The sequence below is a fragment of the Pleurodeles waltl genome, chromosome 1_2, assembly GCF_031143425.1.
Source record: "Pleurodeles waltl isolate 20211129_DDA chromosome 1_2, aPleWal1.hap1.20221129, whole genome shotgun sequence".
In the NCBI taxonomy this organism is placed as follows: Eukaryota; Metazoa; Chordata; class Amphibia; order Caudata; family Salamandridae; genus Pleurodeles; species Pleurodeles waltl.
In genome coordinates this window covers 226591210-226663298 of record NC_090437.1, presented here as the reverse complement: position 1 = coordinate 226663298, position 72089 = coordinate 226591210, and positions in this window count along the sequence as shown.

Below are 72089 nucleotides of genomic sequence, written 5' to 3'. Positions count from 1 at the left end.
GACCAGTGGTTGGAGGGTGAGGGGAGTACCACGGGGGAGGTGACTACCACTGAAGGTAGTGACTCCGACACCTCCCCCAATGGCAGCTCCCTGTTGGTGGCGGACCCGACTGGGCCCACCCATTCTTTGCCATCTTCTGCCACCCCCATACCATCAACGCCCTCCCAGTAGTTCTGCACCGAGTAGCCCGTGCCCACTCACCCAGGAGGGTGGGCGTATCCTTCGCCCAAGGCACCTCTTTTCCTGCTCCATTCAGCCCTGCTGTCCTCACTGAGGAGGCTATTGACCTCCTGAGAACCATCTCTGTAGGGCAGACAACCATCGAGAAGGCCATCCAGGGGCATTCATGGTGCCATGTCTGGCCTACAGAGATCTTTTCAGGCTCTGGTCCCCTCTTTGATGGCAGCCAGTGTCCCTGGTCTTTCTGTCTCCCCTCCCACCACCTCTACCCCTTCCAGCACCCCACTCCCTTCACCCATCCCAAGCACACACACAGCCAGCCATGCACCCAAATCAACACACATGAAGCACACAGAGAAACACAAGCACCACAGTCCCACCACATGCAGGTCCTCACCCAAAATACCAAAGCAGACACACCAACATCCACCTCCCCCACTGTGTCCACCCGCTCTTATTCCAAAACACGCAAACGCATACTAGACAAGCACCTGCATCCATGTCCAGCACACCTACACCACGTACCACCACTCCCAAACCTTTCTCCAAAACCCCTCCTACTGCATCTAGAAAGCTTTTCATCTCCTGTGTTGACCTATTTGAACCCACTGGCCCACTTTGTCTTATCCCTAAATGTTCCCTTGGCCTTACCAAGTATACTCCTTCCTCTTCAAATTCCTTCCAGTCCACCCTTCCCATTCCTGTGCCCCTTCCCCAGGGAGGAAGAAACCCCTGTGTTGATCCTGGTCCCTCTGCATCCCCCGGTCCAAGCCTACTCCTACTCCTTCCAAGGGCAAGCCCAAACCTTCTTCACCTCCAGAACCTACGACCAAGACCCCCAGTTCCAAACCTGAGTCCCCACCCAAACCCCCCACTTCTCCTGATCCCTGAGGTGCCTGGCTACCCCACTGATGCCCCTTTCTCAGTGGAAGATTTTTCCATCGTAGGAGTCAAGTGTGGCCTATATTTGCCCTTCCGGGACTTGAATTTGGACTGGCCTATGGCCTTATTTGGACAGATATTTTTGTTTCTATACAATACATTTTAGTGCTCAACAGACCTGTTGGTGCAATATTGTCCCTTAATGCAGCGTTTCACTGCGGGAGAATGGTGTACACTGGTGTGTGCACTGGTTCTGATAAATGTTTGCATGTGTCTGGTAAGTACATTTTAGTAGGTTGTGTATGGCTTTGGGCGGTGGGATGGGGTGGGAGTGCATTGCGGTGTGGGTGAGGTGGGTCGGTGTGCAATTGTGCAGCTTCCTCCCTTGTCTGCTAGGCTGCAGTACTTACCGTCGTCGTCTTCATCGCCAGTCACGGTCCTGGAGAAATATGGCAAGGAGAAGCACTGGCATTATTTCCAACTCTCGCTCCAGGTCGGCATCGGCGTGTTCTGTGTGCCTACTGTGAATGTTTCCGTTTATAGGGGTCGTTTCCGCCGGGCTTTGCATGGTGGTAGTTATCATCCCGGAACTGATGGCGGTGTGGTGGTTCATAATGAGGTGGCCGTGTAGGGCCTTTCCGCCAGCATGAAGATGGCCTCTGCCGTCGTCGGTGGCGGTCCCAAAATGGCAGTGATTGGATAGGCGGCTGGCTGTTTCTCATGTGCTTCATTATGTGACGGTCTGGACCGCCACCCAGCCTGTTGGCGGTATTTACCGTGACCACCGGCAGTGCGGTCTGTACCGCCAGGTTCAAAATGACCACCATAGTGTTTGAAATTGTAGCTTTATTTGGAGAATATTTGTAATCACAATTATATCCTCTGTCACTATTGGCCTTCTTGCTGAAACACTAAGGGGCATATTTATACTCTCTTTGCGCCGAATGTGCGTCAAAAGTTTTGACGCACAATCGGCGCAAACACTGCCCCATATTTATACTTTGACGTCCGACCCCGCGGGCGTCAAAGTTCCACCATGTGCGTCATTTTTTAGAAGGGGGAACCAGCCTTGCGTTAATTATATGCAAGGTAGGCGTTCCCTTCCAAAAAATGACTTTAAGGCCTGATGGGCGCCGTTTTTTAACGCCTGGGTCAGGGCAGGCGTTAAGGGACCTGTGGGCTCAGAAGGAGCCCAGAGGTGCCCTCCCATGCCCCCAGGGACACCCCCTGCCACCCTTGCCCACCCCAGGAGGACACCCAAGGATGGAGGGACCCATCCCAGGGAAGTTAAGGTAAGTTCAGGTAAGTATTTTTTTCGTATTTTTTTTGTGGCATAGGGGGGCCTGATTTGTGCCCCCCTACATGCCACTATGCCCAATGACCATGCCCAGGGGACATAAGTCCCCTGGGCATGGCCATTGGGCATGGGGGCATGACTCCTGTCTTTGCTAAGACAGGAGTAATTTCAATGGGGGTTGGGCGTAAAAAAAAATTGCGCAAATCGGGTTGAGGCCAAAATTTTGCCTCAGACCTGACTTGCCCCATTTTTTGACGCCCAAGCTCCATTTTCCCCTATGCCGGCGCTGCCTGGTGTGAGTCATTTTTTTTGACGCACACCAGTCAGCTGCGCCAGCTAACGTCATTCAATAAATAAGGCGCCCGCATGGCGCTTTGGAATAACGTTGGCCGGCGTTAACATTTTTGCCGCACAACTGCGTTGGCGCAGTTGTGCGTCAAAAAGTATAAATATGGGCCTAAATATCAAAGCACTGCTCTGAGGATTTTTACCATTCCATTGGTGAAAATTAGTTCTCCTAATTTCTCTTCCCCTGACTCATTACTCTTCTCCTCTTTATATGTGTTCACTTCTCTAGGTAGAAAGTTACCTGCTGAGTAATATAACAGTGCAGGTTACAGGAAAGGGACAAGCACATGAAGAGAATATTATAGCGAGAGATGTCAAGTAGAGAGATAAGATGGGAGAAATAGGGATGATCTACTCAGACAAGTGAGGTAGTGGGAGAAGTAAAGTAAATGGAAAAGGTTGAGGTAGCCAGAAGGAAAGAAAACGAGGGTTGGCTGGAGGAAGATGTAGGTAGTGAAAGAGTGGTAGAGAAATAAGTAAGGTTTTATAGTACAGTGGAGTAGACATAGGGCCATATTCACAAGCCCCTTGCGCCCTTTAGTGCCGCTGCAGCATAATTTATTTTTATGCCATGGTGGTGCTAAACAGGCCCTCATCCTGTGCCATATTTACAGATTGCAGCACTTTGTAAACTCTTGCGCCACTTTATACCTTAAGCCAGGTATAATGTATACAAGGGGGTGGGTCGTTCCCCAACAGGGAGGCCTAAAAAAATGGGCCAGTGAAATTTACAAGATTTCACTGCGCCACTCTAGCATAATTTTTTAACGCCTGCCTCGGGAGAGAGAAATATGATAAAAAGGTAAGAGAGAGTAATGCGAGAGACAAAGGCATCTGAGAGGTAGGGTAGTAGAGATATGGAGAGAGGTGAGTTAAAGACAGGGCCACGTAAATTATACTGCAGAGGAGGACCACATTATGCATCAGGGATGACTCAGTTATGCAGCAAGAAAAGACAAATTATGAGGAGTAATATAGTACACGTTTGGCAGCATTACTTCGCTATTTTGACATTTTTACACATTAACACTGTATTGGTAAAGGCTTCACTTCATTAGTGTCAGTTTAATGTCTAAATGTAGCCATCGTAATGGAGAAGTGATCTGCCACTACATAGCAAAGGACCTTCTACTGCACGCCACCATGTGTGCCACCTTTTCTAACCTTTGATCCGTGTGCACTAGAAACACATTTTTTGTGAAAAGCTGCAAATTATTCAGATGATGGTGGATTAACTGCAGCAAATTGATAATTATGTAGAGCTGTTGTGGCTGAAGAATTGCATAGTTCCAGTGGCCATGAGTAAAGATGGAGATGAGGTTCTGTGAAAAGTGAAATAGATGGTTGAGAGATACCAGAAGGACTGATGGATAAAGAGCAAGATGGTCCAGAGACAGGCATGAGGTAGAGAGAGGTGAGGTGCAGAGAAGGGATCAAAGGTGACGGATATAGATGAAGACAGAGAGTGATATAGAGAGGAAGGAGAGAGAGGTAGTGAAAGATTAAGTCAAGTGAGGTATGTTGGGTATATTGAGAGACTGAGAGAAAGGTCAGGTACACAAAGGTGAGGTAGAGAGAGATCCTAAAGGATGTAAGAAATTAGAGAAGCAGAGCTAGAGAGTGGTTAAGAGGTGAGGTAATGTAGAGGTGAGATAAAGTATGGAGAGAAGTGACATAGAAAATTTATTTTTCGGTTTAATTGCCAACCTTTTTTGGAAAGTTTTGTGAAGATTTGTCAAAGGTATTAGCAAAACAAAAAATCAGTTTCCTATGGTAACTAGGTCATGACTATAGTTAAAGATCAACATATATATTTCCTGAAATAATCAATGGTTATAATGATGTTATAGTTGGATGAAATGTGTCAGTTAAAACATACAGGGGCCCTAGCACAAGTGGAGCATCACTTTTTATGATGCTCCAGAGATGCTATGCCCTGCGTTGTATTTACAATTGTTGTTAAGCCACTTTTTGTGATTTAATGCCACCTTGTAAATATGACCCCTTCACACGCAGCCCTTTGCGTGGAAGGGGCATGCAATGGGTGTTGCTTTGGCTGTGCCACATCAACCTTAGTGGTTGTTTATGTGCAGGAAGGGGCACCTTCCCGCACATAAACAATCACACCCTCAACACAGACATCTGTGCACAATGGTGCAAGGATGCCTATGTTGGCTGCTAAATTTAGCGCCAGCGCAGGGTACAACAGAGCGTTGCACCATACTCATTTAAATACAGAGGCCCATATTTATACTTTTTGACGCAAAACTGCGCCAACGCAGTTTTGCGTAAAATTTTTTAGCTATTCTGAAGCGCCATGCGGGCGCCGTATTTATTGAATGACGTTAGCCGGCGTTAGCCGCCGGCGCTGTCTGGTGTGCGTTAAAAAAAAACACGTACACCAGGCAGCGCCGGCGTAGGGGGAAAATGGCGTATGGGCGTCCACAAATGGTGCAAGTCAGGCTGAGGCAAAAAAATCGCCTCAACCCGATTTGCGCCATTTTTTTTTCACTCCCAACCCCCATTGAAATGACTCCTGTCTTAACAAAGACAGGAGTCATGCCCCCTTGCCCAATGGCCATGCCCAGGGGACTTCTGTCCCCTGGGCATGGTCATTGGGCATAGTGGCATGTAGGGGGGCACAAATCAGGCCCCCCTATGCCGCAAAAAATAAAAAAAAATACTTACCTGAACTTACCTTAATGTCCCTGGGGTGGGTCCCTTCATCCTTGGGTGTCCTCCTGGGGTGGGCAAGGTTGGCAGGGGGTGTCCCTGGGGGCATGGGGGGCACCTCTGGGCTCATTCTGAGCCCACAGGTCCCTTAACGCCTGCCCTGACCCAGGCGTTAAAATCCGGCGCTAAAGTGGGATTTTTAGACCCGCCCACTCCCGGGCGTGATTTTTGCCCGGGAGTATAAATCCCATGCACATGCCTCGGAGTCGATTTTTTAGACGGGAACGCCTACCTTGCATATCATTAACGCAAGGAAGGTGTTCACGCCAAAAAATTACGCTAACTCCATGAACTTTGGCGCTAGACGCGTCTAACGCCAAAGTATAAATATGGAGTTAGTTTTGCATCGAATTTGCGTCGAAAAAAACGACGCAAATTCGGCGCAAACGGAGTATAAATATGCCCCAGAGCATCCCTGTATTGTGAAAATGATGGAGCGTTTCCAATTTTGGTGCTGTGTCGCGCTATGTCATTTTCCCATAAATATGGGCCACAGTTTTATACTAAAAAAACACTGAAATTCACCAGTTACAGTTATCTGAAGTAACTATAACTCTTGCCCTAAAGTAATGGTAACTTGCGCGGGCCATGCACTGTGTTGTATTCAATCATGTCATTGTAGCTGTTGTAGTGATGTTATCAGTGATGCCATAGAAAATGTCATGAGGGATATAATAAGTGAGATAATTAGCAGTGCATGGAGAGGATGCAAATTATAGTTCTGCATACTCTTCAAACTTTGCATATGTGCTACATTGTACAGCAAATAGAGAAGGAAAAGCATTAACACATAAGGCCTCGTTTACGAGGTTTTGGCACAGGGCGGCACAAGAAGGATTCTTGCTGCACTTCCCAGTGTCAAAAGAAAAGGGCAGGAATGCTCAGTATCTAGGAGATATGATGCATTCCTGTTCTTTTCCCCCTCCTCTGGCACACAATGGGCTGCCATTCGCCATCGCAGGCACCCTTGCACGATGAAGTAAGGGTGCCTGCGTTGCAAAATGCAGCACACATAGAAAAAGGAAAAGCAAGGAGCAAAGGTATTTCTCCCCGTTGTGCCTCCTTTACACCTCCTGTGGGGAGGCATAGGCTTTTGACACTTTCCCAGGTTCATGAACTCTGGTAACCCCGGGAATATGTCAAATGCCATGGGTGTGACATAGGAACAATCAAGTGTAACAATCGACAAAATAGGTGATCATAGTGCAGACTATACAGTTCTCCATGGTGATTATGTCTACAAAGAACATAGATAAAAAACACTCTATAATTCCCAATGGTTTTATGCACTGATTGATAAAATTCATAACAGGGTTTGCATATGTCAGTGTGGAATCCCTTGAAGTTAAGTTACACGTAACAACCAAGAGGGAGGGTTCATTGACATTTCAACCCCGTGTGACTGTTAGGGTCTCTTCAGGATGTAGTTGTCTGACCACCAGGTGTACACATAAGAAAAACAGAAATAAAAGCAACATTTCTAATCTTGTGCTTTTACAGACTTTAAACTTCCATTAAGAAATACATTAGTAAATCACCACCTCATAAGCAGTTCTTTTTTCTAACAGGAAAACCTACCAGGTATTCAACATTTGTATAATAAAAAGCAATGAAAATCATCATCCGAGTTTGCCAGGATTCAGTACCATATATACCTTGGTGACTTATAAAAACAAGAAAAAACTGTGCACCAACAGTGTGCATACAAGATGACTCAATCAGAAAGTGTGAGACAGTCAGACCTCGAGTTATGAAGGCGCAGTGTGTCACAACAATACACAGTGAAAATACTCCTCTTACATGCGAAGTGTTAAAAATGCTGTTGTTCATATAATTGGTGAGAGGTTCAACACAACACACTATTCACTCGTACGCTAGTTAAACAGGAGCACAACAGCTGTGTGCCTACTGAACGATTCATGCTTAGTATAAGAAACTAGGCCAGATGTATTAAGATATTTTGCATTCGCATACGGTGTGAATCGCAAGATTTCACAGTTGTGTAGCCATTTTAGTGACAGTTTTATACATGTTATTTTAGCAAACTGGGCCTGCCGTTGTGCACTTTAACCTAGATATATTTTATTCAGCTTCATTATATTATTTTACCATTAGCCACATTTGCAGTCTTGTTTTATTTTCTCTATCAAGCTGTCTTCACCTAGGTCAGCACTGCGTTCTAAAACAAGACATTTCTTTCACTCTGTGCTTTTCTCAAGGCTGCAGTAAGATAGGTTGCCGGAAAAAGTGGTACGCTTTGTCTCCAATTTTCGCAGAAACATACATACTCTTACGTGGGCATGCTTTCTTGGAACATCAGATGTTTTATTATAAAAACACTACTTTGACCCATGTACGTTAGAGGGAGATTCCAGCCAGATGACTATGACTGAGTGCTGATTCCTGATCGCTTTGCTACAGCTGCTGATATGGACTACAGGCCTCTTGCTCAGGTATGAGGGATGATGTCTTCCAAGGGTGAACCTCAAAGGCAGAATTAGAGCTTAACATGCTGTGCTCTAACATAGCTTAGTTAGGAACTATCCCTACAAACCTTAGTGACAGTATGGTAGCGTTATTCTTGTGTTTTACTCTCCTTGTCACAATTTTATTATTATTTTGCTTCATCATCCTAGTTATTGCAATGCATGCTTTATTATCTAAGATGCGGTTAATTCAATAAAACCTTATTGAACTTTACTTTGCCTCTGATTGTCCTTATATATGTGAGACTAATGTACCTGAGAGAAACTGATGAGATCTGAGTAACAAAGATTTACCTGAGGAGTCATGTATGTCATGCGCCCGGTTGCCCCAATCATCCTTGCTCCTGGGTGGAGATGAGGCACTGCTAGTTAGCTGGAACAAACCCGGATTAGGCCGACAGGTGTCACATCGTGCAGGATCAGACTCAGTCCCCCGCAGTACAGGTGATTCTGCCACCTGAATCCAGTAATCTTGTTAGGATAATGAGAACCTACGCGACACCACCATTTGCAAATGCAATATCACCTTTCACAACGATGAAAGGCATTGCAGTGCAATTTTAGGGAATCACAATTTTTAGCGATTCTCTAAAATTGCAACTCTGAATAGGGAATTCCCTTTCGCGATTTCCCATGCACATGTATCATGCTTTTCCTAATTGCAAACTGGCCATTTAGGAAATGCAATTACCAACAAGTCCAATTTGGTGGTAACTATGTGCAATTTTAAAAATGCTTTTTTAAAAGTGCCATGTAGCGCGCACATGCCCCTAGGGCATATGTGCGCTTTACATGTGCACAATTTTTATGGAGGGGTGCATCAAAGGGGGCCTTAGGCCCCCAGCACCGTGGGATTTGCAGTATGCTATTTGCGAAATCCTAAAAGGAATTTGCAAATTAGGAAACGCAAAACCATTCGAACCTATGGGCCTTCAGGCCAATAGGGATGAATGGAGTCCCATTCCCTAATAGCGATTCCCTAACTGAGATTGCAAATTTTAAGAAATTGCTATTTTCTTTCATACCATTTTGCTTTCCCAAAATAGCAATTTCTTAAAATTTGCTATTTAGGAAATGCAAATCCGTACTTTGATACATCTGGCCCTGAGAGAGTTGATAAGACGTTGTGGCATCATGTTCTAATAGAGTGAAAATCATCCTCTTTCTGAAACTATTGTTTGGTAGAGATGGTGTCATTGCCTACCACCATCTGCTTTGAGCGAGGCCAATTATACTCCACCAGTGTGGAACACACACAACCATGTTAGAAAAGTGCTGATAAAACACCATACATATCTCAGACAAATATTTCAGTGTTGGGGCATATTCCTTAAGAACCAACACCAATCCTCTTTATGCCAAATGTAGTGAAGTTGGTCCCATACAGATTGAACCGGTACCAATAGCAAGGCAAAATTGCCCACATTGTAATTTAAATTTATTTTAGGATAAATAAGACTGTATTAGAGTAGCCCATTCAAATGGGCCCGAGATAAACATCTCTTACAACCCACACCCTTTTCTTCAACAAGAACACAGTTGATTGAGCTTTTTGTATGCTCTATTTCTGAGGTCAATGATCTTTGGATCTGTGCAAAAGGTTCAACTAGGGAATCAGGTAACAATCAATAAACATTTAGGGGCATATTTATAAGCCCCTAGCACCACCTTGCACCACGTTTGAGGCATTTATTTTGACACAAATGTGGCAATAAGGTGGCATTTCACACGTGCCATATTTACGAAGCGGTGCAATGCCTGCATTGTCTCACTTTGTAAACCCTTGCGCAGCATTATGCCTGCACCAGGCGTAATGTATGCAAGAGGGTATTCCCCTATCGGGGGGCTGAAAAAATGGCACAAGGAAGCATAAGAGATTTCCTTGCACCATTTATTTCTGCACTTTTAACGACTGCTCATAGCAGGCGTTAAAAGGGGGCAGACCATTATCTTTAATGTGCCCCTATGTACTCTGCAGGCGTAGCGCCAACATTTCAGCATCAATAGCATCTAATAAAATGACGCTATTGCCCCCTACCCTGCACCATGGTGCACCGTATTTTAAACACGGCGAAACACATGGTGATGACAGGAGGGCACTAAGAGGTGCAAGTAAAGTGGTGCTGCACTAGGTGCAGCGTACTTTCCTTAAATTTGCCCTTTAATTTACAGTGTAGCCAATTTAGCCACACATTAAGGACCCACAACAGAAGTAAAATTAAAGGGTTTTATCACAAATTAACACTCAGGTTAATGTAAACAAATCTCAAAAGCATACTATAAAGATACAATAACAATTAGGTATCCAACATTTTTTAAAGAAATTTAGATAAATTAGCATAAGACCAACCAAAGGTTCAGTTACCTCAATACAAAATAAGAGTAGAAGTATTTGTTGCTCCAAAGCCAAACAATGGGAATTTCTCTTACATATGAGTGCAAGTTAAATTATGGACAAATTAGGTAAATTTCATAACAATCAATTCTATTGAAAAAATGTAAAATAGAACTAAAGGACATAAGGACAAAGGTGAGGAATAAAAATAAGACAGAAATGATTAGGAAAACTGAAATGCTTTTCATAAGTTTGGTCAAGAGGCTTCTTAGAGAGTTTAGTGTAAGCTTAAGCCACACTAAGCAAAGCACAGGGACAAGGGGAAAGTCAGAGGTCCGTCTTCCAACAATCAATTAGTGACAGCCATAATTAATACTGCAAATTCAATCTGATAACACCTTTCTTGGTTAACCCATCACAGGCTCCATTGTATTTTCCTGTCCCACAGTGTAACTTGCACCATCCCCTTCAGCTCCCAAGACAGTCCTGAGAACACTGATGTCCTTGGTTCTCCGGACATCTTTTGCAACATGTATGAAGAAGAGACAGTTATTCCTCTTTCTTGAGATCTCGGCGTAATGCCTTCAAGGTTTTCCTCTCAGACTCACTGTTAGTAAAACAATAGCACATCTATTTCCAAACTTTACTAAGACAGGAGCCATGTCCATGGGGGTTGTGCCCAGGAAAATGGCGCTACACTGCTTAGAGGCATTTTTTGCCTATAAACAGTGTAGCGCCATAATTCGGCGCACAAGCTCCAGTTTCCCCTACTCCTCCCCCACCCTGTTTTCGGCCTTTACAAGGACGCTGACAGGGCATTAGCGTCGGCTAACGCCATTCCATAAATATGGAACTTGTCCTGCATCTTGGAATGGCGCTAGCCGGTGCTCTACTTTTTCACGCAAAACTGCGCTAACACAGTTTTGCGTGAAAAAATATAAATCTGGGCCACAGTTTTAAGCTACGTGATGGGTACCTATAGATCAAGATTGTGACATCAGGGGTGGCAGCAAATTTATATGCTGCTCCACGCTGGAGCTAATCTCACTCCATTTGTCACCATTGAAGTGTGGAGTGAAAGAGAGAATATGCTTCAGAAGCTGTCTGATTATCTACTCTGCTGCTTCTGCAGCATTAGACTGCTAACCACAGTCTGCCATCTTGGGTGAATGAAATGCCTTATACTAATGAGTTCCATGCATTCAACCCTTTGCTGCATGTACACACCATTAACATATGCATCAACCCTCTTCCCCATTAATTTTAAGCATCAGTCACTAGTGCCTACAGGCGAACGATTGTAATGAGTCCAAACTGAAACTGCGGACACCATACTAATACTGATATCCAGTATTTATGCATGATAGTGAACATAACAAGAATGACATACGCTGTGACCCAACGTTGGTGCACTCTGTCAGTGATACATGCTTGAATGTATTGTATCCAAAGCATAATGATATGATATAAAATGGTCTTAATAACAAGAATGTCTATAGATTCATTATTGTCTTACTCTTCATTTCTACTTGTCATTGATATCATTTAGACCACTCATAGTACTGTCCAGAATGTCTATTCATTTAAATTCCTTCCAACCCAGAAGTGCCAAGATGTTGTCCCCTATGCTGTTCAAGGTTATGACCTCCACCACGTGTCAGTAAATTTGATCTTTGGTTTGCCCTCATTTCTCAGAATGTCCTACCAGATGGGCATTTGATATGGCTTCTGTGCTGGGCTATACCCTATTTCACCCATTGTGTTGTCTGCCTCATCTATATCTTCATACAGGGGGATATAATGACATATACAACATTGTGAATACTGCAGTTTGAAAAGGATCTGCTAATTGAAAAATTCTGTTATTGATTGAGTTTTAGAGTTAGAAGTACCTTTGCAGGTGGTGCTCCCACCACATCTGTAGTGACCTAGGAAATCAGGTAAGCCCCATAGTGATCTAATGTCACTTTTCACAATAGTTTTTCTATGGGCCCTTACAACAGAGGGCCATATTTATTGGCTTTTGGTGCATGGCAGCTCAGGAAGTCACCATGCTCCCCTGCGTCAAAGGGAAAGGACAGAAATGGACTGTATCTATGACATATGATGCATTCCAGTTCATTCCCACCGCACTGGTGCCATTTTGACAGCCTAGAGCCAATGCAGGCACCTTAGCACTGTGGTGCAAGGGTATCTGCATTGTAGACAGGCTTTCCTTATAGAGTAGTGTATGGAATACCGTTTCTCAGTCTTACCATGAGAGCTAAAAAGTTAATTTCTATAGTGCCTTAGTTTGCATTGAAATATAAATCTTGACTTTGGTTATTTAACCAAATAATATCATTTTTTAGATCAATCACACTTCTTTGCCAGAGGAGGAAAACATCGTCAATGTACCAATTCCAGGTGTGTATGTTAGTCAAGTAAGGGTTGTTGATGTTACTGATCACATTCATCTTTTTCTTTTGTATATTTCTATTGCCATTTTAGTAATGCACATCCCCAGAGCATATATAGAATAACACCGTCCGTTTTATTCTTAGGTATCTTTACAGGATAACCAAAGTCAGTATGCAGTGTGTAATTATGAATACTTCCATAATATGTAACACTGAATGCCCTTGAAACTTCTCAAGGTACAATGTAGTAAAGCTCAGGTGCTTATTTGCAAGCCCCTTGTGAGACTGTTGCATAATTTTATTAAATGCATTGGTGGCTCAAATCAGTCCCCTACAGTGTGCCACATTTACAAACTGGCGCAATACCATTGTGCTGGTTTGTAAAGCTGTGCACTACATTATACCTGCGCCTGGTATAACGTACGCAAGGTAGGCGTTCCCTCATTAGGAGAGACACAGAACTGGTGCAGTGAAATCTACAAGATTTCACTGCATCATTCTGTGTCTTCACAGCATCAAAAAATGAATTCCTGCTCAGATCAGGCAAAAAAGTGACGCAAGGCTTTTTTGAATGGGGGCCTTCCATGCATTGCTTGAGTAGCATCATTTGTCTGACGCTAGTGAAGCAATGTGTCATTTTAACACCACAGATGCATCAGAATTTCTGATGCATCTGTGGACACTGTGTGCCATGGAGCTCTGTAGCATACATATAGTGCTGCCATAGCGTTGTTATAGAGTACAGGTCAGCGCAAAAAATCTGACGCATCAATGGTGATGCCTCAGATTCTTGAAAATTAGCCCTTCAATATCTCCAGTTATAGAAATCCTACCTCTCCTCCCCAGTGTGGTCTTGCTCCATACTGATTCATATTGCAAAGGAAAGTAGACAATACAATGGAACTCCGATTGCCCATCTCTCAGGCCACTGCCGTTTGTGGTTACTTGAACCCAAACTCCCATTTATGACATAATGTTACCATCATATATCAGATGCACTACACCCGGTCAGGCCCCTTACCAGGTGTGGTCTCCATCGCTGGTGAGTCAGCGGGGTTGACATTATCAAGGTCATGGATCATGGCACCTCATGCCTGCAGGTCATCCACTAGTTTGTCATCTTGCTGTATTTTATTCATATGTGCTTCTTCCACCCCTGCCCATACTGTTATGTCTTGCAGCCATTCTACAGTCAGGAGGTGTTTCAAGCTCAGCCATCTGGTAGCTACACACTGCTTGGCGGGGGTAAATCCAAGCATTGCAAATTTCCTACTGAGCTTCACGTTTTGCCTAGCCCGTAGCACTATGTAAATGTCTCAGACTCTCTTCCCAGTAAAAAACAATGCATGGGCAGCTCCAGGCCGCAGGAAAGAAGTCTGCTGGTGTGTAGCCACACCGTGTGCAGCCCACACTCCTGGGGGCATATATACTGTGTAAGTCTTTGGGTGAGAGATATGTGTTATGCACTAAATTATATTGAGTGAGTTTGAACGGTGTGTTGGCCAAGACCTCGCACACCCCTCTATGAATCCTAACCCCCTTTTCAGTCTTGATTGGGAACTCACTAACCCGCTGCTATACAGCCTCCACCCTAAGGGGGGGTCTGGGCATATCTGCTGCAGGGCATGGTAAATATGTGTAATAAGTCTCTGACTGGCAGCCAGTGTGAGCAAAGCTACAAGCATCTGCATAGGTTCTGGGGCTTCTGGGATCCCTTGCAAGATCTCTTGAGCCGTGGCCACCATTTTTGCATAATGGAGGAATTTACTTGTGCTCAACCCAAAAGTTTAAATGGCCTCCTGCATAATGACCCCATGGGTATGGGTCTTCCAGCGTACCATAGCCCCCCTCCCACCAGAAGGCCATGGACATGGATCATTCGATTTGTGAGAAGGACTGGATTTTCCAGACCTCTATCTTCAGCACTAATCAAACCACTAACTCTCAGAGTCTACATACCACTTTCAGCACATGAGGCATTTTCCCAGGCATTCTGCTACCCGACAGCAACAGGGTCCACAGGTCCTCTGCCTCTACAGTGCCAGCCATCAGGGATTCATCTCATTGGGATTGCCATCGAATCAGTGGACAGTGTGTTGTAGATGTATCTTGAAGATAGTACATTTTGAGATCAGGGACTCCCAAACCACCTCTATCCCATCCCAGTCATAGTGTGTTGAAACTTGAACCCCACTCTGCAGCACTTCCCAGCTCATAACAGGTCCATCAGGAGCATGTCCATTTCCCAAAAGATACTCCGGGGTATCACGTACATGGCTTTCTGCATCACATAAAGGCATCGGGTAGGACCACCATCTTATTTAGGGCAATCTTTGCTACTAAGGTAAACCTAAGAGTATTCCAGAATTTAATGGACGGCTTAAAGGAAGCAATCACCCGCCGCATATTTAAAGTAGGGACCAGTTGTATTCCATGTGCTACATGCACGCCAGTGTAGCGCATAATGTCTGTATTCCAAGACAGTCTCGACTCAGGAAGGCGAGTAGCCTCAATCCCTTCAACTGACCTACAATACTGATTTCTACTGGGTAAGTGAAGTACCAAGAGCTCTCCATATTCCTATATCACATTTAGCAGGATCATGCCGAGATCTCTGGCTGACGCAGATAGATTATGGCTTCCTCTGCCTACGGGGACACAATATAGGTCTCCTGACCCACATGTATACTCCAGCTATGTAACACCTCTCTCAGCCTGCACACCACTGGTTTCATAGCTATGGCGAACAGGAAGGGGAAAAGGGACACCACTGCCAAGTTAATTGCTGCAACTGGATTGCCTCTGATACTAGGCACCCCATATGCACGTGTGCCATTGGTTGATTATATAACAGTTTAGTCCAGGTGACAAATTTGGGACCCAGCCCGTCCCTATCCAGCATGTGTCACATATAGTCCCAGCCAACTGAATCAAACACTTTCTCTATATCTAGGAAAGCATGGGCATATTGATTGTGTTCCAGACAGGGTGTGTGAAAGACGTGTATCAGTCTTCGCAGATCACAGAGCGTGTTTCTACGGGGTAAAAATCCTGATTTGGTCAGGGTGGACCAGTTTCAGGAGATGCCAGAATAAACACTTTGCTAGTATTTGGCCAAGTACCTTTTGGTTCACATTTAATAATGACAGGGGGTGGTAAGATGCATGTCCAGAGGGTCTTTCCCGGGTTTGGGAATTAACACCACAAGCGCTTCACACATGAACAAAGGGAGCACTCCCCTCTCTACAGCTTCCTGATAGAACAATTGTAATTTATCAGCCATAACTATTGTGAGCACTTTATATAATTCAGAAGGTAGACCATCTCCACCCGGGACCTTCACTATCATAAGAGAGTCTATAGACTGCAGTATTTCTTGTTTGGTTAATGGCGAGTTCAGTTGGGTCAGATTCTTCCAGCCATGTTTGAGGCTGCGAGTCAAGGTAGAATTCATTTATACATCCATTGAAATGAACCAAGAAAATCCTTGATTCAAGCTGATCTAAATAAAATATTAAGTTGAACAAAATCATTCTGTAATAAACAATTCCAAACATAACTTAAGTGGTCAACCATTGCATATAGTTATTTATATAGTTATTCATCCAAGTATAATTTATTCAACAAAATCAAACCTATGAAAACAGTAAATATCCACAGGCAAGTGAACAGTGAAATAGTTGTTCAACAGGACCCCAAGGATAAGAAACAAAAACTAAGACAATTAAAAAAATAAGTGACACATTGTGGAACAACCTGTATATTTGTACAGATCAAAGAACAGCCAAATCAAATATACCGACTTTGAAAACTCCAAAGAATTTATCTGAAGTGTTTGTACAATCTTAGGTCTTAGTATTATCGAAGATGTTTCAACCCTATATCTGATGTGAGGGTTTCATCAGGTTTGTAGGTGTCTTGGAGAACGGAGAAGATCAGTGGAGGGCTTAAGAAAACTAGAATGCAAGGTGTAGGAGGCTGGCCTGATTTGTAGTGGGATACGTTGGGTACTTACACCTTATTCCAGGTCCAGTTATCCCTTATTAGTGAAGTAGTAGTGATCTAGCATCTTACGCTGATAGAGGTAGCTATAGCAGAGCAGCCAAGGCTGAACTAGGAGACATGCAAAGCTTATGCAATACCACTTATATCATACAGGTAATATATCATAAGAAAGACAACACTCACAATTACTGAAAATAAAGGTACTTTATTTTAGTGACAATGTGCCAAAAATATCTCAGTGGATATATTTCTTTCGGAGGTAAGTAACATACACACAATATACACAAATAACCAAATGAGGTAAGTAAAACGGGCAGAAAGTAGTGCAAACACTGTAAAACACAATAGGATGCAATAGGCCTAGGGGCAACACAAACCATATACTAAGTAAGTGGAATGCGAACCACGAATGCACCCCTAGGCAAGTGTAGTGTGTAGAGGGTCGCTGGGAGTTTGAGAAAACACTAAGGCCCATATTTATACTTTTTTAGCACTGCATTTGTGCCTTCTTTTTTACGGAAAAGCAGCGCGAACTTACAAGATACAATTGTATTTTGTAAGTTTGCGCCGCTTTTCCGTAAAGAAATGGCGCAAATGCGACGCAAAAAAAGTATAAATATGGGCCTAAGGGTGTAAAGAAGACCCCACCCCAGGACCCAAGAAAGTAGGAGTAAAGTACTACTATTTTCCCCAAAACACACTAAATTCGTGATAAAGGAATTTGCAAGGACCACAACAGACTGCAAAGCACTGAAGACAGATTCCTGGACCTGAAGACCTGTAAAGGGGGACCAAGTCCAAGATTCGCTAAAGTGTCCGGGGGGGGGCAGGAGCCCACTAAGCCCTGGATTAAGGTGCAAAATGGCTGCCTTCGGTTGGAAGAAGATGCTGGTTTTGCACCAACGAAAGGAGGTAGGAGGTTCTGCTTTGTGCAGAAGATGTCCCACGGCATGCTGGAGGATGCAGAGCTGTTTCCTTGGCAAAATACCGCAAACAAGCCCTGCTACCTGCAATAGTTGCGGTTTGAGAAAAAGGGTGCTGCGTGGGCTCAAAAAGGACCAGGATGTCGCCACTCAGGAAAGGAGACAGCACGTAGAGAGCCCACTGGAAGGAGGGGAGCACCAGCAGGAGTCCTTGAACATGGGTTCAAGAAGACTGAACACGGCGGTCATCTCACCGGAGGTCAACTCAGGGAGCTGAGCATCGCAGGACGGAGTGCTGGGGACCTAGGCTCGGCTGTGCTTGCAGAATTTCTTGGAAATGTGTACAGAAGCCCTTGTAGCTGCAGATTACACAGTGCACAGTATTACTGTCTGGGGAGGGGAGGCAAGGACTTACCTCCTCCAGATTCAGACAGTTGGACCTCGGGACAGTCTGGGTCACTTGGGTCCTCCACCTGTGTTCCAGGAGCCACGCTTGTCAGGGTGAGAGGGGACCCAGAGTACCGGTGAATCTGAAGTTTGGTGCCTGCTGAAGCAGCGGAAAGATTCTGTCGTCCCACAGGAGATTTCTTCGTGGCTTCCAGTGCAGGGTGAAGGCAGGCAGCCCCCAGAGCATGCACCATCAGAAAACAGTCGAGAAAGCAGGCAGGATTAGGTGCTACAATGTCGCTGGTAGTCTTCTGGCTACTTTGTTGCAGTTTTGCAGGCATCCTGGAGCAGTCAGCGGTCAATCCTTGGCAGAAGTTGAAGGTTGAAGTGCAGTGGAGTCCTGCTGGATTCTTGCAAGTCGTAATCTGAAGAGAAGCCCACAGTAGAGACCCTAAATAGACCTGAGAGGACGATTGGCTACCTACCCATGCATGCACCTATCAGGAGGGGTCTCTGATGTCACCTGCAGACACTGGCCATTCAGAGTCCTCCAGAGTGCACCCACACCTCTGAAAACAAGATGGCAGATGTCTGGGACACACTGAAGGAGCTCTGGGCACCACAGCTGGGGTGGAGATGGAGAGGGGAGTGGTCACTCCCCTTTCCTTTGTCCAGTTTCGCACCAGAGCAGGGACTGGGGTTCACTAAACCGGTGTAGACTGGCTTTTGCAAGGAGCATTTCCAGAGGCTGGGAGAGGCTACCCCTCCCCAGCCTGTAACACCTATTGCAGAAGGGAGAGGGTGTAACACCCTGCTCTCAGAGGAAATGCTTTGTTCTGCCTTCCTGGGACTGGGCTGCCCAGACCCCAGGAGGGCAGAACCCTGTCTGTGGGGTGGCAGCAGCTGTAGCTGCAGTGCAAGCCTCAGAGAGCTGGTTTGGCAGTACTGGGGGTCAATAGTGGAGCATCCAGGATGCATGGAATTGACTCCCAAATACCAGATTTGGAATGGGGGGACAATTCCATGATCTTAGACATGTTACATGGCCATATTTGGAGTTACCATTGTGAAGCTACATATAGGTATTGACCTATATGTAGTGCACGCGTGTAATGGTGTCCCCACGCTCACAAAGTCCGGGAAAATGGCCCTGAACTATGTGGGGGCACCTTTGCTAGTGCAAGGCTGCCCTCACACTTAGCAACCTTGCACCTAACCTTCAGCAACTGAAGGTTAGAGATATAGGTGACTTATAAGTTACTTAATTGCAGTGAAAATGGCTGTGAAATAACGTGTGAGTTATTTCTCGCAGGCTGCAATGGCAGTCCAGTGTAAAAGTTTGTCTGAGCTCCCTATGGGTGGCAAAATAATTGCTGCAGCTCATATGGATCTCCTAGAGCCCCAATGCCCTGGGTACCTAGGTACCATGTACTAGGGACTTATAAGGGGGTTCCAGTATGCCAATTGGAATTGGTAAATTTAAAGGCAGAGAGAGCATGAGCACGGAGGTTCTGATTAGCAGAGCCTCAGTGACACAGTTGGTCACTACACAGGCATACACATTTAGGCCACAAACTATGAGCACTGGGGCCCTGGCTTTCAGGATCCCAGTGAGACAGGCAAAAACACACTGACATACATGTAAAATTGGGGGTAACATGTCAAGAAAGGTTGTACTTTCACACACAAGGTCGAACTCCTGGGGTGATAAAATAAGGGATAGCTATCAAGGAAAGTATAAATTATCTAAGTAGGCGTGACGGCGTTTTTGTGTTCAATTGTGTACTGTATAGTTCTGGAAATATTTTGAAAAAAGACCCGTGATTGTGGATAACCACAGGGAGGTTAACTTCATGATCCAAGGTATGAGGCACCCCAGTAGTTGTGCTGTGTAACAATGAGATGCTCCTCACAATAGAGCAAGTGAATCAGTGTTGCACACCAGTCCCTAGGTACTACAATTAGGCAAACCCCTGAACAGGAAATCCAACTGCGGGCGTAAGGATACACAAAGCCAGTGTCTGTGGCATCATTAATCTGGGGACCCTGACAGTGACGCTTCGTGTATTCTCACTCCCACCATAGGATTCCCTGATGGGGTTTCCCTAATTGCAATACGTAGGGACTGCTGTGGAACACAGATTCACTTGCTCCATTGTGAGCATCTCATTTTGTATTTTGGGTCAGGTATGAATCACCGGTGTCTTAGGGTGGGGTTTGTTAAGGAAAGCAAAATCTTTTTCATTAATCATGCCTCCCTCTAGCGCTTTAGATGTAATACCCCTGATCTCTTCCTGAATTCTCTTGAGTGGGTCTAAGGTGAGTCTTAGCTAATGCCTGGGGTCAGAAAGTGGCCAGCGTGATCATAGCAGAGTGTCTTGAATTATGATATCACCATCTTTGTCAACTGGCTTGATGGTTATGTTTGAGTTAAGTGCTACGCTATTGAGAACTTCTCTTTCACATTTATAGTTGACATATGAAAAAAAACTTTCTGTTTTTCCAACTTCTTCACATGTTTCAAGACAATGTTTACAAATTATATGATTTCCACACTTATGAGATGGCTGGGGAGGTCAAATTGGGATGGCAGAGTCATCCTTGAACCACTTGCAAGCTGGGTATCCAGTTTGCCCTTAATGAAGTGTTTTAATCTGATGGTTCTAAAAAATCGAAATAATTCACCCTTTAGTTTAAAGAAATCTGGTTTGTGTGTTAGCACAAAGCCTAGTCCTTTGCTCAGGAAATTGGTCTCCTCGTGGTTGAGAACACAGAGAAATTGAAAATAGAGAGATTTCTTAGTCTTGCAATATTCACCAGCTGTAGTGTTGATTTTGGGGTTATCGTTCCCCCGGTTGGTAGTTGTTACCCCAACCATCCCTTCCACAGCCTCTGCCCAATTAAAAAAACACACTCAGGGGTACCGCTCTGTGGAGAATTATAGTCTATTACTAGAGCCCAGGATTTCTTGGTCATTTGAACTGATAGAGGAGTCAGAGAAAGTAACTTTTGTTGGAGCTGGTTGAGTGCTAGTGGAAGTGTTCAAATCTGGTCTCAGATACAGATATACTTGTTCCATACTAAATTTAGTCATGCCTTTTTGCACCTTACCAAATGTTGTACCTAATTGGATCGACTGGAACTCTTCTATTGTTTTCTGTAAGTTGTCCATCACTGCATTTTACATTCTGCATGGTGTATTTGTTTTTTATTTTCTCTTCTAAATCACTGATCTTGTGTTTCAAAGATTTAGATGCTTATTTACAAGCCCCGTGCTCTGCTGGTGTGTCAATTTTTATATGGGAAAAAGTGCGAACCAGCTGCATAAGGGGCTTGTGATAAAGCCCCTTAGTTCTTCCAATGCCGTATCTGTTCCCAATACAATCCAAAGGCAGCAACAGTTATTCTCAATGTAACTTAAGTTCTTTTTTAAATTTTTTTTATGGGTAAAAATGATGGGACTATTCCTGCAACTACATCTGCTTTTGAGTATTACTCAAGTTGTTTACCATGGAGCTCTGTTCTCACTGCCTTCTTCTTCAATTTCTCTAGTTCACCCACCTCTGCTTGAAGTCTCTTGAAAGGGGTTGTGGTTGCACTCAATAAAGAGGTGTCCCCTATAATTTTGGCAATATGTTCATTTCTGTATGACAATGGTTCTTTTGTCGTAATAACCTACTCTTGTCTTTAGATGCACAGAACTTAGTTACAGCATCCATGCAGACTATGGTCTGCACTAGCCAGTGTGTAACTAACAAGGACAACCCTATCCACCCATGTAGACCAGGATAGGTATACATTTACATAACAGTTGTATCATGGGATTCATTCAAAAGTGGTACCTTCTTATGTATCTTAGAAGGTCACAGAGTATTTCAGACGTATTCATAGGAGTGATCATAGTGCCAACGACGGAGAGCTCCAATCATGATATACAAAGATCACAGATAAAAGACACTCTATAATTCCCAATGTTTGTATGCTTTGATTGATACAGTTCATAACAGGGTTTGTATATGTCAGTGTGGAATCCCTTGAAGTTAAATTACACGTAACATTCAAGAGGGACGGTTTGTCAACGTTTCAACACTGTGTGACTGTTAGAGTCTCTTCGGGATGTTGTCATCTGATTACCAAGCCTGCATATAAAAAAAAAAGAAATAAAAACAAGATTTCTAAGTCCAGTGTTTTTACATACTGTTAACTGTCACTAAGCAATCAATGAGTAACTCACTACCTAATAGTGAGTTCACTTGTGTTCACTTGTCTAACAGGAAGAACTGTAAAGTATTCAACCTAAGTATAATAAAAGGCAATGAAAATCATCACCCGAGTTGATCACAACTCAGTGAACACATATACATTGGTGGTTTATGAGCCCCAAAAAAGACTGTGCACCAATAGTGTGCATACAAGGTAACTCAATCAGAAAGGGTGAGACAGTGGGATCTCAAGTTATGAAGGTGCAGAGTATTGCATTAATACACAGTGAAACTCCTCCTCATATGCAAAGTGCAAATCATACTGTTACTCATACCATTGATGAGAAGTCCAAAACAACTCACTATACCTCATACGTTAAATGTTGGCAGAGAGGGAACTCCATTCCAAAGGTGGCAGAACTCCCCACCCACTAACATATGGTCCACCCGTCCCACTTTGATTCTGTCAGACCATAGTTTGACAATGGCAGAGACTATTCTGCCTTCGCTGTGGTCAATCTTCTCTGATGGCCCAACAGGGTAATGGCAGTTGGAGATTTGGCTACATGCCCTCCCACCTAATTTAGATGAGTGGATGTATAGTGTTTTTTCAATGCCCTTCACCACTAGGAAAAAACTAGTAGTAGGGGCTACTGAAAAGTGCTAAATACTCCCCTTGCCATAAGAGGAAACTTCAATTGGAAGAAGGGGGGAGGTGATTTCTTAATTTTTTTAAAGAAAACCCTGCTTTGGGATATTATTTTTGAAGATAAAGAACATTTCTAAAAGTCTATCTGTGCAGTACAGTTTCATCATATTTGATGGACCTGTCCAGCAAAGTTCAAATGCATTGGCAGGAACTGCCATCACAGCCGTTTCTGACAATGCTTGAAATGTCTGCTGGGCCGACGAACATTTCAAAATCTTGCGTGCGTCAACTGTATCAGGGCAACAGATTAATTGAATGTACCTAAGAAAAAGGAAAACCCAAGAGTCTTTTGCGAGCATGGGTGTTGGAAATGGGGTCTTAGTTTGGCAGTCAGGTTACCCTCTGTCCAAGCAAGGACCGTCACTCTAGTCAGGGTAAAGGAGAATCATCCTCAGTTAACCCCCACTCACCGCCCTGGTAACTTAGCACGAGCGGGCAGGCTTAACTTCATAAGCAATGTGTAAAGTATTTGTACCAACACACACAGTAACTCAGTGGAAACACTACACTATGACACAACATAGGTTTAGAAAAATAGACAATATTTATCTTAACAAAACAAGACCAAAACAACAAAAATCCAACATACACAAATCAAGATATGTATTTTAAAAAGAGTAAAAGTCTTAAATCCTTAGAAACCAGTGAGAACGCTTTTATTGCACAAAAGTACCTGGATAGCATCAAAATAAAGCCGAACGGGCGAGTGTGCATCGATAAAGGCCAGGTATGTGTTGATTTCTCACCCGCAAGAGAGACCATGCATCGTTCCTCCTCCGGTCGGGTCAGTGTGCGTCGTTTCTTCTCTCCCGCAAAAGAGCGATGTGTCGATCCGGACAAGCACCTCCGGTCCGGGCAAGCTTTGCGTTGAATTTCCGCACCCATCGATGTTGCGTTGGAATCCAGTTGCACGGTGTCAAGAAACTGCGCTGCGTGGGGGCTTGAGTCATTAACAGCAGCCACTGCGCACAAGTGCAAATAGAGAGAAGTCTTTGTTGTCCCCGAGACTTCAATAACAGCAGGCAAGCTCAGTTCAAGCCCTTGGAGGTTCTTCAAAAGTGGGAAGTCACACAAAAGTCAGTCTTTGTCCTCTCTCAGGCAGAAGCAGCTACTGCAGGCCAACCCAGCAAATCACAGTCACAGGCAAAGGGGCAGTACTCCAGCTCTTCTCCTTGGCAGAGTCACAGAATGGTTTAAGCAAGAACATGCCTACTTTCTTAAAGTGGCATTTTCAAACACACAATCTATAAAACCAACTTCACTAAATGTTGTATTTTTAAATTGTGAGTTCAGAGACCCAAACTCCACATGTCTATCTGCTCCCAAAGGGAATCTGTGCTAATAATATTTAAAGGCAGCCCCCATGTTAACCTATGAGAGGAATAGGCCTTGCAACAGTGAAAACCGAATTTGGCAGTATTTCACTGTCAGGGCATGTAAAACACATAAGTACATGTCCCACCTTTAACATATACTGCACCCTGCCCATGGTGCTACCTAGGGCCCACCTTAGGGGTGCCTTCATGCATAAAAAGGGAAGGTTTAGGCCTGGCAAGTGCGTACACTTGCCAAGCTGAATTGGCAGTTTAAAACGGCACTCACAGACACTACAGTGGCAGGTCTGAGCCATGTTTACAGGGCTACTAACGTGGATGGCACAACCAGTGCTGCAGGCCCACTAGTAGTATTTGGTTTACAGGCCCTGGCCACCTCCACTGCACTTCAATAGGGACTTACTAGTAAATCAAATATGTCAATCATGGATAAGCCAATGTACACATACAATTTATACAGGGAACACTTACACTTTAGCACCGGCCAGCAGTAGTAAAGTGTCCAGAGCAAACAAAAACAGCAAAAACAGAGTCCAGCACACAGAAGCAACCTGGGAAGTAGATGCCAAAAGTTAGGGGAGACCACGCCAATGATGCAAGGTCTAACAATCGGTATAAACTACAAGTAAAGGTTAGAGGTTAACAAAGAAATCACTTATGATAAAGGATTTGAAAATAATTTGCATCACTTATCTGTCCTAATACTGACAGTGAGAACTGAATTGCACTAACGTTGGAAAATGTAATGAAGGAACAAATCCTAAAAAAAAGGTGCACACAGGTATAAAATAAATCCTTGTGTTAAATACATTATATTCAGGGGTACCTATTGAGAAAGAACTTCCACATCAACGTTGTTTAATAGGTTACAGTGTTGAATTGCAATGACAGAGATCATTGCCCGTAAAGTCCACCCTGTCCAGAGTCAATATTGTGACACCATGAAGATCAAGCATCAGATTGGTGAGGATCCAGTAGATTCACATGGAAAGAGTTGGGCTTGGCATAATGGTTTCAGTTTCTAATGCATGTAATAAGACCATCCTCAGGACCACCATAATAAATTTGGATTACAAAGATGATCCCTCATATACTACAAATATTGAAAAATGAAAAAGATTTGTTTATTAAATACTGTTATTTAATTCTGTGCTCCTATACAAGATGTAGAAATGTCAGTGATTTAACAGTACCATAAAACCATGTGCCAAAAAAAGAGAAGAAGGAAAAAGTCCGGGTGTGCATAAGTGCAACAGATGTTAAAAGCAATCTCACAGAAATGTCTATTTAGAAGGAAATAGAAAAACTTGATACTCCCAAAATGAATCCAAGACACTTATGTTTACTTTCTTTACTTAGTAAGCAAACCCCTAATCCCAATTTGTATAATCAGTTCTATCTGTAGGCTACAAAAACAGTAAACAAAATTTGATCATAAAAGTAATTTACTTTGTCACCCTGGTGGAAGATGGCCGTTCGCCAGGATCAAAATCGGGACCTGCGTTTGGTCAGTGTATTGTGTTGGATTATTGATGTGTTGAAAATATTTCTTCGTTGATCTTTTTTATCAAATGTCTCTCGTTCGAAGCTTTCATTGGTATTCCCTTCTCCCTTGGGTCCATATTTATACTTTGTCACACAAAACTGTGCTTACGTAGTTTTGCGTGAAAAAGTTCACTGCCGGCTAGCGCCATTCCAAGACATCGGCCGGGCGTCTTATTTATGGAATGGCACAATCCGGCACAAAGGGTGGGCTAACGTCAAGAAAAATGACGTTAGCCAGGTGGGGGTGGCGGTATGGGCGAACGGGGTTTTGCGCCCAAAAATAACATTAGGCTGGTGAGAGTCAAAATAGATGACTCTAACCAGCCTAGTGTCATTTCTTGACGCTAAACCTACCATACCACTTGAGTCCTGTCTTATAAAAGACAGGAGTCATGCCCACCACACCAATGGCCAGCACAGGGGACAAGGGACCCCTGGGCATGGCCATTGCACCTAGTGCCATGTATGGGGACCCATTTCGGGCCCCCCCATGGCACTTAAAAAACAATACTTACCTCTACTCACCTATACTTACCTGGGATGGGGTCCCTCATCACCTGGTGTCGCTCTGGTGAGTGTTGGGGTGTCTCTGAGGCCTGGGGAGGACACCTGTGGATTTATACCTTGGTATTCCACCATGGAAATAGGCCCAGAGGTCACCTAACGCCTGCCCTGACCCAGGTGTTAAATAGTGGCACTAAGCAAGCTTAGAGCCATTATTTAGGCCTGCCTTCCCCTTGCACTATTTAGCAAAAAATGACTTTAACTCCAAAACTTTGGCACCAGGTGGGTCTAGCACCAAAGTATAAATTTGGAGTTAAATTTGCGCTGAATTAGCGTAACAAAATTTATGCTAATTCAGCACAAAGCAAGTATAAATCTGGGGCTCAGTGCTTCTATCATTATCTCCATTGTGGTCTTTTGGATCCTACAGATCCTTGAGGTCTCTTTCTCCTTTAAACGAGAGTTGGACTGGATCACCAAAAGAAAAAGGTGTCTTTTCATAAATGGAGACCTTGCACGGCATATGGACAACAGGCATTTCAGGAAAAACTTGAAAGGAGAGATTCCCAGTTCGCCTATATTTGAAATCTTCCAGGGTGGTAGTTATAATTAATAATAATATGATAGCGGGACCTCCCCTTCACTGGCAGAAATCTAACTCTACCATCCGGATTTCCAATTTAGCGTCCTGAGGTAACCGCCATGTTGAATTACACGCAGCTCTTTACAAAACTCCATAAATAAATACATATATAAATGCGCTTGCTCATTTCTGTCGGTTTCATGTAGCTATATAATCTGTACAAGAATAGCATATGAATTCCACTTAAATGTTCAAAAAGGTCTTATTTTAACTTTCACAAAACAGATAATCTTCACACATCCACGTTCTCAGCCGAAGGCAAAATTGGATTTTTATTTATACTCGGATTTTTTTGTGCTGGTTTTCTCCCAATGCCTCATGAGACCCTGTTGAAAGAGAACGCCATTCAATAATATATCGTTTGGTTTTCGTTTCTGCACGATGCAGTACAATTCAGATCAAAATAATTTTAGAACATTGTAGAACAAAACATGAAAAAAAGACTTGCACATCATTAATGATTAATATTACGTTTGTGCAGGGATTAGAAAAAACGACCAACTGGTGATGAGGGCCTTATACTCTTAACTTATATTTATCATCTTTATTTCTGATTTTTAAGGATACAGCAAGAAAGTAACCAGAATAAGCACGTGTACCAGGTAGCGGAATACAAAACCCCCTTGTAGCACAATGCATTAGCATGAGTATCTTGGGCACAATATCTGGCAGGATCCCCTGGAGCAGTGTCCGCCTCCTCACCCAAAGCAGGCTCCCCGTCCTTCTTCCACCCACACCCACACCCCTCTCCCTCCCCACATCCCAGCTTTATACTGAGCCCTCAATCGAGTGGACATGGGCCACAGCACCCTGCGTGGTCTGGGTCTGTGTGTGCTCTGCATGCCCCCCTTCAGTCTGCATTATCTCCTCTAACATCTCAGTCCACACTTCGTTCACTCTGTCATCTGTCCTCATTTTCCACATGCGTCGTTCCTCCACAAGTGTCCTTCTGCCGCTGCTGTAGCATCGGAGCCACTAGGGGTATCCATTTAATAGTGCTTTACGCTGCATTCAATTGTCATATGAGTGGCTCTCTGGAGCATGTGCACCACTGCTCCCCAGTATGTACATAAACGCGAGCAATTCCAGATCATGTGTATGAAGTCAACACCACATGTACCACACCTTGGGCATTTGTCCGACCTATCTCTATATATCCTCTTCGGTAACGTTGGTGAGAGGTAAGCTCTGTGTAGGACATAAAAGTAAGCCAGCTTAAATCATGCATTACTGGACATGCCCTTGACCAGTGCACACACCCCTTCCCATTCCTTGTCCGTCATGGGTCCTGCCATGTCATCCTCCCAGTGACGTGTTGAGAATGAGGGGGCCCGCGGAGAGAGAGACTCGCTCTAGTTTCTCCGCGGGTCTGTTCGGGACGGCAGGAAGTGGCGCGGGTGCGCCAGGATTGGTGGACAGGTAAGGGGGGGTGGGTTTAGGATTTAGGATAAAAGGGGGTGGAGGGGTGGGGTCGGCCTCTTTCCGGGCTGACCATAGAGGGAGGAAGGTGTTTGACCACCCACCCGCCCTGCAGAGAAGGAAGGCAGTGGGGAAAGGGTTTTTCAGGGGAAGGGCGAGATTAAGCAGGTCATGGAAAGGGTTTGACGTCAGTTAGGACAGGTGAGGTTCACAAGGGTTGGCAGGAAATGGGGGAGTGGGGAGAGCCAGATGCGGGCTTGTCTCCCCTTCCAAGGGGAAAAATGAGGTGAAGGATCAGAATGGGGGGGTGGAATGTTTACAAACAAGGAGGGCATGAAAGGAATAGGGGAGTGTCTAGGGGAGGAGATTTGAAGAGAGCCATTGAAAGAAACGGAAGGGGGTAAGGAAGCTTTTAAGTTAAAGTTAAGCAAGTGGGATTTCATACAGTTCAAGTTATTGATGTTTATGTTAAATCCTGTCCTAAATAAATGACCTTTTACACTAGACATGAGTGTCAATGTATGTGTGTCCCGAATCTATTGTTTGCCTATCCTGTTTAAGGGCCACGTACAGCCAGGATACTAAATGCCACGAAGAGCCCCTATCCAGTACTACTTCTAGTGTGTCTGATCCCTGCAATGTATCCAGAAAGTCAGTGCATATTACCCTGAACATTTTTGTCAATTTAGCAAATTGTAGGAACTGCCCACGGCCTATCACAAAACATTCCTGATTTTCCTGAAAGGTAATACACTGATCCCCAGGGTTAAGGTTCCCAGTGTTACACACAGTGCTTGAAATGGAAAAATAGAAGTGTTTTTTTCTGAGAAGTGCAGGTACTCTCCCTCTCAAAATAAAAAAGTGCCAGTACTCAGTACCATTTAAAGCACTGATTTCACACCGTTCCTATCGCCACTTTATCATGGTCATGTGCTTATCGATAACTGTGAAGGGCCGAAGTCACAAGTTCAGCAGCTGTTGGGCGAAAGGGGGTATGTGCAGCACCATTTTTGAGTGTCTGTTCCTAGGATCTTACCATCAGTTGCCTCACATGCGGGCTCGTTACAGTGAGTTGCAGGCCTGCCATTAAGGTAACTGGCAAATGTTAAACTCCAGGGACCCCCTCCAGCAGTCGTTTTTTCCAGCTGTCATCCTCCTCACACCAACTGATTGCATGGTGAAACTGTACTCCCTGATAATATAATTCTAAATCCAGGAGTCCCAACCTTCCCAAGTCCAAATCTCTCTTCAAAAACTAGAAGCCCCACTTTACTTGTCTTGCCTGCACAGACCAGAGCTATCTGGATACTATCTAGTTGTTTGAAAGTGCTCTGTGGTATCTAACACTGTGCATTTTGCAGGACATGCAGATATTCAGGAATTACAGCCATTTTAGCAAGAATTTCACACCCAGCAACCAACAGACGGAGTGTATTCCAGAACACAACCAACCCCTGCAATCCTGTGACCACATGCACCATGTTATACTCATATTGCTTATCTGCTGTGTGGGCTACTTGCATGCCCAGATAGCGGAACCTATCCACTTCCCAATGTCAGAAGCGACTCCCACGACCTGGAAAGGCCAAAGACTTGCCGACATTTACTTTCAGGTCTCAAATATCATAAGTTCCTGCATCAATTTTGGTACCGCAACCTCCGGTCTCCAAAGATACAGGAGATCATCGTCTGCAAACAGCGAGACTGGATACACCTAAGCCCCCACCTGGACTCCTCACTGCACCAGCATGACCCGAAGATGTTCCGCCAACAGCTCCAAGGCTCAATAAAATAGGAGAGGCAATAGATGCACCCTGGTGGGTTCCCTGTTCACTCTTTCATTTTTCCGATGTGTATCTGCCTGAGCGAACCCCATCCACTGGTCTCATGCATAACAGTTTGACCCAACCTAAAAACTTAGGGCCAAATAACCTTGCTGCGCTGCGTGACAGAGAAAGAGCAGGAATGCACCATATTTAAAAGAATACATCACATTACTGCTTTTGTCCCTGCACTGACACCATTGTGGCTGCCACAATCCTACACAGGCACCCTTGTACCATGGTGCAAGAGTGCCTGCTTTGTAAGGGATTGTTTTTGTGCACGAAGGGGCACCTACCGACACAAAGACATGCCTCTGAGGCATTTTTTTCTTTCCATGTGTGCCGAATAATGCAGCACACATAGAAAGAGGAAAACAAAATGAGGAGAAATGAAGATATTTCTCCCAGATATACCTCACCTGGGAAGGTATAGCATTTTGGCACATTCCCAGGTCTAAGGCTTCTGATAAATCTGCGAATGCATCAAAATCCATGGATGTTGCATGAGAACACACAGACAACATCTGTGGAAAGCCTCTCTGTGGCAGAGTAATGCAATGCAGTGATTTGCCTTGTGTTGCTTTACTGCAGATTTATGAAGCCACTCAAGGCCATGGAAGGTGGCCTTGCATGGCTTCCTAAATTGCATTTTGGGCTTACTTCGCAAATGCACCATGTTGGGATGGGCAAGAGCGATGCAACCACAGTTATAAAATATTCCTTTTAGGGCTGAAGCCTAGTTTGGCAAGGACTGCTTGCATGTAATCTCAGCCCATGATGTTAAACACATTTTCCCTGGAGAGAATACACAACATGTGTGAGCCATCTGATATTCATTAGGGTGCTTCTGGTGGGGAAAAACCCACACTGATCCTCATGCACCAAGGAGCCAATCCCCCCTTTCAGTCTATTCGCTTTGAGCTTAGCCAATACATTTAGATCTGTATTTATATGGATGGTAGCCGATAAGCCCACAGTTATGCTGGTTCCCAATCTGGTTTTGTAATCACTACTATGACAGCCTCACACATGGACAGTGGAAGTTCCCCCTGCTCCCTGGCTTTTCCAAATACCTTCAGCAGTTTATCCACCAGGGTCCTCAAATAGGTATAATCAAATCAGAGGGCAAACCATCTGAACCGGGCATTTTTCCCCGAGGCATATCTCTGGTCTGCCAGTTATTCCCCTGAGATTCTAGAAACCCACAGCGGCCCTAAAAACTTCTCTAGCTGCTCAGGTGGAGCCCTGTCTCCATTGCTACACAAAGGGATCAATTAATGCCAAAGCATGGTGTTAATCACAGCTTGGGTTACTACCACTCCCACTCCCCATCCCCCAGCATCAGTATGGCACCTGAAAAGCGCTCACAATGCAGCAGCTAAGCTAGCAACTTTCTTGGTTTATACCCCTCCTTAAAGGAGCTGTTGGCTGTAATCCTTGTAACTTTGTCAAGCCAATTCTAGACCACCCTCACACTCTGCCTGGCTTCTAAGAGCTCATGCCCCCCTGCCCCCTTGCCCCAGGGTCTGTCTGGTCCCTCCACTGAAGTCGTGCTAGCTTCTTCTCCACATCGAGTTCTTGTTGGAGCTGTAAAGCTATAGCATATGTTGTGGATATACATTCACCCCAAAGAACCACCTTAAGCACCTCACACTCCATAGATCGTGTGGCTGCAGTCCCCCAGGTCACCTGCAAGTATCTTTCCAATGATTCCCCCACAGCACCAGAGAAGGTGGTGTCCCACAAGTTCTCTGGACTGAGGTGCCACATGGGCCCTGAAAAAGGGCTTCCTAGGCCAAACATTCTCCATGAGGACCAGTGAGTGGTCCCACAAATAGCTGCCAAAATGCTCAAGCGTCTGCGCAAAGCCACTCAATGAGCAGGATAAGAGGGTTCTATCAAGCCTACTATACATATTGTAGGTAGAGGAGTGAAAAGTATGTTGATGTTCCTTAGGGTGAAGGGCCCTCCACATAGTCACAAAGTCCAGTTTTACCATGACGTCCGACAAGGCGTTCCTCATGCCAGGCTTGGTTTTGGGTCTTAAAGGCGAGCGATCAAACAGCGTTTTAGGATGCAGGTAAAATCGCCTGCCCATATGAAGGGGAGAGCAGCAGGTGCCACAAGCACCTCAAGCACATTCCAAAGGAAGGCTTTGTCATCGCAATTAGGGGTGTACATATTGAGAAGTGTCACATCTCTACCATCTAACTGACCTGAGACGAGAAAGAAACAACCCTCCACATCAGCATGGGTCTCTTGAAAGTGGAAACGAAACCCAGAGTTACCCAGATTGCCACACCCTGATTATAAGCCAAAAAGGTGAAAACATACAACTGACCCCTCCACTTCTTTTTTTAGCTTCTCTGTCTCCGCAGCCATTAAATGAGTTTCCTGGAGAAATGTGATGACCACCCTGTACAGTCCCAGGTATGTGTGGACCCTGTATCTGTTAGTGTTGGCAAACATGCCTTGCACATTTCAGGACTCTATGTGTGTTTCACCAGCCATATTTCTGAAGCAAGCCCAAGACTCCCCCTCAAATCACCCACAGAGATAAGGCCCCTGGGATCTGGCCCTTCTCCCTGTGCCCTCCAATGCATGCCTGTGTGCTCCATGTGTGCCACCTATGTCTACCTTGCCAAACATGTAACTGTAACCTTTCCCATGAACCATCCAACCCCTTCCTCGACCCCTGAGTAAACACCCCAAAAATAAATGTGTAATGTTTCCCCATATATTCTGCCACTGAAATATCACCTTAAATACTCCCCCTCCTTTGGCATTGCCCTTCTCCCCCTAAAACTAACTACCAACAAACTGTGCATTTCTCCTTGTCCCTGGGCTAGAAGCTCCTGCGCAAGTCTCAGGCCAGTCCCATACTTTTCGATGGATGCCAGGATCTGCAGACCAGAAAGGTCCAAGATTGCCAGCGGCATCTGTCCATTTTCCTGGTCCATCTGCTTGACATTTCCCTTAGTTGCCCCTGTAAATTGTTCCATGCGAGTCTGCTGCAGCTGCTTGGCGCTGCTAGTCCACCTCATGGTCACCTGTCTCATAACGAGCTCGTTAACAACTCCGCGCAGGCAAAAAGTCCAAAAAAAACAGGGAGGGCAAGCTTGTGCTCTCCTGGGGTTCAGATCCCTCACCGCGGGGTGACAGAAGGCAAGGTGTTCCCCCCTTATTGGTAAGAGGGCCTGCTCAGCAGTCCAGGCCTATTTCATCCAATGTCTCTGGACGAGTACCTCTGCGCTCCACAGACTCCAAGAGAAAAGTGTGGGGTTGCTGCTCAGGCCCGCAAAGATAGGAAAGACCTCCTCTCCGGCCCCGTGTCTCAGTGTATCTCCGGGTTACAGGTCCGCACAGGCACTCTCCTGGTGCTGCTTAGCACTCCACAGCCATTTAGCTTCTCACTGCTTAATATTTAATAGGCCAGCGGGCCTCTTGAACCTCTGGCAGGCATGGGCAGATCATCAGAAGGTCAGTCTCCTTTTCTTACTCCCAACAGGGCCCGCAGGCCTGTCTTTCACGACCCATGCAGGCTCCTTGCAGGAATCAGACTCCAGACAGTCCAGCCATGCCCCAGGGCAGCAGGTTCCGGAGGCGCTGTGGTGCTCACCTCCTCCGTGCTGCCTAAGAGTTAGGCTGCACCCATCAGGGACATGGGCTACTCCGTGCAGCTGCATGTAAGCAGTCTCCACATCCACGTTGGACCCTGTGCCACTCTCCCCAGGCCACCTGCCTCCTGTCTGCCACCCCCTCAGGCTATTGTGGGGTGCATCACTTCGGCATCAGCCCTGCAGGGATGCAGGCTCATGCCACTGACCACCCACTGCCAGTCACCATCTTAATTTCTCTTTTGCATGGCTCACCTCACGTTCAGCAGCTTAGCACAGTCCTGTGCGTGAATCCATTCATCCCCGTGCCTCACCACCAGTCAAGAGGTGCCCCAGACCCTTCTCATGCTGTAAGTCTGCAGCAGGGGGTCAGGATCACTGCAGATGTCAAGGGAGACTGCAGAGCTCTCCCCTAAAGCATTTGGTTGCCCATGTTTTGAGGACACCACCCCATACTTTCACTAACAGTTGACCCAAGTAGCAACACACTTCTCTCATCCATGGGCCTTAAAATCAGAACCCCTGACCACAGGTCTGTATCATGAATTGGGATCTTGACAAGAGTTTGGGACGTGCTATTAAATATTCCAATACATTATGAAGTTTACTCCTGCTTATGAATTCTCTTCTCTTGTGAATTGTGGCTTAATAAAAGTAAACAAAGAAGGGCTGCCTGGCAACTGAAAACATCCTATGCAAAAGCGATTAGTAGATCCCTTTATTGTACCCTGTGAGTGAGCTTAGTGAGGGGGATATGACTGAGAAGTTTACTTCAAAATATATGATGGAAAGTTTGAGACCAAATGGGATACTTAGAGCATTTTGCACAGTTTTTCCAATGTACTGGATTTTACAGGCTGTTCCCAGGGAGAGTAAACACCTTTTTCCAGTACTGAACAGTCTGTCATAGAATCTTGGAGCACTATTATAGCCTAAACTGTCCTTACGCACAGATTTTAAAACAAAAGAACAAAGTAGTGAGAGGTAACGGCTGGGATATTCTCCAAGAAAAGGATGATGGCCGTGCTTCTGTCAATGTCCGAATACGTTTAGGTTGTTGGTGTTTCTGTTAGGATGAAGGGGATCTTGCTAGCAATTGTGCTGTGTTAATCAGTGGCGGCCGCCGCAAACGTCAAGGGGGGAGCGGGGGCAGGAGGGGGAGCAAATAATAAATTACAAAAAAAACCACTTATCCTTTCCACCGCCATCACCTGCCGCCTCACTCCTCTGCTGTTCTGGTGTCCCAGCATTCACTGGGGCACCGGCACAGGCTCCCCAGCAATCCTGACGCTAGTCCTAGCATAAGAGCAGCATTAGGAGTGGTTGGAGCAGCTTGGACTGCACCTAAGACACTGCCCTGTGGTCTGTGCAGTTTCTCCAGCCCGGGTTGGAGAAACCTAAGTGTGCATGTGTGTCTGGCTTGCCTAAAGTGGACAGGTAAACACACATGTGCCCCATAGCACCCCCCTACCGCCACCATGTGTGCACCATATTTAAAATAAGGCGCACCAGGGCGCAGGGTAGGGGGAAATAGCATTATTGTTCATGACGATATTGATGTACTCTGCAGGAGTAGTGCCAGAATATTGACGCTACTCCTGCAGAGTACATAGAAACCCATTTTAGATAATGGAAGCCCCCTTTTAATGCCTGTTCTGAGCAGGCATTAAAAGTGCCATAAAACATGGCACAAGGAAATCTCATAGATTACCTTGGGGTAATGTAAAATAAGAATATGCCCCACAGACACAGTAGACTTCAGGAATAACAGGATCTTGCCCTCCATTAATAAAGGACAATTCCTTCCGTATTGTGATCACAGTCACTCTTCAAAGTATTTTTAGTGTTAACAACAGACTAGACTCTAAGCACACATAGCTTTCCCTTGTGTTGCCAATCTAAAGTTAGTGCAGTCATGATCCCTGACTCTCTTATTTTTAATTCTTCTTTAGTCCACTTACCCTGAGATCATTGATCCCATTGTGTTTCTCTGACATCTATCACTCTCCTCCTGTCTTCTAACAAATGTAGACATTTCTTCTCAACCTCAGTTAAGCAACAAGTCAAATTGTTCCTATAAGGATAAGCATTATCTGATGTCATAATAGGCTTAAACAAACTATCAGCATTTTCCATCATTTTAGCAATGGGATGGTGATTCATATGTTTAAACATAGGGGCTTCAGAAAGAACAAAATCATAATTTGAGAAATAATACTGAATATGACATTGTACAAACAAAAGGCTCCTTAAAAAGCTACATTTAACACAATATATCAGATGAATATGGTGGTAGGTAATCCCTTCTGCAGCTGAAGTGGATAACTGCATACATCCATAGCAATCCTTAGCAACCTTATTGTCAATGTATTCATACAGCATCTTAAAATAGCATTTGAGAAAACAAATCTCCTCTCAATGAATCTGCATGCAATGCCTTATAATCAAATGTGTACAAACTATGGTTAGTAAGATTCAGGATGCCAGGGGTAGCATTAGGGTTAAGCTAAACTAATTTGGGTGATGTAGGCAAATAATCCTAAAAGCACAACAATCAGTCCTAAAACAATATCTATTAATACTCCAACTAATATAAACCTACGTCTATTGTGATTACTAATTTCCATGACTCCACTAGAACCAGTTTGTTAAATTGAAAATAGGAGCAACATATTCTTCTCCGTATGTTGCTATTTATGCAAATAGCAAAACCAAGTTACAAAGTCTTCGTGAGTGCTCCCTAACCCTACTCCATTTTTTTATAAATTGACAAACTTAGGGCCATATTTATACTTTTTGACGCAAAACTGCGCTAACGCAGTTTTGCGTCAAAAAAATTAGCGCCGGCTAACGCCATTCTGAAGCACCATGCGGGCGCCGTATTTAATCAATGACGTTAGCCGGCGTTAGCCGCCGGCGCTGCCTGGTGTGCGTGAAAAAAAATGACGTACACCAGGCAGCGGCGGCGTAGGGGGATATGGAGCTTGGGCGCCAAAAAATGGGGCAAGTCAGGCTGAGGCAAATTTTTCGCATGACTCCAAGACAGGAGTCATGCCCCCTTGCCCAATGGCCATGCCCAGGGGACTTATGTCCCCTGGGCATGGTCATTGGGCATAGTGGCATGTAGGGGGGCACAAATCAGGCCCCCCTATGCCACAAAAAAAATTAAAAAAAATACTTACCTGAACTTACCTTAATGTCCCTGGGATGGGTCCCTCCATCCTTGGGTGTCCTCCTGGGGTGGGCAAGGGTGACAGGGGGTGTCCCTGGGGGCATGGGAGGGCACAGGTCCCTTAACGTCTGCCCTGACCAGGCGCTAAAAAACGGCGCAAAAGCGGCTGGACGTCATTTTTTTTTACCCGCCCACTCCCGGGCGTGAGTTTTGCCCGGGAGTGTAAATACGGCGCACATGCCTCGGAGTCAATTTTTTAGACGGGAACGCCTACCTTGCATATCATTAACGCAAAGTAGGTGTCCACGCTAAAAAATGACGCAAACTCCATGGACTTTGGTGCTAGACGCGTCTAACGCCAAAGTATAAATATGGAGTTAGTTTTGCGTAAAAAAAAACGACGCAATTCCGGCGCAAACAGAGTATAAATATGCCCCTTACACTCAGTCTTGGGCTAGGGAACCGACTTAATTTTTTTAAACAGAGTCCATTTATTTTCTGTAATGGAAACACAGATCAAAGTTCAATTCAAAGATCATGCCAGTAGCAATTTAGATCAGTTCATTGAATGCTAAAAGCAAATTCAAAGTCCAGTTCAGCAACAAATTTAAATAGACAGAGGTTCAACTGGGTTCCCAAGACTGTCCTCCAAATCACAAAATCCCCTCTAACTGTTAATTGTTGCAAAGAATGTCCATTCAAGGAATGAGTACCTCCAACAAGTTACCCTAGCTCTCTTGGATTTTCTGAGAGTAGGCTGTTAGTTTTCACCCTCATTCAGTCCAGATTCCTCAGTATCCTCTCGGATAGTACACAGTACATGTTCTGCAGGCAACCTCAGACCGGATATCCCGTCTGCCATATTACGATCTCCGTAACCTGTAATTGCATCATAATATGGAGGACAGTATATCCGTCACATTTGTGACGGAGTAACCCCATCCGTCAAACTCTAAATCAGACCCTTAGTCTCTCGTTCTCTCTCTCTCTCTCTTGCCTTCTTGGCCAGCTGTCTCCAGTCGACACTCTGCCTGACACAGTACTGGGCCCTTCGCCATGGGGTGAGTCTGGCTCAGTCAGCATCACAGGCCAAGACTCTTCAAATGTCAGCTCATCAAGACCCCCCCTCAGGCTGAGGATGTGCTGTTACAGGCTCTCGCAGAGTTTCTGTCTCTTGTGTAACCTCTTCACACTGAATTTCAGTTGCGGGCTGCACTCCAGGAAGAGGTACTGTCACATAATCAACAGGGCATAGCACTCTACGAGTGTGAGCAGCATGAATACTGTTGGAAATACCCACACACTTAACAGATGTATTTGTCACAAGGATCATTTGAAACGGTCCATTCCATCAAGGTTCCAGACATTTCTTCTGAACATGTTTCTTAACCAAGACCCAGTCACCAGGACTGAGATTATGCCACTGCTCCACACACAGAAAGGCGGTAGAAGCTTCAACTTAGCCGGACACTGAATTGACCATGTCAGCTAGTCCATTGCAATAGTCACGAACAATGTCATCCGTAATGTTCACAAGCACATTTGCATGCACTGCAGGCAGCCTCATTGCTCAACCCATGATTATCTCATGTGGAGGCAGTCCTGTTCTCTGATCAGGTATGCTGCTAATACTCATTAACACAAAAGGCAAGGCATCAGGCCTCTTCAGAGACGTTGATGCATACACCTTGGCCAACTTGATTTCAGCATGCTGTTCACCTGCTCCGCAATGCCTGAAGCCTCAGATTGATAACTGCAAAGCAGTCTTTGCTCCACTCACAATGCTGCACATAACATTTCAGAACTTTATTATTGAAATTAGTTCCTCGATCTGACTCCAGAGAAGTTGGGAAACTAAATCTGGGGATTAGTTCCTTCAAAAACAGCTTAGCTACTGTGAGGCCATCATTTCTCCTAGTTGGGGAGTGTCCGCCCAAAATGAGAAGATGCACACAATCACCAGGACGTATCTCAGTCTGTTACACACAGGCATCATGATGAAATCTAGTTGCATCCTGTTGAATGGCCCTCTTGATCTCTCTACATCGCTTGATGTCACTGGAATTATTTTCCTGACATTCATCTGTTGACACACAACACATCTGTGATATCATTCTTCAGCCACCGACCAGAATCGAGGGTTGAACCAATGCTGTTGTAGCAACCTGATCATTGCATTCTTTCCAACATGGGCAAGTGCATGAAAATGTCTAGCCATTGACCACTGAGGACAATTCCTGAATAATCCCATTTGAGGGTTGATGTGTTTACTGCTGCCCCAGCTGCTGATCCAAGTCTTGCTTTTATAGGTTTTTGTTGGCGATGTTGCTGTTAAACCGGGGGGCAAGTGGCAGACGAGAGGCTGGCCTCCATGTCAGAAAAGATCTGATCTTCTTCCTCGCTTTGTGTACTACCATTGCTGTTAACTTCTGAGTGTTTGGTGAGGGAGTAAAACTTATCCCCTCCTTCCTTTGCCCATTCAATACCTTTCTCACTCACTTCGGCCTTGCCTGTTCTTTGACCTAATTCCTGTCTATCTGGGGCTTCCCCTATAGAAGGGTCCAGGTTCTTGCCATCTTTTGTTAAGTCCGCTTCTATCAGATTGTCCTCACCCCTTGTATCCTTTTGGTGCATTTTTTCTCTGCCAGTGGCTAGCCCTGCTTCTCCTGTAAGATCCCTCTGGCTCATTTGCTTAATCAGGCAAACTTCTCCGTTGCCTATTTGCTCCGGGTATTGAGTTGTTGAAGCATTTCTGCATTTTCCTTATCATGTGTTCCCCCGGTAAGGTATTTCATGATTGTAGGTTGCGGTTGTGTTTTAGATTTCATCTTGCTGCCAACATCATGCATTGTCGTTTGTACCGTGCTACCACTGCTGCTGTTCATAAAGCCCTTGCTTCCACCAGCTGCTTTGTCACTTATTTTACCCGGTACCATTGAGAACCACCCATCTGCGGGGTCACTGAAACTTAGATCCTTTGTGGCGCACTTCAGCCGTGCTCCTCCACTCAGAACGCGAGCCTTAGTGTTTGCTTTGTCGCTTTTCTCAATTTTTCCACCTGAAATCCTCCCATTTTTTGGTGCTATCTCCTGGTTGTTGCTGCCACCAAGGCACCCAAGCCATACCTCGCTCGCCTCGTTGCAAAGTTTGCGCTTTCCCTTTGACTGGTAATGCAATGATAAAGCAGCAGTTATCAAAAACACTCCTGTGCACCCCGCCGTGCCCCCTGGAAGCTACCTTAGTCCAACCGCATTTGTCCGTGCTGTACCGAGATCCAGAATGCTTGAAAAATGGAACTGAGGGCCTCATTCCGACCCTCGCGGTCATGGACCACCAGGGCCGGGGACGGAGGAAGCACCGCCAACAGGCTGGCGGTGCTTCAAGGGCAATTCTGACCGCGGCGGTAAAGCCGTGGTCTGAAAAGGGAAACCGGCGGTTTCCCGCCGGTTTTCCCCTGCCCCAGGGAATCCTCCACGGTGGCGCTGCAAGCAGCGCCGCCATGGGGATTCCGACCCCCTTCCCGCCAGCCTCTTCCTGGCGGTTTACACCGCCAGGAAGAGGCTGGCGGGAACGGGTGTCGTGGGGCCCCTGGGGGCCCCATTAAGATTTTCAGTGTCTGCAAAGCAGACACTGAAAATCGCGACGGGTGCCACTGCACCTTTTGCACACCAGCAACTCCGCCGGCTCCATTCGGAGCCGGCTTCATCGTTGCTGGGACTTTCCCGGTGGGCGGGCGGGCAGCCTTTTGGCGGTCGCCCGCCTGCCCAGCGGGAAAGTCAAAATGACCGCTGCGGTCATTTGACCGCGGTACGGTCTTTTGGCGGTCTCCGCCCGGCGGGCGGCGCCTGCCGCCCGCCGGGGTCGGAATGACCCCCTGAGTCTCCTGCTGCCAGATAGCATTCACCTTCCCCAGTCCTCCGCAGCATGGATCGCTCCCTCAGAGCTCCGTCTCCTACATCTGCTCCATCTGTTTGCTGCATTAGGCATCAGCACGTATCACGTCAGGGAGTGGGGCTGGAGTCTGCACTATGCGATCACCATCTTTCCTCATTCTTCAGCCACCAGCCAGAATCGAGGGTTGAACCAATGTTGTTGTAGCAACCTGACCATTGCATTCCTTCCAACATGGGCAAGTCCATGACAGTGTCTAGCCATTGGGGACAGCAAGCTATCTGGTAATACTGGTCTTACATCCAGAGAGACCCTAATATCATCATCTCTCTTTACACAACCTGCTCTGTCCCAACTCTGCTGTTCTTCTTCTGGTACTTCTTCCTACAATATCTTCACTTCTTCCCAATTATTGGTTGTTGACAACAGAAGGTTGTGGCTGATCTCATCTTCTGATTAATTTACAAATTCACCCTTAAATGTTTGGGACCCATGAGCACAATATCACACAACCTCCTCAGCATATCGGTTGCCAACTGTTACATAGTTATCTCTACTACTATGGGCCAAACACTTTGTAATGACAATTTGTTCAGCCACCGCAATGCCTCCAATCTTCTAATGACATGTTCCACATTGTGTATGGACGAATCCAAATGACATCATGAGCCCCCATTGTGATCATTACTGTCCAAAATCATGAACCATACCAAAGCCATACTGGCTATCAGTAAAAATAGCCACTTTCAGCTGTTCAGAAACACAGCAAACTCGAGTAAGAGCAAACAGTTTAGCCACTTGGGCAGAAACACCCCTTGAAGCCAGGAGGCTTTAGCGAACCCCATAACTGTAAAGAATGCGTATGCAGCTCTCAGGATTCCCTCATTGTCTCTTAGGTAAGACCCATCTACAAACAGTATGTAATCATGCTCTACCAGTGGCTCATCTTGTATATCTGGTCTCGGCTTGGTGCATAGTTCTGTGACATCGAGGCAGTCATGCTCTACTTCCCCATCATCTTTTTCATTTTCAGGCAAATGTAACAAGGTAGCAGGGTTCAAAGAAACACACCACTTCAGTGTGACATTCTCCTCCATAAGTATGATCCGCTCGTATTTGGTCAATCAACTGTTGGTCAAGTGCTGAGTGTGTGTATGTGTCAGCAATATCTCCTCAAAGTGAGGCACCAGGACAGTAAAAGGAGATCCCATGAGAATACTCTCACATCTTTCAAAGCTGATACCTACTGCTGCTACAGCTTTAAGGCAACCATGCAGTCAAGTGTAGAAGAAAAGTAAGCTACAAGTCTTTGTGCATCCACATGCATCTGTGTAAGCATTGAGGCCCATATTTATACTTTTGTGGCGCTGCATTTGCGTCATTTCTTGACGCAAAAGCGGCACAAACCTCCAAAATATAATTGTAATTTCTAAGTTTGCACCATTTTTGCGTCACAAAATGACGCAAATTCGGTGCCAAAAATGTATATGTATGGGCCTGAGAGCATGCAGCCTACCCTCTCACTGCGGAAAAGCACAGTAGCTCTATTATAATTAGGGTTTAGGTTTCATGGTATTTCTTTTTTTAACATTTCCATCTGTTTTTATCCATATTATTTTTTGGGCATCCTCTTAGTATTTATCCATATTTATTTTGTGTTTTGCGACTAAGTGGAGTCAAAAATGGTACATTTCCACATTTATTTAACTTATAAACATGCATTCATACTTTGCATGGCATGTTTTAGCAAATTCAGCAGCCAAATATTGCAAAACAATAGAGCTACAGGTAAATATTAGCAATTTACAACAAATATATTTTAACATATGCCTGTATTTAAAGATATCTTAAGGTGTTTTTTAACTCCCCATGTTGTCTATCTCCTTATGTGCCTTCTAGGAATTCACAACAGACAGCATGGAAAGTCACTCATTAGAAGCAAAATATTTCAGTATTTTTCTACTTTTAAAAATAAATACAGATAGGAAAAACATTGTTTCCTGTCTGTATTTATCTGTAAAAATCAGTAAAAAAGGAAAACTGGGAGCTTTAATTAATTATAATCAGTCATTCCCAGTGCCTGAGCATAACAGAGACTTTCTCTCAGCTCTTGGAAGGCAATCAAGCAATCGTTATCCCATGGTATCGGATTGGACACATCCTTGCCTCTGAAAGGGTTTGGCCACTTTCAAAAGTAACCCACCATTCCCAAAAACTTTCTGACTTCTCTCTGGGTGGTTGGCAGTGGTTGGCGGATTAATCTTAAGAATTGCCAACATTCTTTCTTGTGACACCTTCCTCACTCCCCTCTGATGTCTGAGATATAGAACTTCTCTTTGGCAATACCTCTACTTACTCAGGGTTCCTTTTGTCCATTCTCAGCAAAGTGGTTCAATATTTCAACAGTGTCTTGTTTACACGCTTCTTGATGACTAACAGGTCATCAATCTACTGAACCAAAACACAGTACCAGGGAATTATTAGAGACTCAAGGTTCTTCTTAAGGATCTGAGTAAAGATTGAGGGACTGTCTGTTCGCCCCTGTGGGATTCCGCACCATGCCTCAACATGGTTCTGGATAAGAAAGCGGAAAGGTATTGGCCTTCCTCATTCAAGACCATAGAGAAAATGTCAGAGTCCTGCAGGGATTGTTGTGTGCCTCTGGCGCAATACCCTCAAAAGGCTCACCTTCCAGCACCTCTAAACTAGTGATTACAAATGAAGACCTGAAATAGATGATCCGATATGTTGAACTGTTGTTCTACAATTTACTATTACGTTATTTTAATTAAAAAAATTGTTTAATATTCACATACACATATTACCTGAAAAGCTTGCTTTCCACCATTATTTAAATCCTGGGTAAGGGCAGGCGTTTGGGGACCTGTGGGCCTATTTTCACGGTGGAATAAGCCCACAGGTGCCCTCCCCAGGCCCCAGAGACACCCCCACCACACCAGAGGGACAGCGGAGGATGGGGGACCCCATCCGAGGTAAGTATAGGTAGGTGCATGTAAGTATATATAATTTTTTTGAAGTGCCATTGGCGGCCCTGAAATGGTCCGCCCTACATGGCACTGGGTGCAATGGCCATGCCCAGGGGACCCTGTCCCCTGAGCTGGCCATTGGGGTAGTGGGCATGACTCCTATCTTTTTTAAGACAGGAGTCATATGGTATGGATGGTTTTGGGTCAGAAAATGATGCTAGGCTGGTTAGAGTCATTTTTTTTTACTCTAACCTGCCTAACGTCATTTTTTGTTGCAAAACCTCCTTCTTCCATACCGCCAGCCCCACCTGGCTAATGTTATTTGTTTTTACGCTAGCCTACCCTTTGCATCGGCTTGCACCATTCCATAAATATGGTGCCCAGCTGGTGCTCAGAAATGGCACAAGCCAGTGGTAAACGTTTGGTGCAAAACTGTGTTAGTGCAGTTTTGCACCAAAAAGTATAAATCAGGGCCTTAGAGTCTTTCACAATTATTCACACTTCCAAGGGATTCTCTTATGTATTGCAGTTCGCTATGTTAAAATCACTAATCCAAAGTTCTACAGTTCAAAAAGAATACTGACAATTGTCACCAATTTGCATTGATAAATGTACTGGGGATCGATATCAAGGTTGTTTTGATAAAATAGCACCAAATCCTAAGTTGTGTCTGAAAGTCAAGGTGTGGCCACTACATACAATTCTTCTCAAACACTTCAAAACTAAGAAGAATGCAGAGCAGCACAAACAGAGATCTCCTACCTGCTTTCGGGGGTCCAATAGGACCTACAGTTGCTTGCTTACACTCGCTGAAGACAGAGATTCCTGGAATAAGCAATGAGCATCTGCACTGGATCTGCAATAATATGCACTCGGCGGCAGGGCATGGCTGAATTTATGGGCAACCAATAATTCACCCATAACATCATTACATTACCCATACCATCAATTGTGAGTACTGAAACTAAAAAAGAACAACATTAGAGAATGCGAAAGGTGGGTTTCAGCACTAGCGTGCTTAGCTTTGCATATTTGAAATTTGGCTGATTTAAGAGCCCCTAGTGCCTCCTTGTGCTACATTAGTGTCAGTTTTTTACGCTAATGTGGCCTAAAAAGCCCAACATCACAGCACCAAATTGACAGAGTGGCACAATCCATGCATTGCGCCACTTTGTAACCCATTGCGCCAGGTATAATGTATGCAAAGGGGGCTTTCCCCCATTGGAGGGCACAAAAAATGGCACAAAGAAGTCTAACTGATTTCTTTGTATCATTTATTTAGCACTTTTAACGCCTTTTAAAAGGAGGCACAACATTGTTTTTGACGCTAATCCAGCAAAGCTCTGAATTAGCTTGCTCCATTAGGAGCAGGCTGCAATGTTAAGGCCCTGTTCCCCATGGGCCGGCAGGCGGAAATACTGTTTCCGTCGCTGACCCAGTGGGGAAACCATAATTGGGCCGGCGGGGTTCAGGCCGCCCTTGTGGCGGTATGGCATTGGCCAAAGTCACAAAGGGGCTTTTATTATGCTTGCACAGTCCTTACTTGCTCTTGCTGATTCAAATAAGAAATAAGCACTGCTTCCTCTAGGCATCACCAGTCAGTCCTGTCTGTGATTGACCCATCCTTCTCACAATTGATCCCAAAGAGCAGGTTAGCAATGTTTAGGGTTAGCCTAGGACTAGATCATGACAGAAAAGGCATCACACAAATCAATTAAGTAAACCACACAGTCTTACATGGAGTATGAAAAAAAATCACGGCTGGATTTGGCACCACAGGACAGCAAAGAACAATGTTATTATCTTTCCCAGGTCTTGCACAATGCAGTACTTACCACTAGACTTCTGCAGACCCATAATGGGTGACTTACATGGACTCCCCATTATCTCCTTTACAAATACCTTGTTGTGTCATTTACTCATACACCAGAGTAATCCCAGCTATTGTTTCAGGTGTCAGACTGAACTGAAGAGTTCTTGGATATTCAGGGTTTGGTTTAACAGTTAAGTGGACAGCCTCAACTCCCTTTTTTGAGATCTATGTCCTTTCCCAAGAAGTCCCAGACTTCAGGCTTCATAATAACTCTAAGATCCGTTGGCAAATACTCAATTGTCATCAAAGGGTGAAATCCAACATTTGGCCCTTGACTCATCAATTTGAAATAAACATCCTCATCATGAATCACTTTTTTGGTGTAGAATAAATGGTACAATTTAACTTGCACAACAAATCTTGTCTCAAAAGATTCACAAGGCTAGAGTACCACACTACAAACTGGTGACTGTCTTCAAAGGTCCCTATTTTAACAAACACTTCTCATGTACAGGGTTTGTTATTTGTTTATTTGTAATACTTTGACTTGGATTATTTTTCCTGAGGGGGGTCGGTTTGGAACTTCTGCTGTTCTAACAGTGAAATAGGTAGCATCAGAATCGACCAAAAATGATACAGGATGCCCACTCACCTCACCTTCCACAAATGGCCCACTCTGATCTACCTCTAGGACTGCACCAAGTACACAATCTTCCTCCTCCCTCGGGCACGTCATTGTGACAGATTTGAACCAAAACCCTCAAGTGAATCAAGCATGGGAAATTGCTCAAACTGAATTTGATTTTGGTTCTGGAAAGGACTCTGATTAAAATTCAGGATCATGTTAGAATTAAATCTGGGTCCATTCACATTCTGCTGAGATGTTGGGCTTGAGGGACTTGCATCACTAAAGCTTGTGGCATACTAGTCCCTTGCATCCTTGGCTTAGGTATATTTGGTGGTTGTGCAAGGTTGTTAACCTGTGTCTTTGTAAACACTGAATTGTGAACCTAATTCTCATTCAACACCCTGTTGGGATTAAGATGTCATTCTCGCTTCCAATGTCCTAACTTGTTACAATAATGACATGGATTTGCCTTCTCCGACGTGGTCACATCAATTCCAGTACTCAGGTCAATCGTGACACGGCAATCTCTACCATGCTGCAGGTAACCATTTACACCTTGTATCACAGGTCCTCCCTTCTGATACACACCTTGCATAGCATCAAAATACCCTACACACATTAGATTCTGACCTCTTTCAATCACTTTTCTTTCATTTCGAATTAGTGGCTCCCCCTTAGCTTTCTTCTGACCCTTCTTCTTGGCCTACCTATTTTCCCACTTGTTTAACTCACTCCATTTCCGGATGCTGTCAATCAATTCCCTAATTTCCATTTTCATCCCTGAAGTCCTCATTCTGATGAGGTAATTTTCATCAAAACATACACCAAAGCTTTTCTGAAAGGATTTGGTCCTACCTAGATCTACATCATACACTCCAGTGGAGAAGTGTGGCCCAATCGTTAGAGCGGCATACCCTGATGCAGAGATCTGGCCTGGGACCAGGGTTCAATTCACACCTCGGCAGGTCTTGGGCTCAGTTCCCTTGGACCAGATAATTCTCTCGCCTTGGTGCCTAATCTAATTAATGGGTCCCACACTGTAACTCTGGGCAGTAGCTTGCTTAATCTCTACAACAGCCCTGACAGTGCTGGGGTGCCCAGGAGTGGGCACCTCACAGGGAAAAGCCAGGAGGGGTTCCACAGTGGTATGCGTACAGCGCCTTGAGACCCTAATGACTTAGTCGTGCGCTATACAAGTGCGAAGTTTACATTTTTTTTTACAGCTTCTCATGAGCTTGTCCCGCATGCTTAGTGACATCTGTACACATGATTATTAGCTAATTTTCTTGATAGGTATCTAATCCGGACAGATCGAGATTTCCTAATATCATCTCATCCTATTATAATTTCAACTTGACCACATCCAGTGCATTCTCCCTTCCAGGAGACTGAAGTTCTTTACTCAGACCTGAACCCTCACCTTCTCACCGAGACCCAGCGAAAAACCTAATCAAATCATCCAAATTCTTCTTAATTAATGGCATTTTGGACTCCACCGGCCTTGGATGTTATCCCTTCCCATAGGCTACTGCTTGAATTGAGTTCCAAATGAACAGATTGAAACGTTGTGACCTCTGAGCTGGTTCTTTTACCGGGGTGAGTCCTGTCTTCTTTATTGTTGATGATACAGGAGCGACATATAGTGGATACCATATTCAGGATTAAAGGAGTGCTTCCCATTCCCCCCCATCGAGGGACAACAGGAGCGGTAGTTGACATATTTACTCCAGTCTGAACCATCAAAGTGTGTGTTGGAGTCCCTGACGACTCAGGTGTATATAAGGGAACTGCTGGACTAGTAGTGACCAGAACAGTTATTGCATCTGGGGCATTAGAAACAGAAGCGTTTACAGGGGCACTGATCCCTGAACTCTCTCCCATCAGGTTCTGACTCATATTCACTAGGGTGGTAGCTCTTTCAGAGTCTCCACCATTAACAGCACCACTCAACCCTTCAGTTTGGTTTATGTTATAAAGCAGTGGACGTGTTGACAATAACACATCCAGAAAATCATCTCCACAATCAATATCATTATCTTCAGCTGAACCCTCTGGGCTGTTTTGTACTCCTTTTTATACTCCTTTTTCTTCTTCTTCGTCTCTTTCTGAGTTTCCTCACATCAGGGTATAACCTAGTTCTCTCAATCATATCAGCTCTCCATTTTTGTTATTCCACATCCTACCTAGCTTTGGCACAGCTACGTACTCCCTTTCAAATCCTTCCCTGATACTTCTCACTTTCTTTAACATGAGCTATATGCTTCCAAGCATTAGGAGCCTCATAATGTGTTGGTCTATGAGGTGGCTTCATTTCGTACAATACCCCTCTAAGATTTCCATAGGTTCTAAGATTAAATGTACAATAGAGTAGAAATATCTATGCCTCTTCTTTCTCAGTGACCTTATGCCATTGACTCAGGCTAATGCATGCGTGGAGCCCCATATTTATGGTCAAATAATGATCTGCCGTGCCTTCTGGTGGCACCTCTTCTCCTCCTAGAACAGGGACTGTCACATCCCCCCATTCAAATCTTGGATAGCCCCGAACCATTTCAGTTTTCAACAGTAATATTTAACAGGTATGGATCCATTTTTGTTTCAAAACAAGAAAGAATTTCTTTAGTCACAACTCTCGTTCACCATCAACAACCTATCTGAAAGCAGCATCTCTTGTTCCAACGTATCACAGCATGACTCTCTTTGATGTACTCAACCAATAACATTACAGCACTAAAGCCAACCCCGTCCAATCTCAGCAGGCACACTGTGGGGCATATTTATACTCTGTTTGCACCGAATTAGTGTCATTTTTTTTAACTCTAATTCGGTGCAAAACTAACTCCATATTTATACTTTGGTGCTAGACCCCTCTAGCACCAAATTTATGGAGTTAAAGTCATTTTTTGAAAGTGGAGACCTACTTTGCCTTAATGAGATGCAAGGTAGGCGTTCCCGTGCAAAAAATGACTCTATGGCCTTAAAGCCATATTTAGGGGCATATTTATTATCTGCGGCATATTTATACTCTGTTTGCACCGAATTAGTGTAATTTTTTTAAAACTCTAATTCGGTGCAAAACTAACTCCATATTTATACTTTGGTGCTAGACCCATCTAGCACCAAGGCCCTGATTTAAACTTTTTTTGCACCGCATTAACGTCATTTTATGACACAAAAGTGGCGCAAACTTACAAAATATTGGCCCTTATTTATACTTTTTGCTGCAAAACTGCACTAACTCAGTTTTGCACCAAAAAGTTTAGCACCGGCTTGCACCATTTCTGTGCACCAGCCGGGTACCATATTTATGGAATGGTGCAAGCCGGTGCAAAGGGTAGGCTAGAGTTTCAAAAAATGACTTTAGTCGGGTGGGGCTGGCAGTATAGAAGAAGAGGGCTTAGCACCAAAAAATGGCTCTAGGCAGGTTAGAGTAAAAAAAAATGACTCTAACCAGATTAGCGTCATTTTATGGTGCTAAACCTACCATGCCACATGACAGGGGGTCCCCTGGGCATGGCCATTGCACCCGGTGCCATGTATGGGGGCCCATTTCAGGGCCCCCCATGGCACTTTCAAAAATAAAATGCACTTACCTGTACTTACCTGGGATGGGGTCCCCCATCCTCGCAGTCCCTCTAGTGTGGGTGGGGGTGCCCCTAGGGCCTAGGGAGGGCACCTCTGGGCTTATTCCATGGTGTTCCACCATGGAAATAGGGCCACAGGTCCCCTAACACCTGCCCTGACCCAGGTCTTAAAAAATGGGGCAAAGCAAGCTTTGCCCCATTTTTTGACCCCTCCTCCCTCCCTTGCACCATTTTTACATGGGAGTATAAATATGGTGTTAAGGCCATAGAGTCATTTTTTTGCACAGGAACGCCTACCTTGCATCTCATTAAGGCAAGGTAGGTTTACACTTCCAAAAAATGACTTTAACTCCATAAATTTGGTGCTAAACGGGTCTAGCACCAAAGTATAAATATGGAGTTAGTTTTGCACTGAATTAGAGTAAAAAAAAAACGACGCTAATTCAATCAATCAATCAATCAGTGAATTTATAAAGCGCGCTATGTACCCGACAGGGTTTCGAGGCGCTGGGGGTGGGGGGGTGGGAGGTGCTGCTAGCGTTCGAAGAGCCATGTCTGAAGGTGAGGAGGTCCTGGGTCTGGCGTAGTGAGGTGGGGAGAGAGTTCCAGGTCTTGGCGGCGAGGAAGGAGAAGGATCTGCCGCCAGAGGTCTTGCGCTGGATTCGGGGGACGATGGCGAGGGCGAGGTTGGCGGAGCGGAGTTGACGTGTGGGGACGTAGAAGTTGAGTCTGGTGTTTAGGTAGGTGGGTCCGGTGTTGTGTAGTGCCTTGTGTGCGTGGGTGAGGAGTTTGAAGGTGATCCTTTTATCCACAGGGAGCCAGTGGAGGTCCTTCAGGTGGGGGGAGATGTGACATCGGCAGGGTATGTCGAGAATCAGGCGGGCGGATGCGTTCTGTATGCGTTGGAGTCGTTTGATGTCTTTCGTTGGGATGCCTGTGTAGAGTGCGTTGCCGTAGTCACGTCTGCTACTGACGAGGGCTTGAGTTACCGTCTTCCTGGTTCCTGTTGGAATCCACTTGAAGATCCTGCGGAGCATGCGGAGGGTGTTGAAACAAGAAGAGGAGACGGCGTTGATCTGTTTGGACATGGTGAGGGCAGAGTCGAGGACGAAGCCGAGGTTTCGTGCGTGGCTGGCTGGGGTGGTGGGGGTCCGAGGGCGGTGGGCCACCAGGAGTCGTTCCAGGCCGAGGGGGTGCGTCCGAGGATGAGGACTTCCGTTTTGTCGGAGTTGAGCTTCAGGCGGCTGTTGTTCATCCACTTGGCGATGGATTTTAGTCCCTCGTGGAGGTTGGTTTTGGCGGTGAGCGGATCTTTGGTCAGGGAGAGGACGAGCTGGGTGTCGTCGGCGTAGGAGATGATGCTGAGGTTGTGATGATGGGCCAGTTGTGCGAGGGGGCCATGTAGACGTTGAACAACGTTGGGCTAAGAGAGGAGCCTTGGGGGACGCCGCAGATGAGGTTGGTGGCTTTGGAGCGGAAGGGTGAGAGTCGGACTCTCTGGGTTCTGTCGGAGAGGAAGGATGAGATCCAGTTGAGGGCTTTGTCTTGGATGCCGGCTTCGTGGAGACGGGTTAGCAGGGTGCGGTGGCAGACTGTGTCGAAAGCGGCTGATAGGTCGAGGAGGATGAGGGCTGAGGTTTCGCCGTTGTCCATTTGTTGTCTGATGTCATCTGTGGCGGCGAGGAGTGCGGTCTCAGTGCTGTGGTTTCGTCTGAATCCAGATTGTGAGGGGTCTAGGATGGAGTTGTCTTCTAGGAAGTGGGCGAGCTGCGCGTTGACGATCTTCTCGATGACCTTCGCTGGAAAAGGGAGGAGAGAGATCGGTCGGAAGTTTTTGAGATCATTGGGGTCAGCCTTGGGTTTCTTGAGGAGTGGTTGGATTTCTGCGTGCTTCCAGCTGTCCGGGAAGGTGGCGGTGTTGAAGGAGAGGTTGATGATCTTGCGGAGTTTGGGGGCGATGGTGGCGTCGGCTTTGTTGAAGACGTGATGTGGGCAGCACGGGTCCGTGGGAGATCCTGAGTGGATGGAATTCATGGTTGTTAGGGTTTCGGCGTCGTCTACTTGGGTCCAGGTGGTGAGGCGGCAGGCGTGGGAGGAGTCGTCAGGGGTGGGGTCTGGCAGAGGTGCGGTGTTGAAGCTGTCGTGGATGGCTGCGATTTTCTGGTGGAAGAAGGTGGAGAGATCGTCGCAGAGTTTCTGGGAGGGACGTCGTTGACGTTGGCGTTAGGGTTGGAGAGTTCCTTCACGATGCAGAAGAGTTCTTTGTAGTCGTGGGCGTTGTTGTTGAGGCGTTCTGTGAAGTGGGCGCGCTTGGCGAGTCGGATCCGTTGGTGGTTTTCACGGTTGGCGTCCTTGAGGGTGGCAAGGTTGTCGGGTGTGCGCTCGAGGATCCATTTCTTCTTGAGTTTCTGGCAGGTGCGTTTGGAGGTGGTCAGTTCGTCTGTGAACCAGGCTGGTTTTTTCTTTTCTTGGTTGGCGGTGGGTTTCTTGAGTGGGGCTAAGGTGTTGGCGCAGTTGAGGATCCATTGATGGAGGTTGATGGCGGCGGTGCTCGGGTCGGTGGGTTCGGGTGGTGGGTATTTGGCGAGTGTGCTGGTCAGTTGGTCTTCGGTGACTTTTCCCCAGCGGCGGTGAGGCGGTAGAGGGATGCGGTGGTGTTCGGTGTTTTTCTTGAAGGTGAAGTGGACGCAGTGATGGTCGGTCCAGTGAAGTTCGGAGGTGTGGCTGAAGGAGATGTGGTTGCTTGAGGTGAAGAGTGGGTCAAGCGTGTGTACGGCGATGTGGGTGGGGGTGTTGACCAGTTGACGGAGTCCGAGGTTGAGGAGGTTGGTGGTCAGTGATGCGGTGTTGACGTCGTTGTTGTTTTCCAGGTGGAAGTTAAGATCTCCCAGGAGGATGTAGTCTGGAGAGGCGAGGGCGTGGGTGCTTGCGAGGTCGGAGACGGTGTCGCTGAAGGGGGCTCTTGGTCCTGGAGGGCGGTATATGAGGGTTCCTCTGAGGGTAGTGTTGGGGTCCGTGTGAATCTGGAAGTGGAGGTGTTCGGCTGTCTTGAGGGTGTCGTCCGTGTGGGTGTGGATCTTGAGGGTAGATTTGTGGGCGATGGCTATCCTTCCGCCGATTCCGTTGGTGTGATCTCTTCTGGTGATCTTGTATCCGTCAGGTATGGCGATGGCGATGTCAGGGGCCGAAGAGTCGTTCCACCAGGTTTCGGTCAGGAAGGCCACGTCTGGGGCGGTGGTGTCGAGCAAGTCCCAGAGCTCGATGGCGTGTTTTCGTGCGGAGCGTGTGTTGAGGAGGATGCAGTGCAGGTGGTTTGTGTTGGTTGTTGCTGGCTTTGTTGTTCTGTTGCAGGAGAAGTTGCAAGAGCGGCAGGAAAAAGGTCCTTTGTTGTGCTTCGGGGTGGCCAGGAAGCACTCTGTGGAGGGGCCAGGGTTGAGGGCGAGGAGTTCGCGGGCCGAGTAACGGAAGCAGGAGGTGCGGGGGGCGTGAGGGCCAGGGGGGGTGGCGCTGGGCGCGGTCCAGGCGCGGACGGGCGCAGACGGGCTTGCCAGCCATTAAGAAGGGAGGAGGGAGGGAGCGGCGAATGGGGGCGCGAGGGGGGCGGGGCCGCAGGGAGGCAGCGGCAGGGAGCGGAGAGCAAGGGGGAGCGCACAAGGGGCGAAAACACGAAAAACAAGGCAGAAAAGTCGGGCACAATTTTAACAAACAGTCACAATTTGAAAACAATCGGAGAAATACACTAATGGCACAGTCTAACAATCGGGGAGACAGCAATCAGAGGGGCACAACGGAGGCAGAAGCGCAGGAGGCGAGGCGCTTGAAAAAACAGTAAAACGCACTACAGGGCGGCGAAAAGTGGCACAATCAGAAGGGGCACGGCGGGGGCAGAAGCGCAAGAGGCAAGGCGCTTGAAAAAACAGTAAAACGCACTACAGGGCGGCGAAAAGTGGCACAATCAGAAGGGGCACGGCGGGGGCAGAAGCGCAAGAGACAAGGCGTGCAAACAGAGTATAAATATGCCCCTTAGCATCAAAAAATGATGCTAATCTGGTCAGAATCATTTATTTGGACTCAAAACTGCCTAACGTAATTTTTTTTTAAGCTAGCCTACCCTTTGTACCGGCTTGCACCATTCCATAAATATGGCGCCCAGCTGGTGCTAAAAAATGGTGCAAGCCGGTGCAAAACTTTTTGGGGCAAAACTGCCTTAGTGCAGTTTTGCACCAAAAAGTATAAATAAGGCCCTATGAGTTTTTTGCACTCCTGGCAGAGGTTCACCCTCCTCTACAATTTTCATGAGCATACTCTTCCCAGTGCAAAACGAGAACAACACACAAGTGTTAAGCAATTTCAACAAATTACTTTTGTCTGCTTCACTAAAGAATTCAAAGTATTCAGTCACACAAGAAATGGTCTGTAGTGACACTTTCCAGCCTACCCAGACACACACAAGTGGACCCTCCAATAGCGGGGAATCACCCTGATTAATGCAGTTTTTCCATTACAAAATAGGATACACCACACTGATCGTAATTTGCACTCACACAATGTTCTGTGTCCATATCTCAATTGTGCGGATGATGGTACCTTACAACTAGCACCATAAAACTTGGCAGGCAACTACAACACAGTGTATTCCATACTTATCACTTATCCCGGGATCTTGGGCTATGTGCAGTCCGATAACAACTTCAACTTCTCAGCATTAAGTGCACTGACATCTGTACAACACCTAAAATACCACCGCAATGCACCACACAATCTCAACAAAATACCACAAGCTTGACATACACAATTGCAACACTCAACCATAATAATACTTACTCCTCCGCTGCTATAACTCCTTTCTGAACTGCTGGAATGCCGCTAATCCTCAAAACTAAGACATGGGCTTTAAGGGCATTTAATGACACTATAGTTGCACCATACTTACAATATACAGTGCACCATGGCAATACTTCCCACAAAAGCATCAGAATTGTTGATGCTGTTGTGGCAGTAAAGCACAGGGAGAACCATTGATTTTAATGGGTGTGTCATTTTAATGCCTGCCTTGAGCAGGTGTTAAAAATGACACAAAAAATGGTGCAGTGAAATCTCACTGCATCATTTTTTTGGGCCTCCCTACGTCTGAATGCTCCCCTTGCATACATTATGCCTGGCTTAGGCACAAAGTGGCTCAAGGGGTTGCAAAGTGGTGCAATGCATACATTGGCCCACTTTGTAAATTTGGCGCAGGAGAAAGGCCACGTTAGCATCACAAAATGATGCTATGGTGGCGCTAAGGCAGTGCAAAGGGCATGTAAATATGCCCCCAAGTGTTTAGCATGAAGCTTCACAAGAATGAAAGAAAGCAGAGTGGGCTATGTGTCTCAAAGTCTAAAAGGAATCTGCCTAACAGACTGTGTGAACACCAGTTAAAACAACAGAAGTTTCAGCAACGTACTTATCTTTTCCAATACCACCATGAACCAATCAAATAATTACTTGGACGAAGCATTTGCAACATCCCTTAAGTTTCACTTTGCATCGAAACTGAGATTGTAACTGCTACCTTGAACATTTTGGGGTCCTGGTACATGATGAACAGTGACTTCTTCTGAACATTTAGGGGCCTATTTATGAGAAGGTGACGAGGCGCAGCACAGCAAGTCGCCTTGCTGCGCTACACTGTGTCACAGAGAAAGGGCAGAAATGCACTGTATTTAAGGTGCAAGGGTGCCTGTGTTGCATGAAGGTTTTTTTTTTGTGCAGGGAGGGACTCCTTCCTGCACAAAAACAATCCTGAGAGGTATATTCCTCTTTCTACATGTGCTGCAGAATGCAGCACATAGTGAAAGAAGTACCAAGAAGAAATAAAGATATTTCTCCTTGTTACACCTCACCTTAGAATGCATCTCTTTTTGGCGCATTCCCAGGTCTACTAGTTCTGGGAATGCATCAAAAACCTTGAAAGTTGCGTGGGAACTCCCAAGCAATGCCCATGGAACACCTTTCCTGGACAGGTTAAGGCAACACAGCGATTTGCAAAGCGTTGCCTTTCTCCAGATTTATGAAGCCACTCAGTGCAATATGAACTGGTCCCGTCATAAAGCACATGTGAGGTTTGTGTTGCTCTTGCACCACGTTTCGTGGTGCAAGAGCACCCCAAACCAACTTGTGAATATGCCTCCAAGCTCATTGCCAAGTTATTCCCTTCAAGCCTCACTATTAGCAGTTCAATACAAACAATACTTTCTCTAGCTAACAAAAGTCATGATAATGCTCCTGCAGAGAAAGAAAACTCTGGCACAGCTAAATGCATTTCAGAATGAGACCTGTAGTATGGTTAAGCTAAGTTAGCATTTAACATTATTTTACATACAAAAATATAACTTCTAAAATAAATGTAAACGTGATTAAGAAACCTCACGATTAAATGTTTACCGAAACATAAATGTTTTTGTGTATAAATCTCTAACCTCTATAAGGATTGCATTTTGTTAATACATGAAAATACTTTATAATACCTTAGAGACATTAAGGCGCACAGTGAGTATAATGCCAAATACAAATGCATAATTGCAAAATTGCTACATGTAAAAGGTGGAGAATACATTGCCCTGCTTCACAAGCAGGTACCCTAATAGACTATTGCCTCTTAGATATGCACGGTGAGAAGGAGTTGTGAGGGACTGTGACTTGTTGGCTGTTGTTCCAGGTGCTCCTAACTGATACGAATGGTCAGCGTTTTTTGCTTGCATCACTTATGCCCAAACAGTTGACTCTTGCTCTTTCTCCCTTACCACATTTGGCATCCTTCCTTCATCAGTATTTTTTTATTTATTTAAACATTTCTATTTATTTTGTGACATATTGTTGCAGAAAAATGTTTTTTACTCGTCAGATCAGCTTGCCTCGGTCCATGCACATCATTTCACTAAAATGCCAAGGGTAGCGAAAGTGACATCACAAGCCCTATGACCTTCACTTACACATATTCACTCTCTCGCAGCTAAACACACTCACCCGCAAACACGCACACAACATACATTTAAAAACACTTGTTTTAATTACCTCAGCTGCAAGCAGTGCTTTAAAAGGAAAAATAGAAGTGCAGGTACTCTGTAATAGAGTACCTGCTTGTTTCTGAGAAGTGCCGGTACTCTCCAATTAAAAGTATTACGTTTTTCCTGAGATATGCCGGTACTCTCCCTCTCAAAATAAAAAAGTGCCGGTACTCAGTACCGGAGAGTACCGGCCCATTTAAAGCACTGGCTGCAAGGGACTATAAAAAATTACAGAATATAAAGAGAATGCAGTCCCAAATGCTCCTGGCACTGACTTTGCCACCTCTGAGGTCAGGGGTCGCAAAGGCAGTGTCAGGGGTCGCAATGGGCGACCCCAGGCTTGCCCATTGCGACCCCCTAAATGACGTCCGTGCCTATGTCAGACCGATTGGCTTTGCCAGAGCTTTTTTCTGTACAGACAGACCCAGTACGGAAGTAGTTTAAACATGTTTTCTAGCACAGTAGATCTTTTAAAAAAGTACTATATTTTAATCAAGAACCTGGATGTCTTGAATGAAAATCAGCTGCACAACAATTTTCTGTCACTAAATGTAGAGTGGGGCTCGAGAAGAGGGTAAAAAAATTCCACAGGCTTGAGTTGTTTAGCTGTTCATTAGGCGCCACCCCCACTTCTCAGAATGTTGCGCTGGCCCCGCTGCTGTCAGCATGCTGTCATCTCACGCTTGACTTGGCTGGAGCAGAGTGGGGCTTGACCTATTTTCCGAAAAGGGCTTTTTCTGCAGGATCTCATTCAAGCTGTCAATGCTGTACGCCCAAACAGCAACTGATGCACGTTTACCTGCCAATATTATAAAATATGGTTGCAGTGCACATTTCGACTAATTGCCTGTTGCTGTAAGAATTCGATAGCCCTTCAACCATTCATTCTCATTGAAACACGGAAACCTGAGTAGGCATATTTTGTCATATTTTTATTCATTTTGCACGTTTGCCTTTCCATGGTTAACTACAGTACAAGTTCTCAGCTTCTATGTTTTGTAAAGATGAGAAAGGAGTAATCCTTCACCACATATATTTTTAGTGACGAGAAAAAAAAACTTTTGGTAATTGTGGATACGTTTATGACAAACAGTTTAGCGCCAGGGCAGTAGTTAGAGCACATAATTAAGGGCCTCATTTACTAAGAAGTGGCGTAGGGCCCTCTAAGCCCTGAAACAACCTCCGCCCACCAGGAACACTGTACTTTTACTGAGGAAGTTATTTATTTAGAGTAAATTGTTTTTAGATTCTTTGCAACCATGGTTAGTTTGGTCTATTTCAAGAAGTCAAGGAATTTGTTCTTTTGGAGTTTTGAGATCAAAACAATGTAATAGTCATTTTTTCTATAAGAATTCTAAAATGTGCCCTTCTTCGGAGTACAGTTGCTTCTTTGCCTTCTATGTCACTGAAGATAGTCTTTTTCGAGATTAAGAAGAGCTTTTAAAGTAGGTTTTTCGAAATCCCTAACAAACAAAACAAATTACTAAGAACATTATAACCCTTCTGCTCCATTGTGGGAGCCATTCAGGAAAATAAATTAGTGATGCAGAGAATAAGTATATCAATCTAAACCACTAGACACTACTCTGGGAATATTACACTTCATTGCTCTTGTATTCTCTGTGTCATTAAAAAGAGGGCTTACCATATGCAAGCTGATCTTGGCCCTGACCCACAAAAAAGACAGTACATCCCAAAATGCTAGGTGACGTTTGTTCTGAATAAGAATGTGAGTAACATCAGACACATTTCATCCTTAATGCGACTGCTATATGAGGAGCAGATTGAGTACCTTAAATGTTATGTTCAATTTTATTTCACGCCCTGCAACTAACCAGTCTTTGCTTCTATTGAACATAAAAATAAAAGGATCGAATACAGAATATAATGCATTGCGCTTAATTGCACTTCAGAACGATCCATGAAATGGCAAGCTTTATTACAATGGGACAATAGTTGTGTGACCACAAAGAGGACAACCTGCTCATTGTAATAATGAGGAGGCATAGGCCCTGAAGTCTGCAAAGGGAAAAAGGAAAACAGGAAAAAAACGGATGGGTGTGATAACAGCAACAATACAAAGTGGCCAATAGGAACATTGATTATTGTATGGCATTTATTATAGAATCTTTATCCAAAGTGCTTTACAAAACACCAATGAATTAGTACTACAAATACATGCAGGAGTGTCAGTCAATGAAATTAAGGCAGAAAAAGATACACTTAGAGCCCAATTTGAAATTTACCTGACAGGTTATTCCGTCACAAATGTGTTGGGAATCCTGTCTACCATATTACGAGTGCTACAGGATATCATGCATTTACAGTACATACAGGTTATCCGTAAAGTTTGTGACAGAGTGTCTCATCCACCAAACTGTAAATCTGGCTACCAGTGACAGGGAAGGTGTTCCCTGTCACTGGTAGGGCCTACCGCCATGGTTTTCGTGGTGTTGCAAATGCCATGAAAACCATGGCGGTAGGCCGGCTCAAAATGCCGTCGGCGATGCTATAGCAATTGATTGATATCTCCGGCTCGGCGGCTGGTACCGCCATGGTGGTCTGAGTGGAAAAGTAGCGGGTTGTCTCCAGCCAACCCGCCATTCTCATAATGTGACGGTATGTACCGCCAGCCTGTTTGCAGTACTGCCGCCACATTACCACTCACCGGCGGGGTCATAATGACCCCTAAGAGTCTTAGGGCCAGATGTAGCAAAGGGTTCTACCCATTTTGTGTCTATGGGAAAATGTGTTTGCACATATGGCCGTTAATCCTTAGAAAACAGTGAGAACGCTGTTGTTACACAAAGTACCTGGTTTGCATAAAAAATAAAGCTGCATAGGCGAGTGTGCGTCAGAAAAGTCAGCAATGCGTTGATTCCTTACTCGCAAGTGAGACTGTGCATTGTTTCCTTCTCCGGCTGGGTCGGTGATATGTTGTTTTTCTCCCTTGCAAAAGAGCGATGAGTTGATTTCCGGATGAGCACCTTGGGTCCAGGCAGGCTTTTCCTCGATTTTTCACGTCCAGTGATGTTGCATTGAAATCCGGTCACATGGTGTCAGGAAACCGCGCTGCATGGGGTTTGCATCGTTATCAGCAGCCGCTAGTGGGTGTAGCACATCATTTCTCCTGCAGCGATGCAGGCGGAGCATCGATTTTAGCCGCAAGGCCGGAGGCATGTTGTTTATCAGCCGCATTGCGGATGGTGCATTGAAACTTCCCCCCCACTGCAGTCTTTGCATGAGTTTCAGTCCTTTTTCACCAGCTTCACCTTTCAAGGGCCCAGGGACTGGATGGGGCACCACTTGGCAGGGAAGCAGTCTCACCAGAGATTCCAGGGGCTGGCAAAGAAAGTCTTTGATGGCCTTGAGACTTTAACAACAGGAGGCAAGCTCAACTCAAGCCCTAGGAGATTCTTCTCAAGCAGGAATGCACAACAAAGTCTGTTCTTTTTCCCCTTTCACAGGCAGAAGCAGCAACTGCAGGATAGCCCAACAAATCACAGTCACGGGCAGGGGCAGCACTTCTCCTCAGCTCTTTAGCTCTTCTACTTGGCAGAGGTTCCTCTTGAATCCTTGACAAAATCTGAAAGTGTGGGGTTTTGGGTCCAATACTTATACTCCTTTCTGCCTTTGAAGTAGGCCTGCATCAAAGGAAAGTCTGTGTTGTTCACAAGATCCTGCCTTGCTCAGGCCAGGCTCTAGACTCACACCAAGGGGTTGGAGACTGCATTGTGAGAGGGCAGGCACAGCTGATTCAGGTGTAAGTGACCACTCCTCCCTCCACTCTAGCACAGGTGACCTATCAGGATATGCAGGTTGGATTCCTGTAGTTCTGGGGTGAACCAGCTGGCCTTGATTCTGTGGGAGGTGGTTTTTTTTTTTTTGAGCGGTGCGAGGGTGTTGGTGCAATCTTCTATCCAGTGATGCAGGTTGGTGGTGGCTGTGTTGGGGTCTGGGGTTCCAGGAGGTGGGGCACGGGCGAGAGTGGAGATCAGTTGATCCGTTTATATTTTGCTCCAGTTGCGTCGGGGGGGTTGTGTGCGGTGGTGGTGAGTGACTGGTTTCTGGTAGGAGAAGTGGATGCAGCGGTGGTCTGTCCAGCTGAGTTCGGTGGTGTGGCTCAAAGAGACGTGGTTGCTGGCTGAGAAGATGGGGTCGAGTGTGTGGCCTGCGGAGTGGGTGGGTGAAGTGACGAGTTGCTCGAGGCCGAAGTTGGTGAGGTTGTCAATTAGGTTGGTGGTGTTGATATCGTTGTTATTTTCTAGGTGGAAGTTTCGGTCACCGAGGCGGATGTAGTCTGTTGAGGCGAGGGCTTGGGAGCTGATGGTGTCGGCGATGTTGTTGCAAAACTGCGGTCTGGGGCCAGGGGGTCTGTAGACCAGTGTTCCTCTGAGTGTGTTGTTGGCGTTAATGTGGATTTTGAAGTGGAGGTACTCGACGGAGTTGATGGTGTCGTGGGAGTTGGTGGAGACTCTTATGGTGTTTTTGTGGACTATGGCGATTCCTCCTCCTGGTCTGTTGATTCAGTCTCTTCTGGTGATTTTGTAGTTTTCTGGTATGGCTATGGCTACGTCTGGTTCCGAGGCCGAATTCATCCAGGTTTTGGTGAGGAATGCGACGTCGGGCGAGTATGGGCGAGGAGGTCCCAGAGTTCAATTGCATGTTTGTGGACGGAGCGGGTGTTAAGTAGGATGCATCTTAGGCGGTTGTCTGTTTTGATTTGGCGTTTGGAGGTTAGGTTGCAGGTGAAATTGTAGGCTTTGCAGGAGAAGGGTCCTTTGGTGCGTGTCGGTGTGGACTGGAAGCAGATGGAGGAGCGTTCTGTATTAAGGGCGTGCAGTTCGTTGGCAGTGTAAAGGTGTTCAGTGGCGCGGGAGGCGTGTTGGCCAGGGGGTCTGGCACTGGGCGCGGTCTTGGCGCGGACGGGCGCAGACGGGCTTGCCTTTGGTGCGCCCGCTGCGCGCATCCGCTGCACGTCCGTGCTGTGGCCGGCATAAGAGGGGAGGTGGGAGGAAGTGGCAGCTGGGAGGAGGGAGGGAAACCTCCAATGGGAGTGCGTGGGTGGGGGCAGCAGGAGTCAGGAGCTGCAAGAGCTCCGAGGAGGAGGGCGGGGCTGTGGGGAAGCAGCGGCGCAAACCTTCTGGGACAGGAGAAGCCAAGAAGCCCAAACAAAGCCCAAAACAATGGCAGCACTTACTGGAGCAGTGGTGAGGAGGAAGCAACCTGCCTGCAAGGATGCAAGGTCAGAGGTAGCTTCTAACCTCGCGCTGCGGCCGGCAAAAGAGGGGAGGTGGGAGGGAGTGGCAGCTGGGAGGAGGGAGGGAAACCTCCATTGGGAGTTGGAGGGGGCGGGGGCAGCAGGAGTCAGGAGCAGGAAGAGCTCCAAGGAGGAGGGAGAGGGCTTGGCCACGGGGAAGCAACGGCGTGAACCTTCCAGGAGAGGAGAAGTCAAGAAGCCCAAACGAAGCCCAAAGCAATGGCAGCACTTACCGGCGCAGTGGTGAGGAGGAAGCGACCTGCCTGCAAGGATGCAGGGTCAGAGGTCGCTTCTAACCTCGAGCTGCGGCCGGCATAGGAGGGGAGGTGGGAGGGAGTGGCAGCTGGGAGGAGGGAGGGAAACATCCAATGGGAGTGCAGGGGGCGGGGGCAGCAGGAGTCAGGAGCGGGAAGAGCTCTGAGGATGAGGGAGGAGGGCGGGGCCACGGGGAAGCAGCGGCGCGAACCATCCGGGAGAGGAGAAGCCAAGAAGCCCAAACAAAGCCTAAAACAATGGCACCACTTACCAAAGCAGTGGTGAGGAGGAAGCGACCTGCCTGCAAGGATGCAATGAATACCAATGAACTCCATGACCATATACAAGTATGAGCTCAAAGGCTGAGTTCTTTTGTAAGCGCATGGGACTCAGAGGAGACCCTGTTATTTTGCTATTTTACAACCTAGGTTATTTCATTCCTTATAATACATTGTCACAACATCATCCTTCCCTCAACTCACGGATTACCTTGGATTCTTGCTCTTTCCGGTTCTTTGCAGACATGAATAAAAAAGGGAGAATCTTCAGTGCCAAATAAATACATCAAGAATAATTTTTTACTTTTGGAAAAAATATATTAGAATCCACTTAATGTAAGTCAATTTTAAAAATGTTTCACCCTAGAATGTGTGGAAACATACATAGATTTTATCTTTCATGTAATCATCTATAGTGTAGAAAAAAACATATTACCAAAAATATCTAATTTCTGCTGATCACTTTTTCTATTTAGAAAAAGACATCAGTATGAGGAAAAATCAGTTCCTGATCTCCATGTTTAAACTGTATCCAGGATTATGCTGCATGCCCTACGGGCATAGCTATCAACAGTGCAGAAGGTGCAGTAGCACCGGAACTCAGAAGTGTGAGGTGCCCACTTTACCTGAATTACTGTAAATTTATCATAAAACCCAGTGATAAGGGGCATAATTTAATTACTTGCATTGGGACGCATGGCACCACCATGATGAACTGCCTTTTACTCTCGCTGTTTGCTCTGGTAGCAGGTATCATGAAGTCAAAAGTCAACTCCAATAATGCATTAAGCTGCATAGTTTCTTTATTAAAGATGACTAGAGACATCACAAGTCACTTCTAATAAGGAAATTAGATACGGGCTTTTGTACAAGGCTTTCAGTCTCCCATGTATTACATTACAGATAAGAAACACAAGACCTTTCTAGTAGTCTCTTAAACCAATTTTGTATCTTTGGTCATCTTACCTTAAAATGGATGTTATCAATGGGGTTTCTAGTTGGCAGTGGTTTGCACCCTGTCTGAGCAGGGACCCTCACTCTAGTCAGGGTAAGGGAATCACACAGATTAGATAACCCCTGCTTAGCCCCTTAGTAGCTTGACACAAGCAGTTAGGCTTATCTCCGAGGCAATGTGAATGCATTTGTACACACCATAACACAGTGAAAACACCACAAAACTACTCCACACTAGTTTACAAGAATAGCCAATATTTATCTGAGTGAAACAAGACCAAAGCAGCAAAAACCCAACATGCACAAGTAAAGATATCACTTTAAAAAAATTAAATGTAATTGTTGTTCCTTGAAATCAATAAAGCACTTGACTGAGGCAAAGTACCTGACATACTTCAAAAACAAAGATGATGTGGGCCGCAGGGGAGGTGATGCATCGAAAGAGCTGGAGATGCAACAGTTCCTCACCCTTACAGGGGAAGTGATGCATTGGTTGCTTACTGCTAGGCAGGGAAGGTCATGCATTGGTTTTTTACTGCCACAGGGGAGGTGATGAGTTCGTTGAGGCATGAAGCATGGGTTCCTAACTGCTGTGCAGGGTTGATGAAGAAAATGGCACCTAAGGACGATGCATCGATGACGCTTTGAAAGTCAAGTTGGGATGCATCGATCTTACAGCAATGAAGCAGTTACTCCATTGGAGTCAGGTTGGTGCATCACCGACTTTGGTGATGCGGTGCTCGAAACTCACACAATGGTGGTTCTTCTGATGTGCTGCGATGGAAATCTGGGGCCTGTGTTGAAAATCGTGGTCAATGCATCAAGCGGGGACCACGCTCTGGTGCGGGCAGCGGCCATGGGCCACATCTTTAGAGCAATGCGTCGATTTGGAATGATGCAGTGAGTTGCTAGGTGGAGTTTCTTCTTGTAGCACAAAAACCTCCTTCAAGGGAACAGAATGGTATTTGGCACCACTTGACAAGACATTGCTCTCAGTAGAGGAACCTAGGTGCTGGCAGGTGAAGTATTGATGTCCCTGAGACTTCTGAACAGGAGGCAAACTCAACTCAAGCCCTTGGAGAACCTTGGAAAGCAGGCTGTAAAGGCAAAGTCCAGCCCTTTCACTCGCTGGACAGAAGCAGCAAGCATCAGCCCAGCACAACAAGGCAACAGGCAGAGTGGCAGTCCCTCCTACAGAATCCAGCTCTTCTTCCAGGCAGAATGTCCTCAGTCCAGAAGTGTTCCACCTATGAAGGGTCAGAGGTCCAGTACTTATACCCACTTCTGTCTTTAAAATTAAAAAATGAGGGCCATATTTATACTCTGTTTGCGCCGGATTTGCGTCGTTTTTTTACGCAAATTCGACGCAAAACGAACTCCATATTTATACTCTGGCGTTAGACGCGTCTAGCGCCAAAGTTCATGGAGTTTGCGTCATTTTTTAGCGTGGACACCTACTTTGCGTTAATGATATGCAAGGTAGGCGTTCCCTTCTAAAAAATGACTCCGAGGCATGTGCGCCGTATTTATACTCCCGGGCAAAAATGACGCCCGGGAGTGGGCGGGTCGAAAAAAATTACGTCCAGTCGCTTTTGTGTCGTTTTTTAGCACCTGGTCAGGGCAGGCGTTAAGGGACCTGTGGGCTCGGAAGGAGCCCAGAGGTGCCCTCCCATGCCCCCAGGGACACCCCCTGCCACCCTTGGCCACCCCAGGAGGACGCCCAAGGATGGAGGGACCCATCCCAGGGAACTTAAAGTAAGTTCAGGTAAGTATTTTTTTTTTTTTTTTTTTTTGTGGCATAGGGGGGCCTGATTTGTGCCCCCCTACATGCCACTATGCCCAATGACCATGCCCAGGGGACATAAGTTCCCTGGGCATGGCCATTGGGCAAGGGGGCATGACTTCTGTCTTTGCTAAGACAGGAGTCATTTCAATGGGGGTTGGGAGTCAAAAAAAATGGCGCAAATCGGGTTGAGGCGGAAATTTTGCCTCAGCCTGACTTGCCCCATTTTTTGACGCCCAAGCTCCATATTCCCCTACGCCGGCGCTGCCTGGTGTAAGTCATTTTTTTTTACGCACACCAGGCAGCTTCGCCGGCTAACGTCATTGAATAAATACGGTGCCCGCATGGCGCTTCAGAATGGCGTTAGCCGGCGTTCGATTTTTTGACGCACAACTGCGTTGGCGCAGTTGTGCGTCGAAAAGTATAAATATGGCCCTAAGTCTTTATAGTAAACAAGACCCTGCTGTTCCCTGCCCTGGCCCCAAACACAGGAGGTTGAAGACTGTTTTGAGTGTGTACAGGCACAGCAATATTCAGGTGCAAGTGTCAGCTCCTCCCATCACTCTAGCTCAGGAAGACCTATCAGAAAATGCAGGGCACACCTCAGCTCCCTTTGTATGACTGTCTAGAGTGAATTCACAAACAGCCCAACTGTCATCCTGACCCAGACGTGTATTCCACAGACAGGCAGAGGCACAGAATGGATAAGCAAGAAAATACCCACTTTCTAAAAGTGGCATTTTCAAACTTGCATAGGCCTTGCAATAGTGAAACCTGAACTTAGCAGTATTTCACTATCAGGACATGTAAAACCCACCTGAATATGCCCTACCGTTTGAATACACTGTACCCTGCCCAGGGGGCTGCCTTGGGCCTACTTTAGGGGTGACTGACATGTAGTAAAAGGGACGATTTGGGCCTGGCAAGTGGGTGCACTTGCCAGGTCAAAATAGCAGTTTAAAACTGTACACACAGACACTGCAATAGCAGGACTGAGACATGTTTGCAGGCCTACTCATGTGGGTGGCACAATCAGTGCTGCAGGCCCACTAGTAGCATTTGATTTACAGGCCCTGGGCACACCAGATGCACTATACTAGGGACTTACTAGTAGATCAAATGTGCCACGCAATGATAACCAATCACCAATACAATTTAGACAGGAAGTATATGCTCTTTCGCATTGGTTAGCAGTGGTCCAGAGTCCTAAAACCAACAAAAACAGGTCAGAAAAATAGGAGGAAGAAGGCAAACATTTTGGAGATAACCCTGCAAAAAGGGCCAGATCCAACACATACCAGTCTGTCCTTGAGGAGTCAGAGTTGGTCCCAGGTCGGCACGCACACCAGTGCAGCAGTCCTTCTCCCAGCAGACAGATAACAGCTGACGACATCGGAATCCATCAAGATCACGCTGGAAGGGGTTCCCTTCGGCGCAGTGGCGCCTGACCAGCAAGGTCATACTGGGAGTGATTTCCTTTGACACAGCAGCGCCTAACCACACAAGATAGAGCTTTGGTATCGGAGTTATGGGAACAGCACTGGGGTTGTTTTTCACCCAGTTCATGATCAGGCACACCCTACCTCAGTGAGTTACAGGTGCCGGACTCATGATGTGCGGAGTCCTACAGCAATGGGGAAGTTTTTGATGGCCCTGAGACTTCGGAAACAGGGGCCAAGCCAGCAAGCCCTTGGTGATCACTCTGGGATGAAAGGCAGAGTCCTTCCAGCAGGGTCAGAGGGTAGCAGGCAACAGGGCAACAAGCAGGAAAGCAGTCCTCCTAGAAAAGCAGTCCAATTGAGTCTTTTGAGCAGCAGAGCAGTTTTTCTGACAGTTTCAGTTCCAGATCCGGAACTGTCTGATTTGATGGTGCCAGAGATCCAATACTTATACCCAAATGTGCCTTTGAAGTGGGGACACTTAGAAGAGTGGTTTTGAACTGCACCAGTTCCCCTTTCAGCCCAGTCCTCTCTGCCAGGGCATATGCGGGGGGGTGTCAGTCCTTTGTACTACCCTTTGAAGTGTAAGTGAGAACTCCTGCACCCTTCTTGCCCAGGGGGAACCATCAATAAGCTGGTGGATACAGATGCAGTTGAGTGTCCTGTGTTTATGGCTGTTTGAATGGAATGCACAAGAGGAGCTGTCACTGAGCATAGGCCAGACATGGATTGGAGACGGGTTGTAAGGCACATAGAGCAGTAAGAGCAGATAAATGCTTACTTTTTAAAAGAGGCATTTCTAAAATAATAGTGTCAATTCCAACTTTACCAGTAAAGAGGATTTATCATTACCATTCCAAAGATACAAAACATGATGTATCTACCCTTTTCTGATCAGGAATTACAGCTGAAGAGTGAATTAAAGAATTTCCAAAGCTGGCTTCACAATAGTGAAAAACTGGTTGGTTTCACTACTAGAACATATGCAACTTAAAAGTACATCACCTGCCTTTTAAGTACACTGCAGCATACCCTGTGGGTCACATAGGGCCTCCCTCAGTGTTGACTTATATGTAATAAATGGGGTGTTGAAGGCTTGGCAAAGGGTTTTAAATGCCAAGTTTAGGTGGCTTTAAAACTGCACACACAGGCCTTGCCTCAGAAACAGTTAAGGGGCTACTTATGTGAGTGGTACAATCAGTGCTGCAGGCCAACAACTTTGATTTGCGCGCCCTGAGCACATATAGAGCACTTTACTAGGGACTTACAGGTAAATTAAATATGCCAATTTGGTAGGAGCCAATGTTACCATGTTTAGGAGATACAGCACAAGTACTTTAGCATTGGTCAGCAGTGATAAAGTGTGCAGAGTCCTAGAGCCACACTAGCCCCCCATATATTTCCCTTAAGCCATCTACATCTCTCTAATTCCATTTATGCCTCACTATTAGTTCACTGTATCTCCCATGTGTTACCTTGCTTTACCCATTACCACCATAAATTCCTCCATCGGCCATCTTGACTCACCTTAGACCTCACCACAACCATCTACTGGTCCTTATCACAGGGACGACCTTAAACCAGTCCTGCTTTTCACTGAATGACAGTAAGATTGCTGAACTTGCAGTTTCACCTTTCCCATTTCAAACATGTGCAACAAGTCTTCGTACACTTTGATCTGTTAAAGGACAAGCCAAGACTAGCTGAATATCAACCTTAAGACACTTTCAAGCACTTATGCCACGCCCCTGAGACAATACTAATGGCATCTTGATGAAGCTTCTTCAACTAGTATTAGTTAAGAACACGCATACTTTGAATAGATTTGTAAAGCATTTTCTTAAAAATCAAGATGACTGGACATGCTTCTTATACCTAGAGGCGTACTTTTCAACATGAATCGATTTAAAAAGCAGTTATCGCTGTCAAAAATGTTCTGTTATTGTGCTATAACATGCTATGTTATTAGCATTAGTGAAGCGCACATTCTGCCACTGGCACGGCAATGGAGGGGCCCGCGGGAAGCAGGAGCAACGCTCTAGTCTTCCCGCGGGACATTTCGGGAAGGAAGTGACGGCTCAGGACAGGGATTGGGGGAAAGGTAAGTGGGGGTGGATTTAAGGGGTGGGAATAAAAGGGGTTGCGGGTGGAGGGACCGGCCTCTTTCCGCGCTGCCCATCGTGCGGTTAGTTTGGCCTCCCACTCACCCGGCAATTAGAAGAGAGATTGAAAGGATGGAAGTTAGAGTCGAATAGCAAAGGGGGAGGGCAATTGTCAGTTAGGGCAGATTGCAGGAGTGAGCGAACAGTAGATGGGGGAGGGTGGTGAGTCAGATGCGGGCTTGGCCACCCTTCCAGGGAATAAACAAGCAGGTGAAGGCTCTGAGTGGGGTTACGCACAAACCAAATGGGGCATTAAAGGAAAAATGGAGTGCGTATGGGAATGGAAACGAAATAAGGTTTTGGAGGGGAAGGATGAGCAAGGAGATGTTAAAGGGAGGGCGTTATGAAAGTTCCGGTTTACGTTTAAAAGTTTAGGTTTTGTTGCTTATGCAATCCTGTCCTAATAAATGACCTTTTACACTAAAACAGCTGTCACTGAATTATTTCCCGATGTAGCGCTTTCAGGGGTCTGATGCCTATGCACAAACAAATCTTTCTCTGGATTCTCTGTCTGATTTCCGTTGAAGATTGGTTACGCTGCGGGTAACCCAAGTTGCTCCTAGCTTCAGGTTATGTTCTTCCTGTAGCCATGATGAAAGCTTGATCAACCTTTGGGTATGCCTCATTGTTAACCCTATTAACTCCTCAATGAGACATTTTGTCCTAGCACATTAAAGTGCTAATAGCTAAAGCCTCATTCAGTGGCCTTTTGCATGCAGTTATTTGCATTCATCTGCTAATGTCACACAGGTAACTCCTTTGAACTTGTCATAGAATGAATGCGGCTCCAATTTCTGATTCACATCAACGCGAAAATCTCAAAATTAAATGTAAAAGGCATAGCATTAGATTAAATATAACCTTTTGATTGGTTGGTGTTCATCCTGTCTCAATAATTTTCATCAAAAATTCCCCCTAATTATATTTGCAATAACATGAATGATGAAAATTGAATATGGGAAGAAAACATGGAATTCCATTACAGCTAATGATCAAGAAATGTAAGCAACAGAAATCTTTGATGACATGACGCCAACAGCATAATGAAAAGACCCTGGAAAAAAATGTAAGGCTGCATTATCCAACGCGGTCTTTATCACCTCTTACAAGCCTTTCCTCCTGAAGGGCTGCATAATCAAATTCAGACACCGCAATGACAGATCTCGCCTCTAAAATGCTTTCAGATTTCATTAGGCCTTTGAGATATGCCAGGCACTTTTGTGACGTTTATCAGAAAACCAATAATGTCAGAAAATTCTTAAAGCAAAATATGAATTCCGTAAAAATGAAGATTGGTAGCACATTGTAATTCCTACAATATCGGTACCAGCGCTTTTTTGTGAAGGTTGAAGAAATCTGACAAAATACTGCAACTAAGGTGTGTAAAACTGATGACTAAATTCACAATTTGAAAGTGAATGAGGAGGTTTATATGAGGACAAAGGGGAGAGGTTTTTCTGAAGTTGTAAATGAAAAAACTATTTTAGAAGTGAGATGTAGGAGGGAAGGGCACCTATAGCTGAAGTAGAATGGGAAGCTTGACCACACTAGGTGGCCAGTCACATCCGATTGCCAGGTAGGGTGCAATTGACTTGTGGGATGAGGTTGCCTCCCACAGTGAGATTTTCACCTAGTCTGGGACTGCCACATAGGGCGGAATTGACACTGAGGGTAGGATTGCCACATAGGGTGTTATAGCAAAACTGCTATGCATCGAGACATTGCCCTGTAGGTATGAAATGCCCTTGCACAATGAAGGAGAGTAAAAATGGGGAAGAGTGAACAAACCAAGGGCCGTATTTTTAGGGGCCTAGCGCCACAGGAGCATCACTTTTTGTGACGCTCATGTGGAGCTAAGCACTGCGCCATATTTACAAGGTGGTGTTCAGCCACTTTTTGTGGCTTAACACCACCTTGTAAATACGGGCCCTTCCCATGCAGCACTGTGCGTGGAAGGGGCGTGCAATAGGTGTTGCTGTGGGCGTGCCATAGCAACAGCAACTCCCATTGCATTTTGACGCTGCCTCAGATTTATGAAATCACGTAAGGCTGAGGCAGTGCCAATATCTAACACCACCCCTAAGGGTGGCGTTAGCAGGGCGCAACAAGGAGGAATACTTTTATTCCTCCTTGTTTTTTGCCTTTTCTATGCATGCTGCATTCTGCCACACGCATAGAAAAAGCAAAATGCCCGAAATTATTTTTTATGTGTAGGAAGGTGTCCCTTCTTGCACATAAACAATCATTTGAAAATTACGCTTTGGCACTTCTGTGTGTGCTGCATTGTCCAGCACACACAGAAGTGCCAAACCACCATTAGTGATTGTTTATGTGCAGGTAGTGACACCTTCCTACACATAAATAATCATACCCCTCAACACAGACATCCTGGCACGATGATGCAAGAATGCCTGTGTTGGTGCTGGCAGCTAAATTTAGTACCAGCGCAGGGGTAAACGCAGGGGTGCGCCGTATTCCCTTAAATACGACACTTCGTTGAGTTTCTAAAGTGACACAGCGTGGCACTGCCAGTTTTGGTGCAGCACCGCGCTGCGCCACTTTTCTTTAAATCTGGCCCTGGGGAGCATATTTATCCTTGTTTTGCACTGAATTTGCATCATTGTTTCACACAAATTCGGTGCAAAACTAACTCAATATTTACACAAAGTTATGGAGTTAAAGTCATGTTTTGGATGTGCAAATCTACCTTGAATCAATGAGATGCAAGGTAGGTGTTCCCGTTCAAAAAATAACTCCATGGCCTTAACGCCAGGGAGGAGGGGTCAAATTATGGTGCAAAGCTTGCTTTACAGCATTATCTAATGCCTGGGTCAGGGCAGTCATTAGGGGACCTGTGGGCCTATTTTCATGGTGGAACACCATGGAATACACCCTCAGTGCCCTTCCCAGGCCCAAGGGACACCCCCAACCACACCAGAGGGACAGCGGAGGATGGGGGACCCCATCCCAGGTAAGTATAGATAAGTACAGTAAGTATTTTTTTTTAAGTGCCATGGGTGGCCCTGAAATGGACCCCCCTACCTGGCACTGGGTGCAATGGCC